This window comes from Vigna unguiculata, chromosome 4 (genome assembly GCF_004118075.2).
Source record: "Vigna unguiculata cultivar IT97K-499-35 chromosome 4, ASM411807v1, whole genome shotgun sequence".
Classification (NCBI taxonomy): domain Eukaryota; kingdom Viridiplantae; phylum Streptophyta; class Magnoliopsida; order Fabales; family Fabaceae; genus Vigna; species Vigna unguiculata.
Genome location: NC_040282.1, coordinates 32,021,208 through 32,093,296, shown reverse-complemented (window position 1 = coordinate 32,093,296; position 72,089 = coordinate 32,021,208). Strand labels below are relative to the sequence as shown.

Genomic DNA, 72,089 nt, shown 5'->3' with positions numbered 1-72,089 from the left:
AAAAATTTAAAATAATTTTAATTTGTCAAAATTATCATTAAATATCTTTACAAATATTAATTGATGTCTGGACTTACTTCTAAACTCTAATTGTAGATAGGCAATTTGTCTACTCAATTATAGCTCATAAAAGATTTTAGAATAAAAAAATATAGTAATTTTAAATGATACACAAGAGAAATGATGTCTAGACATAAAAGTTGACCTTCACTTGTAGATCCTACAAACATCCTAGCAGTCAAGTAACATCTTCAAAAATAATAGCACATTTTTATAAAGGTTCTAAGAACATTCATATATATCATCACATCAAATGAACATTAAAACTAAAAATATAAAATAAAGTAGATAACATAAAATATAAAATGAAATACATAATTGTTATACATGTTTGTGTCCAATGTTTCTACGATAGTGCTTGTTCCTTTTATATTTCAAGACAATTAATTTGGGGCCTAAACCTTGTATTAAAATTACATTGGTACTAAGATTAAGATTGGAAAAGTGGAGGATTGAATAAAATTTTCCAAAAAAATGTAAAATATAAAACCCTAAACCAATCACTTACTTGGGAAAAACCTCAATTTCTTCTTTTTGAATAAAAAAACTCAATTCGAAAAATCGCGTTTGCACAATCGCGAGTTGGGTTCGGTCTCTGCTTTCCTCAACACATATGGCGTTCAAACACTCGCAAGATGGGTCGAGATAGAGAGCATCAGGGACAAACCGCAATCAACGTTGTGTGAGCGTGAGCGTCAACTTGGGATGAACCTCACACTGAGTGTCTGATGAACAACTTTTAGTGAGACATTGGGTGAGCTGGATTAATGAGAACAACCATCAGTAAGGTATGAACTTGAAAACGAGCAATGAGAGGGATGAAGAACATGAATAAGGTGAGAATTAGTAAGGGGATGAACGAGTGAACTTGAGTTGTTTTAGAATGAATTATATTCTAAAAACATATTTTTGAATAAAAATAAATAAATTATATAAGATTACATACGAAACTATCTCATAGGTAACATTTTCTTTAATAATTTTATATTTCTAAATGATATTTATTTTCTACGCTGAATGTCGTAAGTAATACTTCGTATGAAAAGTTTGTCATGGTTACCTATGAAAACGTCGTAGATAATGTATTTTATCATTACCTAGGAAACTTTCGTAGATAATGTATTCTATTTTCATAGATAAAATAAAATTATCTACGAACCATATTTTGATAGATAAATTTTCGTAGATAACAAGTATTTTTCTTGTAATAGGATGAAAAACATTCAAAAAGGACATTTTGTATTGTCATTCAGTATAAAGAATTTAAAATTGTTGACACTAGAAGAGGTTTGCAAAACCCCCCGCAAAGTACTAAGGGTTCCAGAACTGTAGGTAAATAATAGTGGTTCCAAAACTCTCGGTAAATACCAAGGGTTCCAAAACTGCTGGTAAATACCAGGAGTTCCAAAACCATCGGTAAATACCAGAGGTTTCAAACTGCCGGTAAATATTAGGGGTTCCAAACCACCATTAAATACCAGGGGTTCTATATCTCTAGTAAATACCAGGAGTTTCAAAATCGTCGGTAAGTATTGCCTTACTAGGGATTAGTCAAAATCGTCGATAATCTGTTAACGAAGTTGATTTTTCTAGGAGAAAAACAAACCACGGGTAACTCCTTTAGCAGGGGTTGAAAACCCCAAAAATGCTAAAAAAATCCCTTGATAAAAATAAATTTTCTTGTAGTGATAATAATTTAATGTAATTATCGTGAATATTTTTTGTTACTATGTTCAAAAGATGAGAGATCTATGTTAATTTTCAATTATTATTAGTTTAATCTTATTTATTTTGGTGATTTTGATCAAGTGGTGTATTATAATTTTTATTATTGTATACAACAATAGATTTTATTAGAATTTAAAAAATTAAAGTAGAGAGACACTTAAAATATTTTTTAATTTGAATAAGTTTTTCCTTTTATATTTTTTAAATACATTTTTAATTTTTATCAACTAAATTTCATTAACATATGTAAATTTCATAAATATTTTAGTTCTCATGAAATTTCATCTCGTACTCTAATTTGAAACATATACAATTATAATTTTTTTCTAAATATTTGATATTGAAGAAATGATAATACCTTTCTTTTGATATTAAATATTTGGTAACATTATATTTTCTTTGCCGTAATTTTTTTATTTTATAAAAAATAACTAATTTATATTGAAATAGTAAGAAAGTAGGTACGATTACGCGTATATACTCGTTACCTAATGAGGATGACATAAAAATTTGATACCCGTTGGATTTGAGAATAAGGATGAAGATGAATTTTTTTCTTTGGGGATGCGTATGAGATAGCGAAATTCATCCTCGTCCCGCTCCGTTGTCATCCCTAGCCTCAATTGTTGTTGTTATTATTGTTTGTGAAGCAAGCAACTATTACGTAAATAGAGCTAACTTTTGTTTCTTTGGCCATCTTATATGAATAATTGTGATTCTAGGCTAATATCAACAACTGAATGATACATTTGAAATTTTAAAAAATGTCTACCTATATATGAGACTTTTTTTTTTTTGTATCATAGACCATATTTTGATTTAGGGATAAATTTGGGATCTTAATCATAACAACTAGTATAATTCAATGTTTAATACTTCTTAGAATGATTACAAGTTATAAAATTGGAATTTATTCTCTCGCATAAGTTAGGTGGGTTAACTCTTGAATACAACTTTGCATATAATTAATGAATATATTTATTGATAATACCTAAGTTTTCAACTAAGCTAAGTCAATATCTCTATAGTGTTTACCCTTTCATTCCCAAAGATAATCTATTTCTTTGGTTTCAAATACCCCACAAAATTGTCACCCACAAACTTCTTCAAATTATTTTTTGTTATTTGTTTAATTCCAAATGGTAAAACTAAAAGAAGTTTGGTTATGTTTCATTGTGAATCATTGTTGTCTGACCTACCCATTTACTGCAAAGGTTCAACACACTCCATGTAACTATTGAGTTGTTAATGTATCGTGTGAGTGTAAAGATTTTTTATATTAAGTTAAAGGTGAAAAGTCATAATTGAACGAGACATGTAAGAAATTATTTTGTTATAAGAGATCGTTAAATAAGAGCTATATCAAATAAGATAGATCAAGATAGATCGATAGATGTTAACACTCAATTTCATTCGGATAAGATGAATAGAATAAATTGTAAATAAAATGATCTTTTAATAATCATAATTATAATTTTCTTATTTTCTAGAAAACTAATTTAAATATATAATAAACTAACTAAAAGTTTTTAAAAAATAAAACAAAAAGTAAACAAATAGAAAAGATAAAAAAGTACTTTTATAATGAAAATAAGTTTTGAAAAGATAAAGATCAAAAATATAAAAATAATTTTTAAGATTAAGAATAAAAATAAAAATAAAGAGTTTTATAATAAAAAATAATAATAATAAATTGAAAATAAAAAATTCGATTTTAAATAATCAAAACAGTTTAATAAAATAAATTTAAATTTGTAACAAGAATGACCAAAAGATAACCAAACTTAACGATAATAAAAACTATAAAATAATATATATTTTAATCAAATAGTTGAAATGATAAAATATGATTTTTTTTATTTACTGTTTTTAATTCAAAAAAAATATCACCAAAACAAGATTAAAAGAATGTTTTAAGTTTTGTGAAAATGAGTCTACGCTCATCTGAAAATTGTGTTTGGTTAACAAAATAATAATTGTTTTCTCCTCCAGTACTCACTCTCCTAAAAATATGGTTTCTCTTCCAGATTTTGGTTTTTTTTTCTCTCTCTTTTCTTCTCTCTCCTTTGATAGTCTATTAACTTCTAAATCCTAGTACACCGTTCCACCCACTATATAAAGGGAGTGGTGAGTCAAAAAGAGGGGTGGCTTTTTACTCTTTTTTTTTTCTGGAAAGGTATTGAACGAAGAGTTAGTGAACCAAGCAAGAGGCTAATGCTCTCTTCGCTTCGAGGAGAGTCTATTTGTGAAGATGAAATTTAAAGTTAATACGATATTTGTTAATGAGATTTTGTGCGGATGACACAGCGATGATTACAAAAATTCAAAGCATTACTAATCTCTCCCATTATGAGGTGATTGTTAGTATTAAATTGCGCTATTACAAATTTATCTTTTCCTCTTTCATGTGCATGGATTGAATATGAGATGTTGAGATTCAATCTCGTTAGCATGGATCGGATACGTGATTTTGAGGATTGGATCCACATAAAGCAAATCCGATCTTACTTTCCGTGGCTACTTGGTTTCTAACAGTTTTTTATTTTCTTTTGCGCATAAATTTTATTTATTTATTTTCATTGTAGTGTTTAAAAAAATTTATTAAAATATATTTACTCACACAAAGATCAATTAATAATACTTATTAAACAAAGGGCAAAATGGTAATCTCATTATTACTTTTATTAAAATATATTTTTTAATCTATCACATCAATCAAATTTTTCCAAACTTTTACAAAAATTATTCTAAATTTACTCACCATCACTTCTAAATCCCTTAAAAAAAACAACACAAAATTAACTCTTAAATCAACTCAAACTGATTCACCTGTGCTCTCTCAATTACTCTCTCCCATGTAAAGACAGCATAAGAGTTTTTTTCTTTTCTTTGATCTGATGAATACCACGCTGAAAGGTTTGATTTCTTTCATTTAATGAGCATCAACTGAACACTTATAGTTTTACTGTTTCATGTTTTGATTGCTCCATCATTGTGTGATGTTCACTGCATTACTATGGCCATTGGTGAGTGTGCACTTGAATTCATAGTACAATATTATGCTATTGTGATTGGCGCACCATGTTCATAAAAACCATTCTCGTGAAAGCATTTAATTAGATTTTATCATAGTATCATATTTATTTAAAAAAAGGTGAATCTCTCAGAATAATGTTGGTTTTTTTATCACGAGTTTTATATTTGTTTGATGTTTAAAATCATTCTAAATATTTTTAATAATTATTGTGGAATTCCCGATTCGTTTGATAATAATTCTTTTTTCATAACTTTAATTATTAGGTCTCAGACTCGTTTGATAATCATTTTTTTTATATAAATTAATTATCATTTCTCAAAATAATTTTAGTTTTTTTTTATTTTATTTTATTATGCGTCTCATACTTGTTTTATGTTTAAGATCTTTCAAAATATTTTTATTAATTATCATGTCAAGTCTCGGACTCGCCTGATAATAATTTTTTTATATAACTCTAATTATCATGTCGAGTCCCATTGATAATAATTATTTTTTTATTAATTATCATGTCGAGTACCGGACTTTGATAATAATTCTTTTTTTTATAACTTTAATTATCATGTCAAGTCTTGGATTTGTTTGATAATCATCCTTTTTTATTAATTATCATGTCTAATCTTGGATTTGTTTGATAATCAGATTTTCCTAACATTAGTTATCATGTTGAGTCTCAGACTTTTGATAATTATTTTTTACAACATATAAAATCTCTCTAAAAGCAATTCAAGTTTACAAACTCTTCCATCTTTTCTAAATAGTCTATTATTTAGAACTATGTAATCCCTGATTTTTCATTCTAAATGGAAATATGTAGGAGCAAGACCAAGTCTTTGTCGAGTTCACGTTAAAAAAATTAAAATATTTTCAAAATCATTTTCCGTAGTCTTTTATTTAGAACAATGTGATCCTTGATTCTCCATTGCAAATGGAGATACATAGGAGTAAGGTAAATTCTTGTCGGGCCCAAATAAAAATTTCAATAATATTTTCTTTAATATTTGGTATTGTTTGCATGTTTGATTTTTGTGGGAAACCAAATATTTTACAAATTGCATTAATCTTGCACACTTAATTAAAAAGAACCGTCTTTGACGTTGTGGAGTGTTAATAAACTAAAATCTTTAAGGTTTTTCTATAGTTTTCCTTAATAAACTATGGTGGCGACTCCTTTGTTATTTTAAAATAATAATAATAATTTTTTTGTCGTCCCATCGTGACCCCGGTTGCGACAGATGACGATTCCACTATTCCACTGGGGAGTTTTTTTTCTAGAGAGTCAGTCCTAATTAATTAAGTGTGAAAAATATATGTCTATACATATTTGTTTTCCCTTTTTATTTTATTTTATTCTCCTTTATCTACAATTATTTTATTTTTATTATATTGTGAAATTATTGAATCCTAAGGTAGAAAAAAATTGCTATATCTATCTATATTTGCCTAAGAAGTTTTCTGGTTGTTTTGTAGATGGGGGATTGGGTAGTTTTAGGTTATGCTTCCTTCACACACAACACATGCTATGATATTGCATTCATTTTTATTTTTTGGGTCTTATACCCGAACTTGTGTGAGCCTAAGGAGTGGAGGTTCAACAATTGTCATGTTAGATCTCAGATATGCTTGGCTATTGTTAAGATTTCATCTAGAGTTTGCTTCCTTGGAACATGCCACATCTGTTGGGTCGCCCATTGTTGTGGATTTTGTTACGAGGTAGACTTCAGCTTTAGAGACTTGTGAGATTATTTAGAGACACCCATGTGATTATCATATAAAGATCCATACAACAAAGTAGATTGTCTACACCTTCTATGACACAAGGAGGGAGCATGCATTTTCTTACTTTATCTTTCTCATCCATGTCATCATATAATTTTTTTAAATAAAAGGATTTTCTTACTTTACCTTTCTCTTTCATGGTCATGTCATCATGCAGTTTTTGTTTTCTTTTTAAAAAATAATGTGCATTTATCTTTATTTTTCTCTTTCATGACATCATTGCATGCATATTCATACATGTTCATACTTCTTGTTTCAAGATTTCTCGTCTCAATTTTTTTTTTACTTTTTTTTACCTCATTCATGTATATATTTTTAATTGTAGTAGGGCATTGGAATCTTGTGAGTTGTGCATGCAAATATGGGATCAAATCAAGTCACTATGTTTCAAAGAAAGCATATCTTTGCTAAAATAAAAAAAAAAATCAGAAATGCAAAGATTGAAAGTCACAATTCAATTAATGAAGAAATCACAACGCAAGACTTTCGCTAACAAGTATGGTGATATTTTGGATTTGGCAATGGTAGAGGTACCTGTTGACGCTATTATGGCCTTTATCCAATATTATGATCCACCTCTAAGGTGTTTCACTTTTCGAAACTTTCAACTTGCTCCTACTATAAAAGAGTTCGAAAAGATCGTGAGGTGCCCTTTGGGTGATAAAAAACCATATATATTCTTAGGGCATCATCCAACTGTATCAAAGGTGGCCTCGATGCTAATAGTAGAAGAGCATGAATTAATAAAGAAAAAGCAAAATAGAAATGGTGTGGAAGGATTTCCACTATCCTATTTTGAAGTATAGCTCGATTGTTGGTGGCTAGAGGAAATTGGGAGGCTTTTATGGATGCACTCGCCATCATGTTGTATGGGACTGTCTTATTTCTGAGATGCAAGGAGTTCATAGAGTTTGCAGCAATTGATGCATGCTTAGCCTTCAAACATAGAGGAGAAATTCTCGTGATTTCTATCTTAGAAGATGTACTTCATACATTGAATGTGTGCCATGCAAAAAAGGACGAGAAGGTATTGTCTTGCGTACAAGTTCTCTACGTTTGGTTAGTCACCACTACCTTCAAGCAAGGTGACAGGTCATTTTGTCCTTTTGAAAATTTTAGAAATTGTTTCACCATGAATGACATAAATTGGCAATCATATTTGGCGTGCTTAGAGGAATCAAAGATTAGATGGTGCTCAAAATGGAAGAACATCTCTAAAATGATATGGCAATGTGGAAATTTTCCCATTGTTCCTCTTATGGGAACAAGGGCGTGCATAAATTATAATCCTATATTGGGAATGAGGCAACATGGATGTCCTATTCGGGGAGCGCCATCAAAAAATGCTATCACTCCTTTTCTAACACCAAACTTGAGTTTGGAAAATGGAGAAATGCTGAAGAAGGTTCGACGGGCTTGGGACAAGATAATAAAAAAGGACATGACCATTAAAAGAAAATAGGGTGTTGAAGGCAATTACAGGTAGTGGTTATAGAGAAGAGTTCACACTATTGGACTGCCATTTCTAGAGTGGGGCATGAATATTGACGAGGATGGTGGGCTTCCCCAAAACCATGAAGAAGTTCTGAAGTTAGAAGTCACCTTAGAAAAGATGGAAGAAGAAAAGGAGGAGCTTTGAGAAACATTAGAAGAAACTAAAGCAGAAAAGGAGAAGCTTCAAGAGACGTTAAATGAAGCTAAAAGAGAAAAGAGGAAACTTCAAGAAATGTTGGAAGACACTAAAGAAGAAAATGAGAGACTACGAGATAAGAGTTTTGCTAAGGAATGATCCTTAGAGAAGGCCTTGAAGAAAGATCAAATTGAAGAACATTGCAAGGAAATGGTCAGAGGCAACTTAAAGGAGAACAAGAAGGAATTAAAGCTAAAGGAAAAAGAACAAAGTCAAACTTTGGAAGAAAATAGACAACTGAAAGAATCACTAAAGAATGTTATTGATGTGTTTGAAGTTTATTTCTTTCATCAACTCTATCATATCTTCACAATATTCAAAAAGTTGATATATCTCCATAGGGATGGAAAATACATCTGCCATTGCTTCAACTCGAGCTAAGAGTCATGGGAGATGTTGTCCTCCTCTAAGTATCATGGAAAAGCGTTTCATCCAAACTTTACCTTCCTCGAATAAGGATCTTATGATATGTTCTTTCTCTTGCAGCTTGGTTTGTTCTTGCTTCAAAGTTTCCTGATATATGATGGTTAAGTCCTACTTTGCTTTTATAATCTTCTCCTCATACTCGTGAATTAATTTCTTCATGTTCTATTTCATGCTTTCTAACTAAGCTTGCATATTTTGGCGTGCTAGCCTAACATTCTTCACTGATTCTTTCAGTTGTCTATTTTCTTCTAAAGTTTGACTTTGTTCTTTTTCCTTTAGCTTTAATTCCTTCTTGTTCTCCTCTAAGCTGCCTCTGATCATTTCCTTGCATCGTTCTTCAATCTGAGCTTTCTTCAAGGCCTTCTTTAGGGATCGTTCCTTAGCAAAGCTCTCATCTCGTAGTCTCTCATTTTCTTCTTTAGTGTCTTCCAACATTTCTTGAAGTTTTCTCTTTTCACTTTTAGCTTCATCTAACGTCTCTTGAAGCTTCTCCTTTTTTGCCATAGTCTCTTATGCTCGTTCCTCGAGTTCTTTTTTTTTTATTTCTCTGCTTCATTAAAGAAGGTTTTTTCACACAACAAATAATGATACATTTCTCCTTTATCCACTGTCATCTTCTTCCCAAGGTCAAAAAGATCCTTTTTGGAACTCACTCTAATCACCCTTCATTAACGATCATTTTAAAACAACTCACACTAAGGGATCACACACCACGATACCAAACACAAAGAAAAAGCACCTGAAAAATACTTCTTGGAGAGGCAAAGCCATCAAAACATAGAGCTTTGAGAAGATAAGAGAGATACACTTGCAAACATTGTTTTGATTTTGAAAAGCAAAAATCATCAAATAGGTGTGAAAAAATCTAGGTTTTTCTTTCTCATTTTATATTTACTTGTGATATTTATTATGAGATCATAACACCAAACATATTGATTGTTTTTTTCTCTCTTTTCCTTCTCTTCCACTAAAGCTTGAACTCGTCATGGCACTATATGTGCATGTTCTAACTATCATTGTTTTTATGGAATTGTCTCTTATAATGTGGGTTTGTTATGTCAAAAGAAATGGTTGGTTGTGTAATATACAGAATCGGGGATGGGCTTTATTGCCATTAATATTAGATGAAAGTTGCATGTGTGTTGTAAGACCTGTGAAAATTAATTAATTAAATAATAAATGCGGGTGGTGGAAACTTTGATGACATTAAATGTTAATTAGTATGATGTGGTTGAGAGTGCTTTATTATGTGAGAGGACTTAAGTTTTAGTCATATGTATGACAATTGTGTGTATTTGATTTATTACTATTTTGATAATATACTTGAATAGGATCTGGAATATGCTTGGCTTGAGTCAGAATATAATAATAATAATAATAATCATTCAAATAATTGATTTATATATAATAACAATAAAATTGGTTTTAAAAATTACAAAATATAAAACAAAAAAAACACAATCGGGTATCCTACTAAATTCTCTTTACATTCCTACTATATAAAATTAAACTTCATATTCTTAACCATGTTAATGTTTGATATATCCAATGATTTCATGTAATAATGTTCAAATCTTGTTATGATTTCACGTAACTATGTTCCGAAAAATTAATACATTATAATTACTGTATTAAATTAATATATCAAATGATATTTATTTTATTCTGTTCTTATCATATAAATTTATTATACAAATTAAATTTCTAAATATAATAATTCCAATTACTATATATTAAAACATCAATTGAAAGAAATAAATATAATAACTATCCCTTTATTTCATATTTCTTTAATATTCACAATTCAACATTTTAACACATGTAAAAAACAAATTTATAAATTATTTAACTTCATTTTGATATTATCAATCTCTTTCATTTAGATATTAGTATATAAACACACGATTCATACCAATATACTAATTATTAAATTAATTATCATAAAAAAAGAAAAAAATAAATTAAAGACTCGTGTATAAGCACGGTCCAAAACTAGTGTCCAAGTAAAATATAAAGTTAAATACTAACATGTAATATTTAGGATTAACCTCTCTTTTTAGTCCTCGTTTTTTTTTTTCAAAAATCTTAATTAAGTCTTTAAATTTTGATAAGTTTTAATTGGGTCCTATTTTTTAAAATGTGATGCAATTTGATTATTTATGTTCATACATTACTAACGATGTTAATTCATGTATTACGTATCAGTTCGTATTTTCTTTCAATTTTTATTATTTATTTTTTTAATTTTAAAAAATATTTTGTCACGTGTCAAATGAAGGTCTTGCTATGTGACAAAGGCACTCTGATATGGCAGTGACAATACCACGTGGCATTGTTGGGACAAATGTCATGTAAAAAATCTAAATTTAGACCTTGTATTCGTTATTTTGTCCCAATCTAGTCTCATTTTTTTTTTCAACTAGAGCAATTTCAACCCTCTCCAAATTGAGACCAAATTTAAGTTTTATATGAATGTTATAATGATATTTTTATTAAAATTGATATTTTTGTTAAATATTTTTAACAATATTAAATTTATTTTAATTTATATTTTACATTAATCTTTATTTAAATTGTGTTTTAAAATTTTAAATGTATTTGTTTAAAATGGTTAGAAACTATTTTAAAATTTTACTTCTAATTTTATAAAATTGTTATTTTTAAACCAAATCTAACATTTGTATTGAAATTATTGATATATAAATATTTGAAACAAAATTTAGAGAAAGTTCAATGTAAAATATAAATTTAAATAATCTTAACTTTTTAAAAATATTTAATAAAAATATCAATTTTAATAAAAATATCATTTTAACTTTTGTATAAAAAATAAATTTTGTCTCAATTTGGAAATGATGAGATTGTTCTCTTTAAAAAATTCATTGAGACTGAATAAAGACAAAATAACAAAAACATAGACTAAAATGAGATTTTTCACATGACACTAGTTCCAACAGTATCATGTGACATTGTATTACCACGACACACTATCGCAGTCACACGTGAGAGGACTCCTCATTTGATCCGCGAAAAAATTTATTTCAAAAAATAAAATAAAAATTTACGAGTTTACAAGTGACATATGAACTAACAGAATAAATTGCATCACATTTTGAAACAGATAAAATCTGATGACTTAATTAAGATTTGTGAACAAAAATGAGTACTAGATTTAAACCTAAAAGATTTATTTACTATTTACATTGTTATGTAATCAACATAAAAACTTATAAAGTTGGAAACTGTAATGTCCCATTTAAATAATAACTTTAATTAAATGAAATGTCACACATAATAATATAAGAAGCAAAGTCGTGGAGTATAACGTCACTCCTTACAAATATCCAAGGTACTTAAAATGAAATACTGAGGCACACCACGATGTCAATACAAAACAGAGTACAAAGATCGACAATATCCAAAATAATTGTCCAAGAGGCAAACAAATACATGGGTTACAACCTTAAAAGAAACTTGGATAGCGAAATCCAACCCAAAGCTAAGGAGCGGAGTCTTCATCACCCTGACAACCACGAGGAGTTCTCACATCTGCTGACATCAACAAGTTGATGATCATCACAAGAAGAGAAAACCACACATAAAACATACAAATAAGCAAAAAGGGTAAGCTATAGTAGAAAAATGTTTTATCATACAATTGCATACAATTTCATAGTCAAAGTTACATACATCAACCAATCATGTGATGACTCACAAACAATACACTAAGACTCAAGACACGACTTATCCAAATACATATAATTAGTCAGATTCACCAGATACTTGCACTTGTGGTGACCTCTATTGCTCTCCTCTATTGCTCTGCAGAGCCAATTGCTAATGGGTTTCACCCTACCACTCATAAGGTTAGCCTTCAAATATCTAAGGCCTCCTGTTACTCTCACCACTTGAGTCAGTTGAGTCAGTACGCTATACGTGAGACTAACTGACTCTTTAGAGTGTCAGGATGCAATCCTTACTTGAATCCTTACTAAATTATATAATGAGGCACCAACACGAACTTTGTGAAATTACGTTCTAAGTATGAGGCACCACCATGAGCTCCCACTAACAAGGGTCATGGAATTACGTCTTGACCATGAGGCACAACCACGTAACCATCGTGGAATTACGTCCTGACCACACAAAAATCATGTTTGTCCAACTAACATAAAGTTATTATCCATACCAAATCCATGTCAACATTTATAACCACTCATCTCTTCATGTCACATGCCAAGATCATGCTAAACTCATTAATTTTAGCCCATTAGCCATTCAATACATGCAACATCACTCATTTCACGCTTTAACATATTAATTCACCCAAACATGTGGCAAACATACAAGGATAGAGAAGAAAATAGAACCTGGGCACATTCTCGCCCAGTTCTCGTTGAGGCGAGAGGGTCCTCTCACTCAGGCGAGCTCCTTTTGCCTAGGCGAGAGCTCGAAAAGTGGAACAGTGGTGCTGTCATGTTCTCTCGCTTAGGCGAGACCTCCTCGCCTGAGCGAGATGGACTCTCGCTCAAAACAAGAGCTTGTCGCCTGAGCGACAGCTCGCGCAACACCTGGGAGGGGTTTCTGATACTCTCGCTTAGGCGAGAGCCCCTCGCTTAGGCGAGATTATTAGATTTCCGCCACTGTTCACGCAGACCAATATAGATTTTTATCCAAAGCAGAGCATAGAGCATGTTCATATCAACTTAAACGCCATACAATCATGAAAAACACAAGGCAGAGCTGAAAAGCAAGCAAAAATGCATTTAAACACGAAACCCTAACTTCCCTTACCTGAAAATATGCTACCAGAATACCCCAACACCCAAGCAAGGGAGTACGACAGCTCTCGGAGCGGATTCATGAGCTGGAAACACTATTACAAATGGAACATAAGGTTACTACGGAAACCTTAACAGTGACCACGAAAACTAGACCGAAAGAGCATGAGTTGACGAACAACCTACGTGAGCAGAAACGTGGTCGAACTAACTTGAATCTGAATGAACTCCAAACCCTAGCAGAGCTTTTGAGGAGAGAAAAGGAGAGTAAGGAAGGTACTGTTTTTACAAAGTGACATAAATGAGGGAGGTTAGATTGCTTTAGGGGCTTTGGACACCCCATGGACCAACCCTAAGCCCAACTGATTTGGGGCAACCCTTAAACATTAAGGCAAAAATATAAGTGAACCTTACATAAGCATCCCATTTTTTGTTCTTGCTCTTCGGTCCACTAAAAAACAAAGCTTCCAACAAAGAAAAAAAGAATACTCCGACAAAGCTTCTTTGTAAGCACTCATTCTTTCATGGCCTAATTTTATGTTGCTTCAAATTTAAATCGACACAAATGTTTCCTATTTACAAAATCGTCACTTTATCACTTACTATGTATGGTGGGTGAAATAGAACCATAAGTTTTGTCAAAAAAAAATATTCTTCTTCTTATTATTTATATTATAATTTATTTTTATCTTGGATTAAAGTGATAGTTTTCAACATTCTTTTTAATTTCTTAGAAATGTTATATTGTTACAGTTAAATATTTAATTTAGTTTTAATAAAATTTTAATTAAGAAGTTTTGGGAAAAATATTTATAAGCTTTGAGGAAAAGAAATAGATAAATGAAAAATGTAAGATTATGATTATGATCTATTTTAATTTTATTCGGGTGAAGAAAGATATTAGAATTTCCAAATGTTTTCTTTTGTTTGGAAAATCTTGGTCATTATCGTATGTGTTAAGAAACGTTTTATAGATCTTATACTTTTACAAATCAAGAATTTTTTACATTTTGAAAAATAAATATATTTATATAAATAAAGACTTGTTATTTTGAATTAATTGTAAAACAATCCTTTTCTATTTATGCTACCTAATTCATTAACATTAAGTGATTGAGTTGATTTCAAAAAATATCTCTTAAATTCACACTCTTTTCGAAAACGAACAACGTTACTAATTCGTTATTTTTATTAGGAATATTTTAGTCTAAAAATATTAATAAAGAGACATGATGATTAAGTTTTATATTTAAAAAACATTACCTTTTATTTGAATCTTGTATTGTAGAGAGTATAATTAATTTTTTCTTTGGTGATTCAAACATAAATCTACTAATTATTAGGAAGGAGAACTCTACAAAAATAACTTTCACAACAATAAATACATAAAAGATATGTTCAAGAAATTACCAAAACACTTTCATATACTAACTGACTAAAGAAATTATTACAACTTCACCAAATAAAAGACAACAACAACAACTTCACTGAAATATCAATGACCTGAAAAGTTTCTTCAACATAGAACTAAACTTAACCAAGAAAAGAAAACCAAGTGTTGGATTAGTATAATACATCTAAAAAGACTGAACATAGTGGTGAATTATGATGTAATACATAAGTGAAAGTGTTCAATAAAAAAGATAAAAACTCATTAATATGTCATATATTCTATGAGTCTTTCTCTATTTTTATTTGACACTTCTTTTATCATGAGAGAGACACTGATCATGATGAACGTAATTTGTTTTAAAAATTATGTCCTGGTAGATCCCATGGAAGGTCTCGTTCTTCAACTGGAACCGCTGCAAATTACAAACAAATAGATACTTCAATTTAAAACTAAATTAATAATGGTATAGTCATATATAAACAAATAACCCCGAGAAACTAAAAATAATAAATTATACAAGATTACTAGGACGACAAAAATACTCGTGGTCCCGATGTTATTTACGGATAAAATTCATGACGGATAGTTGATACATGCAAGTATTTGTTATCCACATATAGTGAATATTTTAATACTCATTTATAAACGGGTCGGGTGCGGGTATTATATTATCTTTATTCATGGAAGCCCGTTATCTGCAAAAAAGTAAAATTTAATTTATGTTTTATTAAGTTAAATTTAATTAAAATTAAATTTTAATTTATATTTTATTAGATTAAATTAAATTAAATTAAAATTAATTTAATTTTATATTTTTTTGTAATTTTATTTACATTTTACTTTAAAAAATTATAAAATATTCTTTTTTAAATATTCATGGGTATCCACGGATACCCACAAATTTTAAAATACTCATTGATATTTTTTAAATGGTACCCGACAGGTAAATGGTCAAAAATTTTTTTTTACAAGTCGGGTTGTTGGTAGACAATATTCGTACCCAACCCGTTGTCATCCCTAATGATTAACCGTGCAAAAATCAGATAAACCGAATCAATTTAAATGAATTATAATATGTCAAATAAAAAATTCACCAAACTATTTTTGATTTATTAAAAATTTAACGAAAAAAATTGATCCATTTTTATTTATTTGATAAAAGTTAAATCTATTTTTCACAATTTTTTTGAATAAACATTCAAATCCTATATAAAAATAATATATTTGAAAATTTGAAAAATACACTTTTAAAACTATCCAGAGAAAATTGTGTAGAAAAATTAAAAAAGATTCAATTATGGAAAAAAATGATTGGATTAGTTTTGATAAAAATATTCATTTAATTTTGAAAAACGATAAAATAAATAACAACTATGCATAAAATTTAATAAATGAATCTAATCCAATATTGTCTTTATAATCTTCTAATTGATTAATGGAAAAAACCTACTTATCTATAAATGATCGTGGATAAATTTATATTTGAGTTGCATGTTATTTCATTTAATAGTAGATTCCACCAATATGATCATGATATTAATTTACATATACAATTTCCACTTTTCAAGTTTTCTTCACACAACTTTTCTTATTTGAGCATGATAATTCAAGCATTCAAACAAACAATTCTTATAAACGTGAAAAGACCGAGACATTAAGAAATAATCAATTTAAATACTAATTTATAAATTAAAAATTATTGGTAACTAAAATAGTTTAAAAAATCATAATTGATCATTTGATAACTAAAATAATTTTTATTATAAATTGTTCTCTAAATCAGTCACTAACATTAACTATCTAAGTTTTGACCACTAAAAAAATTTATTTCTAAATTAGAAATTTGGTTTCTAAATTAATATCTTAACATATTTTTTAGTCATAAAATTATCCATGAAAGTGAGAAAATGATTGAACTTACATGATTTTGGTGCCTTAAGCAGCTGAGGCTGAGCTTGAGCCTTGGTAGTCCTCCAAAGGAAACCCTTTGCCCTTTTGCCAAACTTGAGTGAAAGGAAGAACTCAAAGCATGAAGCCATTTTATATATTGTGATTGATTATTGTTCTCTCTTATATATATTGTGATTGATTATTGTACCTTGACAAGTGTGTATGTGTATTTATAGTGTTTATAAGTCTCAGTTTTTTTTTTTGGTTAGTCAAACATGGGGTCTCTTTCTTGACCTAGTCAACTTGATCAATTTGTTTTTCTTTTATGATATACAATATGAAGAATGATGCATGCTACTTGCATTAGGACTTCGTCTGGTCTTGTTTTTGGGTACACCCTTATCTTTTTCTTATCAAAGATGTTAGAAAAAAAAAATTCTGAGAGAAAAGTTTTGTTTGTAGTAATGTGTTTGTGGTTGATTCCATGTTAAAGCAATAATTGAACGTGAATTTTTGTATTAAATATTGTGTCTTTTTAAAATTTGTGAGTGTATTTAATTATTGCACTTCTATTTTCTTTATAAATTATAAAGAAGCTGAAATCTTATAATAAAATCCCATAAATAAAGCATTTAGATTAAGTTATCTTTCTATGTGCGTCTATTTTATGATATTTATTTATTGACATTTATTGGATCGATCCCATTGAATCTATTAAATTGTGTGCTAGAATAATTCAATCTCCTCTGTGTAATTATTTTACCAGGATACAGTATCCAAATCAAATTGTTACCCGCTTTCATCTTTGATTAAATATCGGAATAGGAAAAAAAAGTAAAGACTCAATGTTTTTAATTATGAATCTAAAATAATAAAATATTATCTAATAAATTTATAAAATTTTAAATTTAAGAATGTTGTTAATAACTAACTATTGCATGGGATAGTCAACATTAACTCAAAAATGACAAAAGAAGTCAATGCAAATATTAAAATAAAAAGGAAAATAAGTAAATTAGTTTTAAAAATGTTTTTAATTCTAATCTATTTTTATCTTTAAGATTTATGTTTTCTATCTTTTGGTCTAAATCACACATCTCAATTCAGATTAAATTGGTAAAACATTAAAAATGCGGTGAACGTGGATCGAACACGTGACCTTCAGATCTTCAGTCTGACGCTCTCCCAACTGAGCTATCCCCGCTTGATATTTGTAATGTGTACATTATGGTTTTATATTTTATCTATATATTGAAAGAAAAAGTTTAAATATTTGAATAACTAGTTAATTAAGCTAAACAATTAATGAATGAAATACAAAAATAAGAAAAAAAAAAAACAATTATTAGGAACATAAGAAAATTTCAAATATATTAGAGTGTAAAAAACATATATAAACAACAAGTTATTAACACTGGGCATAGATGGAACTAAAACGAGATTGTTTTATCTTAATCAATTTCAAAGTTTCATTTTCAAGTTTTATACAATTGTTGTGTTAAATACTCCAAGTGGGATATCATTCATTTAAAATAATTCATTTAAAATAATCCTACTTAACTTCAGTAAGATGGTCTCTAATAAAATATGCTTATGATTCTAAAAAAATTTAAAAGGATGAAATTTAAGTAATTATATATGCCAGGCACAAAAATATAAAAAATACATGTGAGATTTGTTATCTAAACAAATTAAAATTGAAATTTGGATTTGAAAATATCTTCAATAACTTGATATGATGTATTAGTACTCAAAATTTAAATTGAGTTGAATGAACTAACTTCAAAGAGATATAAAATAAAAATAAAAATATTCGTGTGAGAGAATAATTTTGTAAGTTAACGTGAAAATAAAATATTTTTTAATAATCTTCTCATTATTCAAGATTGAAAACATGTAGTTTTGATGTAAAACTAGATTAGATATATTGTTATACCATTTGAAGTTGTATTTTTATTTATATTTTTATACATACGAACATAATTCATGGATTAAAATAAAATAATATAAATTGAATTAAAAAATTAAATCAAATTGAACTATTTTTAAGTACTTAAACTATGTGAATTGTTTGAATTTTTATATTTGCCAGTCTCACAAGTTACACTTTAGATTAGTTTAAATAATCTTATTTAAAGATAAGTTATTTTTTTTAAAAAACAAAATTAATATAATAATTTAATTTAGTTTTTTTAAACAATTCAATTGTTTTCGAACAATTCAACTAAATTTAGTATTATGTTACCATATATTTTTGTTTTGAACATTTGGATCAATGACATTTTCTCTGGTGTGAACTTAGCACTTAATTACTTCCCCTAATAGATCCTAATAATAATGTGAAAAGGCAATATATATATATATATATATATATATATATATATATATATATATATATATACCTTTTGACTGTTAGTATATTTTATGTTTCTTTGACATTTTTATTTACATATATAATCACTTCCCTGAATAGAGCATATAATAATGTGAATGGGGAATATATGTTCTTTGACTATTAATTAATGTATACTTTATTTTTCTGAAAGTCTTACAAAATTTGTTGCACTTATAAATTGATTATTGTCAGAGTTAATGAGAATTACATTAATGTATTTTTGTTATCATAGGAGTTACGATAAAACAAATTAACATCTACAGCACGGTTTTTATGCATATAATATATAATAAGGTTATGCATACTACATATAATAAATTTATATTTTCTTAAAAAAAGTCATCATGTGGGAATCTTTGTATTTTTGTATAAATTTTAATAATTTACACGAGACAATTTTATTCAAAAGTTCGTGGTGAACATTAATATAATTGTTTGGAAACACTTGAAAGAGAGAATTGTGTCCTTGATGGAAATTAATAGGGTCTAATCCGTTAGTAAAGATTAAAATATTTTGTAATTTTACGTTTAACTATAAAAATATTTCGTTAAACTGATTATATGTTAAAAAACAGTAGATATTGTTTTCTAACTAATTAGGCTTATTTTATTTTCATTTTAGCACCTATTTCAAATCCACAGAGTTTGATTTTGTTCTATTTTAAACCATAAATTTATATGTAATTGGTATTTTCTATGTTTAAATGCTGAAATTGAGTTTGATTTTAATGGTCTTATTACTCACAAGAAAAAGTCCTCGTTGATTTGTTGAATATACATACCTATACCTATACATACATACATATATATATATATATATATATATATATATATATATATATATATATATATTTCACATTACAATTAGTATTTTTAACTCGTCTGAAATTTGCATGTTGCAGTTTGCTTATTTCTACAAACAATTGAACAAACCACTGTAGAATAATTTGGCACATATATTCTCCTCTTTTGAAAACAATCACATGTAATAGTTCTTTTATTACATATAACGTATCATTCATATTCTCCATGTTGCAAGAGAAAAGTATAATGAAAATCTAATGATATTTAACATTATTCAAGAATTCAATATGACACATGGTCTCATGTGTGTGAACTTAACTAACATAATCTCTTACTATTTAAATATATACGTATAATCTAAAAGAATGGTATAACAACAGTTTTCAAATAGCTTTATAATATTAAAAATTAAAATAGTATTTTAAAATGATGTGATTCTCACATGTATTAAAAAGAAAAGTATGCGTAAATTTCTTTACGTGAGAGATTATTCTTTAATATTCAAAAAATTCAATAAGATGAAATCATTTTAACACTTTCTCTTTATGAAAGATTTTTTCGGTATTCAAGAATCCAATCAGATGAATGATAATCCATATTTACTCCCTATGACTTACTATTTTATTATCTCTTTACTCGATGGATTGAGAGAAAATATCCTATTTGTGTTAGTGATTTATATAGATATAAAGTCTATGTTAGTTATTGATATCAAGTCTATTATTATGCTAGATCCATCAAGCAACGATCATTATCTGGAAATTGCTCCTCCTTAACCCAATTATTTTTCTATTCTTCATTTATTGTTAATTTATTTACTTATTAGTTCCTTTAATTAACAAGTCATATGTCTCTCACATTAAATCTTATATTCTTCGTTTTAGTTGTGACATTATATATGTTTATGAACCAATAAACAAACATTAGTGCAAAAAATACGTTTTACACCTCAATATTATACTTGTTTTAATCCACCGGGTATAAAAGTAAGGTCGTGACAACTTTGTAAATAACACGACAACTTCTATATCGGTTATAACTCCAATTGGGATAGAACTGTTGAAAGAAACACATTCTATACCTGTTATACCTCAAACCGATATAGAAATGAAAGGGGGCAATAATTTTGTAATAATGGAGAAGTTATTCTATATCGGTTAGTTACTATACCCAGTATAAAAATGAAATGTTATTCTTACGTCATTCCCACATTTCACATTCACTTCTTCATAGTACAAATATTTCTTTCCTTCTCCCTCTCACACTCTCGCTTTTTCCTCTGGCGTTGTTCGTCCAAGGTTCCTTATCATGGTGGTTGCGCTGGTGGTCATTGTTGTTATTCACTCTTGGGCTAGGGTGTGTTGGTTGTGGTCATGCATTCCTTTCTTCTTATGGTGGTGTTGGTGGTGCTCGTACTCTTCTATGGTTGTCTGTCATTGCTAGAAAAGGTTTGTGAGTGTTGGTGTGGCTCATCGTTGGTGGGTAATAGTTGTTCACACTCTTTTTATGGTGCTTTGGTGATGCTCATTGTGCATTCCCTTCTTCCTCTCGCGCTCTCGCACTCTCCTATGGTGGTGGTCATCTTTCATTATTGGTAAAATTTTATCCTTATTTAGGGTTTGGGTGAAGCATAGTCCAAGTAAGTTTGAACCTATTCTATGTTTTTCGTGTTTTTCTTGAAGCATAGTATAATGAAATTTCACTGTGATTCTTTTCTTCAAATTCAGCTTATATGTTGTGAAATCTGTTTAATTTGTTGTTGTGCTTATTTACTTGAATGTGTCTTTGATCTGTTTGATATCTATTTTTAGATGTTGTGTGACATAGGATATTATATGTTGTGTGATGCCTTGGATGGTATCTTACACCAGAGGTTTTGTATTTTTAGTGGTCATCATAATCATCAAATAATTTGTAGCATAATAAAAATGGACACCGTACGAGTCCTAATTAATAGGACTGTTTAACAATGAGATATTATTCTCTTAAATTGTTATGACTTTTTACTAATTAGCAACATATAATAGCTATGTTGACTATGAACATAAGAGAACCTCTTTTACATAAAAAGAGAGAATGTTTCCAATCTAATATTTTGAAGTGAGGTGTAAACAACCCAATCCATTGATTAATTATTTGTGTGGGTGTTTGGTGGTGGGTTAAGTTCATAGATTGGACTGCGTGTTTGGCTATTTTTTAACTCTAACTAAAAGCAGGGGTGTTGGTTTATATGCACAACAATGGATCAGAGTTGGATAAATTTTATATGCACAACAAATGAGTATGAGAGTATAGTAGAATTTTTTTTTTTGCAAAGATGAATGTTTCAGACAATAAAAAAAGATTTATTCCCCATGTGTTAATTGTTTGAATGAGAGAAAATTGCCAACTAAAGTATTCAGAAGCATGATCTTTGATGGTTTCCTGCAAAGCTACACAAAGTGGACTGTTAGGAATCCAAGTGTGAGTCTAAGTCCCACATTGACCAAAATTGAGAAAGTAGAGAACCATATAAGGATCAAGGCCCATAAACCCATTGTCTTAAGGTTTTGGGTTGAGAGTGGTGTCAGTGTCTTATGTGGTTGGGCTCAGGTCTCATTGGTGTGTTGTTCTCCCCAGTGAAACCCTCCTTATAAACCTAACAAGTGATATCAGAGCTGATGGTTAAAACCGGCTCAGACGAGTGCAGTATGGTCCTAATATCGAAAGTCTTCCTGGCAAGGGTCCCAGGTAAGGGTTCCAGGTAAGCGTGTCTCGTTAAGAATAACGGCGGTACAGAAAAGGGCAGAAAATGAGTACTCGTGGTTGGGCAGCTTCTGCGAGGGTGTGTTGTTCTCCCCAGTGAAACCCCCTCTGTAAAATCTGACAGTGGACATGACATGGTGAATTAATAGACATGTCAAGTGTACATGTGTCTAAAGTAGAAGCAAAATAATTTTATTTAGAGATGGGTGAGCGGCTAGAGGAAATGATTTGTGATATTAGACATGATTTCTTTCAATGTGCTCATGTATATGTCAATTTGTGCAGTGACGCAAAAAAAAAAACTTTATATACAGAATGCACTAAGTATAATCACCACATTTGAGCAAGCATCCAAAAGTCAAGCATGAAAGGATGCCATAAAGTCTAAGATTACAACAACTGAGAAAAATGGAACATGGGAACTAACAGATCTACCAACAGTAGCAAAGAAGACTGGTGTTAAAATGGTATTTAAGACCAAGCTAAATGAAAAATGAGAAGTAGATAAATGTAAAGCTCGTCTTATAGCAAAGGGGTACACTTAACAAGCTGGAATCGATTACACTGAGATATTTGCCCCCGTGGCAATATGGGATACCATTCGACTAACCTTGACCATTGCAACTAGTAGCAGATGGAAAATTTATCAATTTGATGTCAATGGTGAATTCTTACACGAAGATATAATAGAGAAAGTGTATGTAGAACAACTAAAGGGATTTCAAGTAAAAGGTATAGAAGACAAAGTATATAAACTCAAAAAAGATCTCTATGGGCTTAAGCAGGCCCCTCGAGCATGGTTCAACAAGATAAAATCATACTTTGTCAAGGAAGGTTTTGAAATAAACACGAGTGATCACACTTTGTTTACAAAGAAGGAAGGGGGAGCATATGTTTTTATCGTGAACTTGTATGTGGATGACAACATCTTTATAGGAAATAGTGAGAAAATATTCGAGGAATTCAAGAGCTTTGAAAAAGGAATTTGAGATGATCGATCTAGGATACATGAGACATTTTCTTGGTGTAAAAATGACACAACTTCAAATGGAATTTTCATTTGTCAGAAGAATTATGCTAACGAAGTCTTAGAAAGATTTGGTTTACAAAATTGTTCATCTGTCAAAAATCCAATTGTTCCAAGGTGCAAGCTCAAAAAGGATGATGGAGGGTTGAAGGTTGATGCTACCACTTATAAACAAATGGTGGGAAGTCTTATGTATTTAACTTCCACTAGGCCAGACTTGATGTATGTTGTGAGTCTGGTGGCTCATTTCATGTAAGCTCCGACGATTATGCATCAAAAAGTTGTGAAAAAGGTCCTATGCTATTTAAAAGGAACCATTAAACCGAGATTGTTTTACAAAAGAGAGGGAGGTGAACATTTGGTATCTTTCTGTGATAATGATTATGCTAGAGACCTTAAAGACTAAAAGAGTACTTTAGGGAATGATTTTAAGATGTCAAATGGTTTAGTTGTTTGGAGTTTGAAAAAGCAGCCTGTGGTGTGACGACATGCCTCTAGCCAATGAGCCTATAATTAGAGTTATGACTAGGAGGATACAAGAAGACTGAACCTCCTCTAAGCATGACAAGCCCAAGTTAAAGTTCATCTGGACTAAGGAGGATGGGAAGACCTAGTCTAGTACTTTGTATTTGTAACTATTAGGCTATGGTTTATTTTTGGGCTTTGTATTTTGGACCCAATAGTATAAAGCTTTCTTTGAACCATGTATTTGGACCTAGAATGGAGTTTGGGCCTAGAAAGAGTTGGGCTTGAGAATAGGAGACACATTAACCCTAATTTGGAGTGCTAACTTGGACAATAAGTTAGAGTTAATGCTCTCTTTTGTGGGCCTACAAGCATGGAACATGTGACTTGCTTATGTGGCTAGTCAAACTTGTGGCATGACTTCTTTTGGCTCCAAAATTCAATTTTCTAGATCACTTTTCCTCCCATTTTTGAAGACACCTTGCTCTCCTTTTCTTCTATAAATAGAAAACTCTAAGCCATGTAAAATTGATTCATGAGTGTAGTAAAGTTAGTTTGTTAAGATGACTCTAGACTTTGCTTTTGTGAATTAACCTAGGCTAGAGTCCCCCTTGAGTGTTGGCCTAACCTCACTTAAGAACCTCACAAATCACCATCACTAAACCTCCTCCTCTCCTTTCTACAATGCTTCCACGCTTTCATTCATGCAAAGACTCATTCATCTCATGCACATGGAGTTCTAGCTTGAAGATGGACTCATAATGGTGTTTCTATCCACCATTGAGATTGAATTTATTTCTGCAGTAGCTTGTGTTGCTCAAAGTATTTGGATGATACATGTAGTTCAGAGATTGGGGATTAAGCAAAGTAAGTGCATTATATTATGTGATAACAGCTCAACAATTAAACCGTCAAAGAATCTTGTGATGCATGGTAAGAGTAAGCATATTCATGTTCAATTTCATTTTCTTCGAGAATTGACAAATCAAGGAGAAGTTGAATTAGTGCACTATGTTACTAAGGATCAACTACTTGATACCAAGGCCTTGAAACTTGAAGTATTCGTGAAATTGAGAGAAAGACTTGGAATATGTAACATTGAAGGAATAAATTGACTTTGTTTTTCTTGAATAATAGTTCAGTTTAAGGGAGGGTTTGTTTGAAGAATGTCATTGTATGTGGAACATGTTATTTCTAGTCAGTTTTTAATAAACCTATTCTTTATGAATAAGATTCTTTGTTGATTTGTTTATTCAGAAGAAATAGCCATGATCTAGTCATAGGTCCATTTTTTACGCTTTTTCTATGTTTTTGTACTGGCTATATAAAGTGATTCTTTCATTGAATAAATTAAGCTTAACAACTACCACATAATCTAGTTTTAACAAAAAGAAAGTAGTAGAAGATGTTTTCCATGCATGGTTTTGCAAGCAGATGGTACTAAACTTGCCTCTAGCTCTTCTGATGATTATATCTTCTGGATTCTCCATTGATTAAGTTAGGAAACTAAAAGAGGTAGTGTGTTGATGACCTTGTGAATACCACAAGTAGGAGTCATCACTAAGGGAAAAGCAAGCATCCCATGAGTGTTGACCAACTCCGATTTCAACATTGCTTCAATGAAATTTGAAAAGCTTGAACATCATTAGGTTTTCAAATTTCGAATAAATAAGATTTTTTCATGGAAAAGGACAGAAAACTAAAATAATGTGAGAAAAAAAGGAGATCATGATTCCACAATATGGTTTTTCACAAAGAAGGAGATAAAGTGACAATAATGAATCCCAAAGAAAAAACCAAAGCAAATCAGGGAAGCAAGACAAAAAAAATTAAAATCATAAATGCAAAAAAAAAAAAAAAATCTTGAAATGCATGAATGAAATTAGGTTGCCATATTAGTACAATAACAAGAAAGAGAGAAGAGAGGCAAGACGTGGATGACATATTGATAGAGAATATGCTCGGCAAAGAAAGAAAGAACAATGAGACTAGTGTTATAGAAGATTTTGTGGATTTTTAAACATGAAAAAGGATACGAGAGAAGAGAGTGAATAGTGTGTGGATTGACATGAAAAAGGATACTAGAAGAACTACGTGTAAGAACTAAAGACAATCATGTTAACCATTTAATCTCCAAACTTGGTTAAAATATTGATAATTGACATTATCATGTTTTTATTTTTGTTTTTTTTATCTTTTATTATTATCTTTTTCGATATTTCAATTTTATTTACTAAAATTGGTAAAGATAAGTATTTAGTTCACATATTTAATATTTTGAAGATAAGAGGAAATATCAAAAAAATTAAGAAGAATATTAACAGAATTTGATTATCAAAGATATCACCAAGAGGATATATTTATAAAGTTGGTTACTCCAATACAAAATAATGTACAAAGTTGTAGGCTCAGTCCAATTCGAGCTACTCGCCTAGTGAATGTCCACTTGGCTAGCGAATTGTGGGTAACTCGCTCAACGAATAAAGTCGCCCAACGAGCTGCGAGTTGCGAGAAATCTATAAATTGAGGGTGGCAAAGGTCAAAACACACGTTTAGGAGAAAGACACCTGACCTACCTGACCCAAAAACACTTAACAGTTGAAGAGCATTCTGAATGTTGGAGGTGTTCATTTTCATCATTATTTTAACATTAAGTATGTTTAAGAATAACTAACTACCTCATTCAAGGTGGTTGAGTGTAATGTATTCTTAACTCTTTGTGAATTTCCACCACTCTTATGTCTATTCTTATTTTAACACATGATTATTGACTGCATATGTGTGAGTACTTGTTGATTTAAAGATAGTTTAGAAAACCTAATTGACATATAACAACTAATATATTTCACATACTACCCATAGATGTGAAACATGTAGTCATTCATAACATCAGAACTTGATCATTAATGCAAACTTATGATAAAAATTACTAGACATTGAGTTTTTATTATTTCAGTCTAAACTTGTTGGTAAGATATTATGATTTGTTACAAAATGTATGAATGTTAGAAAAGGAATTAGAAATATATTGTTTAGTGTTTTGCTTTGAATTGAATCATGAAACCCAATCCTAGTAAAACTTTTACCATATATTTTCTTAAATGAAATTAATTGTTTTTATTGTGTGATTTTTTTTTTTGCTTTTCTAGTTTTAAATTTATTTCTCATTCATTAATATTGAAAATTCATAACCTTCATTAGTAAATAAACATATTATTTCTTATAGAATTTTTTATTTTATTACTTATGCAATTTGGTACACTGGTCAATTTCTTAACAAATATATTTCATTTTCTTTTTGATTTTTTTAAGAAATTTTCTCCAAATGACACATGTAAAAAGTTGTTGCTTGTATACCTTCATTTGTATTCATTTGTTTATTTGTTTATGCATATTTATATATTTGTATTTGTATATTTTATAGATTAATTGCCCTTAATAGTGTTAATGATAATGTTTAAGAAAAATAATTCACATCTTTAATTTCACTAATGCCGTTATAATGAATTATACAAAGAGAAAATTTAATATTGATGCAGATATGAAAACTAAATGACCATTTTTTTTATGAATAAAGAAACCGAATACTTAATAAGAAAAAAAAAGAGAGAATTTAACTTTGGAATAAAATAGAAACCAAAAGGAATGGTTTGGTTCCGTACCATTTCCACTGAAAAAAAAAAAAAAAACAAAGTGAGAAACTCGAACATCATCAAATCTCAGACACAATCAAAAGTTTCATTTCTCTTCTTCCATTTTCTCACGCTATCAGCATCAACGGTGACACGTCAATGAACGGTAAGCTTCTTCTTCTCTCTTTATCACCATCTTGTTTGTGATTTTCCCCCACCCCATTCTTGAACTGAATCTTAAAAGTTTGCAATTTGACGCTGAACCCATGGAAAACTAGAATTTTATGAATACGAGGTTGTCCCTTCCGTGATCTCATCCATCTCTCAACTAATTTTCAATGCTGCCATTCTGGATCTGAGACCCCTCTTTGGATCTGGCTGTGGTGGATGTGATAAATAGAATGTGATGATCTCTATTTGTGATTAGAGGTGAAAGTTGTGTTGCATTGTGAAATCTTGGTATGGGTGAATCATAATTTCCAATATCTGATGTGACTGCAGCCAACCGTGATTGATGAATTTTGTTGTTAGGCATCTATCACTTGGTAAATCAAAATCAGAATTTGAATTGATATTTTTTATTCAAATGGGTTGTACTTTGTCCAAAATTTGGTGTGTTAAATCTATTTTCTCGCAGATCTGGTGCTAATTGTGAACAGCATAGTTTTCTTAAGATGAACTTCTGCATTTTAAAACTGTGTCAGGATATCATGTGAACTTGAAAGCCATAATATTTTGAAGATATGGTGTGATTTTGTCAATGGAATTTATTCTTTGTGTTATTCTTTAAACATTTTAGTCTGTAAGTTGCCCTGTAGTTGCCTTGCCATAGTTGTTTCGAGGTTGCAAATCATATTTGTGTTTTGTGAATTATCCCTTTACTAGAAGAAAAATGCAATTTGCTGAGTATGGTTGAGAAAATGAAGATGTGATGTTACGTGAATGTCCTCAAAGGATATGATGTGGATTATTTAGTTTTAGTATTTAAATCTTGAAATAGTGATAGGCTAGAAGAGTTTCGGAGAGCTTCTATACTGGCAAAGCTCTATATTTCCAGTAGAGAAGTTCTTGAAAACACTTCTAACTTGTATTCAATCAGGTCCGAAGTATTATGAATCTTGGCCGTATCTTATGTGTACGTAGCAATTCTTTTTATAAATGTTACTGAATAATGCTGATATCTAGTCTGTAACAATGCCCTTATTGTGTTGGTGTCAAATTTCCACCAAAATAGACCTTTCCTCGCACATAAGACAGAACAAATGGGGTAGATTCTAGAGTTTACACATTAATCATTGGTAGTTTCTTAAATAAATTACCAGGAAGTTATTAAAAATTACGAGATGGGTGGCCTTTCTTTCACTTGTTAGTTTCTGATCCTTTTGAAAGTCATAAGATAATTTAGATTACAGTTGTTATGTAGAATGATTGATTTTCAATAATTTAATCTAGATCTGAAATTTTCTTTTTCTCCTTCAACTTTTCCAGGCTTCCCTTTTTGCTAGATGAATTGACTGGCATGTCATTTTATTGTGGATAGAGTGCTATGGAGTTTAGGTAGGAAACACCAGTGGTAAAGTTTGAGAAGCAGAAAGAACATGGCTCCAGCTCGCAAGGCTGAGGAAAAGGCGGCGGCGGATGCAGCTGCATGGATATTCAATGTTGTTACATCTGTTGGAATTATCATTGTAAACAAAGCTTTGATGGCCACCCATGGCTTCAGTTTTGGTAATTACGTTCCCTTTTCAATTTCTTAATGACATCTTTGTTATTAGTCTACTTTTCCGTTTCCCAGGTTATGACCATGCTTTAATGTTAATTTCTTATATATTAATGCATTTTGTCTATCACCACTTGCAGCTACAACATTAACAGGCATGCACTTCGCTACCACAACTTTAATGACAGTCATACTAAAGATACTGGGATATGTCCAGCCTTCTCATTTACCCTTGTCAGAACTCTTAAAATTTGTTGTCTTTGCTAACTTCTCTATTGTTGGAATGAATGTTAGTTTAATGTGGAACTCAGTTGGATTTTATCAAGTGAGTTGGGCTGAGCTTTAACTATTGGTTTGTTCATTAATGTGTTCAGAAGTTATATCCACTTTTTAACCATTGGCAGATTGCAAAGTTAAGTATGATCCCCGTATCATGCCTGTTGGAAGTTGTTCTTGACAAGATTCGGTATTCAAGAGATACGAAACTGAGCATAGGTGTTGTTCTTTTGGGTGTTGGTGTTTGCACTGTTACTGATGTGAGTGTTAACGCAAGAGGATTCATTGCTGCCTTCGTTGCAGTGTGGAGCACTTCTATGCAACAATATGTACGTATGACATTTCTCCATGTGCCACTTATTAGCTTCCAAATTTAAGTGGCACTGTAAACTCACAAATATATGCTATTTCTCTAAGATGCATGCACAACTTATTTCAGCCTGATGTTTATTCTTCTGTGTTATTATACCTTAATTTGAATTTTATCTTATTAATTTGCACCTGGTACTGATGAATTCTTAAACTTTTTATATGCAGTATGTTCATTATCTTCAAAGGAAGTATTCTCTAAGTTCTTTCAACCTATTAGCACATACAGCACCTGCACAGGCCGCATCACTACTGTTTTTAGGACCTTTTCTAGATTTTTGGTTGACAGACACAAGAGTTGACAAATATGACTATAAGACTGCGTCGTTGGTAAGTTGTGGATAATGGAAAAATATTCATGTTAAATTTGGGCTTGTGCTTGGCTTCTGAAAGACTTCTTATACATAGTAATTACAATAACAAAGAAGCTTTTTCTCTGTTATTGTGGTTGGTTGGCTATGTGCATCAAATTAATCCATCATGTCTGTAAAAAGCCTATTTTTCAAAGAGATCATTTAGATCTAAATCCATTTGTTGGTTTCACTTAGGGTTTTTCATGGTGGTTTTCTAACTCTAATTATTGGGCTATCATCCCTTCTAACTGGGTCCTCCACTATCTTCATTTCACATGTCTAATCATCTTAGGCATTATTCTTCCATCCTTCTGTCAATAGTTGTCACTCCTACTTTATCTCTAGTATTCAATTTTTATCTCGTTTTTTATTTTTTGGGTGACCACTCCTCCAAAGCTACATTCTTATCTCTTCCATATTTCTGCTTTTGCACCTTTGGCCTCTAGAAGTTAATGAATATGTTTAACATAATATATGATATGACTTTCATAAAAAGATCAATCACATTTCATCAATAGCTTACAACTTTTGAGGGGAAAATCAACAAAATTTGATTCTCTAGTGCAAGAGTGAAACAAATGTTTTGGGAAACAAATTTGTGTAGGGTCCAAATTGAAGAATCTAATTTAGCTGTTGACTCACTAGTGTTTACTTCATTCAATGAAAATGTAGATGAACATGATAAACAATGAGAACTCATACATGACATCTTTTACTTTTGTTGTTTGATAATTACTTAACACTTTTACCTAGTTGCTGAATCATTTTTGTCTTGGTTTTGGCAGATATTTATATTCCTGTCATGCACCATTGCAGTTGGTACCAACCTAAGCCAATTTATCTGCATTGGCAGATTCACTGCTGTTTCCTTTCAAGTACTGGGACATATGAAGACAATACTTGTTTTAATCATGGGGTTCTTTTTCTTTGGTAAAGAGAATCTCAATCTCCAAGTGGTTTTTGGAATGGTTATAGCTGTTGTTGGAATGATTTGGTATGGCAATGCCTCATCCAAACCTGGTGGAAAGGAGCGCCGGAGCCATTCTCTTCCTACCAACAAGACAGAAACATGATAGTTTAAACAACATTCACTAATTTTTGTTGTGTTCAAGTGGGGTGGCATTATTTGCCAAAGTTGAGCATACGAAGATAGCTGATTCTAGGAAAGTGTTATAATTATTTAAATTAAACCTCATTGGTTCCTAATTATTTTCAACCACATTTTGTAATTCGTAAGATTTCATCTCTTTGGATTCTTAGGGCCATTTGATATTTCCTTATAGATCTAGCCCCCCAGCAAAAAATTTCATCTTTGGAATGATTAGATGAATATATTATATTCTTTGCTGACTCCTTATTCGAAACTTGTACTGTACTTTAACAGTGTGCAGTTGAAATTGATTCAGTCATTCATGTGTGAAACACATTAAGGCATACAAGTTTTTAGTATTCTTCTCTTATCTTTGATGTTAGGTAGAGATGTCTATACTTAATCACTACCAAGAGGAGATTGTTCTATTTTGCTTTATTTATTTATTTAAACATTTAAAGCTGATTAATTTAGTCACTATCATAATATACACCCCTTTTGGTTTTAGTCCCTAAAAAAGAAATCTTGATTATTTTGGTCATTGATAATATTTTTAATTGGATTTCACTATTACTATTTAGAAACGACATGAGAAAATGATGTTGAAAAATATCTGGCTGCTTAAACAGAAGGCGTATTAAAGGGACTTCAGAATAATTTAGATGGAAGCTTGAGTGTGTGTATATATAATATAAGTGACCAAACTTGTAGTTGTAATTTTTAGGGTATTGTAGGCATACATGCAATAATGAGGACTATAATAGATATTTTATGAAAAATGTTATTCAAATGAGATATATGTTACAAATGGGTAAAGAATGTCACCAAAAGTTTCATCATCACCAACTCCAACAAGAATGACATATTAGAGTCTCAAGGCAACAACAAAAGCTAGGTAATGAGTGTTCCATTGAACTAGTTTATGGAGTGTTAGCTCTAACCGATGTTTAGGTGAGACAATCCAAGCTCAAGTCAAGTTGAGTGAACTAAATCCAAACTTATGTTGAGTTGAATCGGCTTGAATTAAAGTTGAGCTAAATCGGTCTGATCTATGTTCAATAAACCTAATATTCATATATATTGAATCAATCTCATTGAATTTGATCTAATTGACAAAGTAGATTCAATCTAGATTAAATATAGATTTAATTCAATTTAAATTGGATGGGAAAAATCCAAATCAAACTAATTTATTTAAAATAGATCAGAATTATAAAAACGATGTATTTTATTGGATCTAAATTGAATTTAGATTAGATTTTGAAAAATTCAACCACCTTCTTTGTTGGTCCTCCTTTGTTCCTTTGAAATCATTCTTCTATTTTCTACAACAACTTCACCATACATAACATTTTGTGTCATATGAAACGATTCTTTCATTTTTGTACAATTGGCCTTTGCTTCACCTCCTCAATTTGCGAAACAACATATAAAAGTGAAAAAAATAAACCATAATACTTTGGATGAACGATATATTCTAGATCCTCGTGTTTTAAAAGGGATGGTCAATAAATCATTGTTTAACTGTATAGATATTTTTTAACTGTCTTTTTTAATACCAAATGAAAGAAGTGAGGTAACTTTGCATTAAAAGGATGGTCAATGGATTAATAATAACATTGTATTTAAAAGGGATGATCAATAGATATTTTTTAACTGTCTTTTTTAATACCGAACAGAATATGTTTTAATAACACTAAAGTTAGAGTGAAAAGTCACTAATCCTTCCCCATTTTTTCATGTAGCATATATAAGATATCAAGACTACTTAATTTCATAGATTATATCATAAATGTTATGAATTAATGATCGTACATTTGATACAATTACTCTTATGATTGATATGATTGATACATGATTCATTATTCTTTAGGTAATATTTTGTATTAACTATTTATTTATATGCTTCTTTGGTTATCATATGTTCTATAAACAAGATTCTTCCTATAATAAGACACACATAGAAAAGTTACTCTTTATTCTCTTATTCTCTATTCTTCCTTTCTTCCTTCTCTTATTAACTTCATTTCATAACAATAAATATTTTGTTAATAATTATAATAATTACACATCAATTCTATATTTAATATAATTAATTGTATTGCTATTTTTTTTTAATATTTACAAAATCATTGGTCATTCTCGTTTTTTTCATAAATTTTAATTAGCTCATCAGATTTTAAGTCGTCTGAATTGGATTCTCATTTTTTAAAATATATTGTAATTTAACCATTTTCGTTAATATAATACTAACAACGTTAAGTAATGTTCCATGTAAGGAATTTAACTGATGTGCCACGTGGTTTTTTTGTTTTGCTTGAACAACTCACCATTCCATGACTTTTATGTTGTTTGAATTAGAGGAAGAAATGTAAAATAACGAAGTTGTTTAGATATATTTACTATTAATATTTTTAATTTTTATTTATTATTTTAATAATTTATTTTAGGATTAAACTTCTCTTAGTTTTCGTTTTTTTTTCCAGACATTTCAATTAGGTTTTAAGTTGTCTCAATTGAGATTTCATTTTTAAAAATATATCGTAATTTGATGATTTGTATTAGTATATTATTAATGACATTAACTTATATGTTACATGTCAGCTAATAATTTTTTTAATAATTTTTTAATAATTTTTTTAAATTAAGAAAAAGAGAAAAACAATGGTTACATGTCAAATTAGAGTCCTACCATGTGCATTGGCAGAGGCAGTGTGACATAGTAATAATATTGTCATGTATCACTATCGAGACAAATGTCATGTGAAAAATCTCAATTTAATCCTTATATTTATTATTTGATTTTAATTTAGTCCCATTTTTTTAAATGGGAGCAATTTCATCTCTAACCAAATCAAAATCAAATTTAACTTTTACATAAATATTACGATGATAGTTTTAACAAAATTAAATTTATTTAAATTTATATTTTAAATTGAACTTTATTTAGATTTTGTTTTAAACATTTATATATGAATAATTTCTATGCAAATGTTAGAGTTAGTTTAAAAATAAAAATTTTATAAATTCAAATGTAAAATTTTACTTATAACAATTTAAAATGTCATAAATTGTTAAATAAATTTATTTTAAAATAGTTTTATAACAATTTAAAATGTTATGAATTGTTAAATAAAATTTTAAATAAATTTATTTATTTTAAATTGTTATAAAATTATCAATTATAATAAAAATATCATTATATCATTTATATAAAAATTAAATTTGATTTTAATTTAAAAATTTTTTGAGACTAAATTAAGACAACACAATATATTATTTCTTCCACATGATAAAATTCTAATTTGACACCTAACATTTTTTTCTATTTTTAATTAAAAAATATTAAAAAATTGAAAAAAAAAATCTAAAAGATTATTAGTTGACATGTAACATCTTTAATACTATACTAACAAAAATTACAAAATTGCAACACATTTTCAAAAATGAAATTTCATTTGAGACCCTCGAAACCTAATTAAAATTTCTAAACAAAAATGAAGAAAAGATTTAATCCTAAAATAAATTATTAAAATAATAAATAAAAATTAAAAACATTAATAGCAAATAAATATTTTCACCTTTTAATTTTTTTCACTCTTATCTCTATATTTAAACAACTTCATTCTTTTACATTTCTTCCTCTAATTCAAACATCATTAAAGTTATGGAATGGTGAATTGCTCAAGTAAATAACATGCTTTTCTAAATTGAAAGAAGTGACAAAAATAGTCTTTTTAATATAAATTAGCAAAATAAAACTTATTTATTTATTTACTTACGATTATTTCTTTTAACTTTCATCCCTACTAAATAACTTTCACTTTCTATTCGTATTTCTTCTACGTTCACTTTTAACTAAATGTTTCCTGTTTATGCACTCTGTTTGCACAATTCAAGTTCAATAAAATCAATCTCCTTATATAATATATATCTCAACACGACCAGACAGGTAAAGTACAAAAGAATATTGAAAGCATAACACTAAACAAGCAATAGAAATTTATGTTTTTATAGGGACACGACAAAACAAAACTCAAAATTTGCTTCAATAACAATATGAATCCTCATAATAGATAAAATGTAACAGCTTAACGCTTCTTAGAGACACCAACAGTTTTACCCCTGCGACCAGTTGTCTTGGTATGCTGACCTCGAACACGAAGACCCCAGTAGTGCCTCAAACCACGGTGATTTCTGCATAATAATAGTAAGAATACCTCAAATCAACTGTTATTATTACCTAATAAATCATTCTTCATTGTCAAAAAGGTAGGCGAACAGTTAAACAATCAAGAAAAGAAGAAGACGATTAACAACATGAATCCAAATTAATATGGGAAGAACAGAAATCTATCAGAATGCTTCATTAAATATTTAATCAGAAAATGATTCATTCATCAGATATCATCAAGCAGATGATTTTTGAGTCTCTTGAGCTTATCTTCATATTCAACTTATATCTGTAATTGTCAACAAGGCTTTGTCTACACAGAGACTTGTTTTGAACAGGATGAGCATCACTCAACGGCTATGATGCACAGATATATAATAGGTATATCGGATACGGTACACCGATACGTTTATTTTGAAAATAATACAATACTATACTTGACATATGCATATTAAAAACTGTATAATAATTCTTAAAAATAAGATAAATATATGATTAATGTTATGTGAATCCAAATAAAATCATATATATTAAAGTTGTTAATGTTGTATGAATCCAAACAAATTATAAATTATTGTCATTGTTGCTTTATAGATTATATACTTCATTGTTAAATATCGGTAAAGTAGGTTAAAGTATCGAATATGGATACATGATCCAACTTGACATATCGGTGTATCATAGCTCAACCCTAATGGGTACCACGGTAACCTTCATCGATATCAAATGGCTACAACTATACTGAAAACCATCAATCCCAACCCAATAGAACAAGAAATTACCCTTTCTAATAGAAATACTTTCTCAACCAAGGTTAAAAAATTCACCTGATTTTCTTCAACCGCTCCAAATCATCCCTCAACTTCATATCCAGAGCATTTGAAACCACCTGAGAATATTTCCCATCCTTGTAGTCCTTCTTTCTGTTCAAAAACCAATCCGGGACCTTGAATTGCCTTGGGTTGGCAACCACAGTCATAAGATTATCTAACTCTGCAGCAGTCAATTCACCAGCCCTGAAAAAAAAAAACCAAAATTCATTAAAATCAAAATCCAACTTAAAAGTGAAAGTAACAGAGCACGTTCCAATAAAAACATCATCAAATTAAAGAAGAAACAAAAATTATGTGAATAAAGAAAAGCATATAACAAAGGTTTGTAACCATCATAGGTTCTCGTTTTAATTATCATAAAAGAACAACACCAAAAGCAATCAAAGACTGGCATCTAACTTTTGTAACGAAAAAAAAATGACACAAATTCTAAACATCAAAAGGCTATTCAATAAGTTTTTACACCCTTAAGAACCGATTTAACAAGGTTTTAGGGATGACAACAAATTGAGAATTCATTACACATATATAGAATACTGAAAAAGTATATATTTGAACAAAAAGAAAAAGAAAATGGCTTCATGAAACCGAACCTCTTGTTCATGTCGACATCGGCTTTTTTGCAGACAATGTTAGCGAATCGTCTGCCAATACCTTTGATCGAGGTAAGAGCGAACATTATTTTCTGCTTACCATCTACGTTCGTGTTCAGCACACGCAGAATGTGCTGGAAATCCTCGTTTGCCACCACAGACTGCAATCAAGACCATATCAAAAGCTCAATTCTCCAAACACAGAAAAAAAAAAAAAAAAACAACTTTTGAAATTGCAAAAAGAGAAAAACGCATCTTTTAAAGATGGGAACGATACCATTTTCTTCGCTGAAGCTCTTGACCTATGTAGATTAGGGATTTGTACAATAGGGTTTCGGAGTTCTGTGCCACCCCTCCTATCGTTGCTCTTCACACTCAATTTTATTCACTAGGGTTTTCATGCAGAGCATAGAGAGAAAAGGGGGAATGACCATTTTGCCCTATGCATGCTTACTTTAAGATTAATAGATAAAAAAATAAAAATAAATTTAATCAAGGTTTTAGCCCTTACAATTTAAGATTAATCCCGTTTTTTTTATCTTAATTTTGCTTAACTTCAGAAAAAATATTTGCTTTTTTTTATTTTATTTTGAGAACAAAAATGTTTTGTTATTTTATTTGAAAGGTCATAATTCCACTTCCTTCAAAATTTAAAGATTAAAACTGTGAATAAAAAAAATACTCTTAACTTTATTTACTTTAATTTTTTATATTGAATTATTAGTCTTGTGTTTTTCGATTTTTACGCTTTTCTTCAAATTAAATAAACCATCTACGGTTATTATTTACTTACAATTTTTGAGTACATAATTGTTGTTTGGATTGAAAGTTGTAGTTGTTGTGATCATTTATTTGACAATTCATGTAAATGGCTATTCATTACGTTAGTTGCAATACCAACTTGCATTCCCTTTCTTCATCTTTTTTTGTTTCATAAGGTAAATAAATATATTAACCCAAAGTGGAATTTTATAATCACATTCCCTCTCTTAGAAGTACTGACACTTAGAATGTTGTGAACATATTAATAAAACAATATGCATAGAAGATTAAAAATGTTTTTTTTTCATAATTTATAATACTATTTATCTATATTTATATATAAAGTTTTTTTTCATCCACATTTATTTTCCAATTTTATTCTTTAATTTTTTTAAATTAAAATAATTATTTTAATTATATATATATATATATATATATATATATATATATATATATATATAAAGTAGACTTTAATCCTACTTTGTAAGATGATAAGATATTAAGAAGTGAACTTCAAACTTAACTCAATCTCATAAAATCAAATATGTTTTTGGTCTTTCAATTTTGAGTAAAAATTAGAATTAACCCCTCTTGAAAAACCTTGAACCGATTTAGTCCATCATTTTTAGAAATGCGTAAATTTAGTCCTTTAAACTAAATTTTGTTAAGTTTATTTGACGTTTCAAATGTGTTTCTCAGCTAACATTGAAGCGAACATGTTTCAAATATATTTAAAACGTTAAATAAACTTAACAAAATTTGGTTTAAAAAACTAAATATACGCATTTCTAACCCTAAAATCAATTTGTAAAAGTGAGGTTTACACTCATTTATATACTTTAAATTTGGTCTTATCTCTAGTTGAGACTTCCAAAATATATATATATATATATATATATATATAATAAATATTTTTTTTTGTAAATTTTATTTATGGTACTCAATATTATATTCTCTTCTGGCTAAAATTTTTAATTTTGTAATGTACTCCACCGTTTACTCACATTTGTTAAATGATAGATTATTTTATTTGGGTTGGTTGATGTTTTTATTTTGTGTCCTGTAAAAGTTGTACATTTTGCAATCCCCGATAAAAAAAATATTTTTATTTCTCTATTCTGATGTCTTGTTTGTTAAATGACGTTAACAACCGGTATGATTCTACATGTATTTTTTGAATATTTTATCTAAAGAAAGAAAATTAATCAACATAATGAAAACAAAGTTATTTCATCTTAATTAGGTGTTAATTGTAACGTCCAAATAAATAGATAAAATCCATTTAATAAAAATTCCACATACATAAATATCTAGATATACATAAATATCTAGAGAGTACGAAGATTTAGGATAAGAAGTACTTCGTACCCCAACATATCCAAAAACATAAAAGAGGTCTCACACGGTCTAAAACAAAGTATACTAGTGAACTAATTGTACTAGGTCTTGTACAAACAAGAAAATCATAACTAATAAATCCTTTAGCGATGGCCCCATAGTGGGCCCAATACCCGTCCAATCCATCAAGTTGTAGCATTCCTATCATCATTATCACTGCCAGTAGTTCTCACATCTGCTCACATCAATAGAATCGATGATCATCGCAATAGGAGAAAAACCACATACAAGACAACCAAACAAGCAAGCAGGGTAAGCTAGTGTAAAAAAATCTTATATCACAACAGTCAACATGCAGTGCCAGAGTCAAACATGAATAGCAGGCATTCACACATGGATTACCAAAATCATTTAAGACCCCCAAGACTTGACTATCTGGATACGCATAAGGAGGCACCACCACGTGGCAGTGGAATTATGTTCTAGCAATGAGGCGTCACCATGAGGCCTTCGCGGAATTATACCCTTACAAGAGGCACCACCACGTGGCCTTCGTGGAATTACATCCTGGCCTTGAGGCACCACCATGAACTCCCACTATGAGGTTCATGGAATTAAGTCCAATAGGTTAGGCACCACCAAGGACTCCCCTCAAGAAGGTCCATGGGATTACGTCCAATAGATGAGGCGCCACCAAGAACTCTCACTACAAGAGTCATGGAATTACGCCCTACCCACACTTTGTACATGTTTCACCAACCAATCAGAAAGTTCTCATAATACTAATATCATGTATAAACAACCAATCATACAACTCATGCTTTCCAACTCATACACAATGAAGCAACATATCATTTCCACCCCAACCTCATATATTAATCACGGCATCATCCCTCAAATCATTCAAGTATAGTATTCAAGCCAGGCAAACAAGCAACCACATCATTAACCATTCACATTATAGCACACCACTCGCCCCAGTCTCGCTCAGGCTAGAAGACTCGCTCAGGTGAGGGAGATCCTCTCGCTCAGGCGAGTCCCTTCTCGCCTAGGCGAGAGCTTGGTAGTGGAACAGTGGCTCTTGCGAATTCTCGCTCAGGCGAGTCCCTTCTCGCCTAAGCAAGATTACACCTCACTCAAAATGGAGGCGAGTCGCCTAAGTGACAACTCGTACATGAAGGCTTGGGCGAGTCTCTGTTAGTCTCGCCTAGGCGAGATAGGCTCACTTGGGCGAGAAAACCAGTGCTCGTCACTGTTCAGTCGTGCAAAACACATAAACAACACCAAAATCACATTTCAACCAATGTCCAGCAATCAAATCATGAGCACACCTCAAGGATATGACTTAAACTCAGAAAAACATGCAGAAATCATAAATAACCGTAAACCCTAGCTTCCCTTACCTGGAAAGGGCTTATACGAGACTTCGACACCAACTACGGAGTGCAACAACTCGAGGAATAATCTTAGAAACTGGAAGAACAGCGGGCCAGTAAAAGAACAGAGTTACTATGGAACCCTAAATGGAAGAACACGAAAATAAGCTTTAGGGAGTACAAGTACGAGCTTGAGAAACACTTACATGGAGCAAAAAAGAAAAACTGAGCTCGAGAAATCTTGGCCAAGATCGGAGTTAAGCCCTAGCAGAGCGTTCTGAAAGGAAGAGGGGCAACGCTTAAGGTTCTGTTTTGCAAGAATGAAACTGAATTGGAAACCCTAACAGCTTTAGGGCCTTAGCACCCTATGGGCCAGCCCTTAAGCCCAACAGATTAAGACCAACTCTTAAACATTAGGGCAGAAATAAAACTGGACCTTACATTACTTTCTTTTTTTTCTTTTACCTTAGCTGGCTATGAAATCCATTCCGGATGAAGATCTACCTAATTTAACATGTCACTATGTTTTGTGTCACAAAATAAAAAAAAAAATCAAATGGCAAAGTGTATAACTCATTTAGGAAATCATTACATTCATGACTAACAACAAAAATTAGAACAAATTCAAAAACAAACACCCTAAAAATAAATATATTTAAATAAAATTAGAAAACAAAATTTATATATAATTTTTAATCTACTTAGTTATATAAAAAATTAACTAATTTATCATTTATAGGAGATCATTGTTTTTAGTAGAATTTTAATGTATAGGATTTTAGTTTTTTTTAATCTTCTTTAAGTTCCATAATTAAATAGAAATTGTTAAAAAAAATACAAACTAAATTTAAAAGGAAATACATTGCATTGATTTTCTTTTAAAAGAAGAAAATAGGTTGAAACATAATACAAATGCAATTTCTATTACGTTACTAACACAACTAATTAATTGAAGGATCTGAAAAAACAATTGAACCAGAAATATAAATAAAAAATAAAAGAATCAAATCGTTTATACCACTATCAAGGACTATCAAGGACTTGCTTAAGATTAGACAAACTAAGTACTCCTTATTAAGAAGGACAAAATCCCTCGACCTACTCCGTATAGATTTTTACTTCCAACTCTTTGTGTAGAAAAGTGCTCTTATAATCAAGTTTACTCTAATTCCAAGTCATATAAAGCACCTAAAGCAAACTGAATAAAATCTCATTAAAGTTTTTTTTTTTGTAGACCATTTATGTCTGAAAGGTCTCTTTCCTTATAGAAGCTCTGTGAACGCCCAAGTAATCATAGAAGACTTTCAATTTTTCCATTCATAGTAACTAGCCGCTTCAAAGAATCAACTTCATTGTAGAGGGTTGGTTCAACATTATCATTTACCTTCTGTGACTATCATCATATTTAACTAGAAAGCAATCTTCTGTGATAACAGAAGAAGAGAAGGAGAAAATGTAAAACATTCTTTGTATCAGTGCAATTGGTAGCCTTATGTGTGCAATGATGTGTAGTAGACCTAATTTGCTAGCATGGTGAGTCAATATATGCATAGTTAGAATGTTGTCCGGCAATATATGCATAAACGTGGCAAGGATAATTGGAATGTTATGAAATGGATTTTGTGGTAATTTGGTCAATAAACTTGGTCTACCACAAGATACTCTGTGTTTTGTGATGGCCAGAGTGCTATTTATTTAACTAAGAACAGTTGTTTAACAACAAGACCAAACACATTAGTGTAAGATCTCACTTTATTTGATATGTTTTTGTATTGGTAAAATAGTGGTCGTCTGAAAGTTCTTACTAAACCTTCCAAATGTCAAGTTTCTAACATTTTAGATTTGGTTGGTTTCTATAGAGTTTGAAGACACGGTAGAAAACAAGTAGTGGAATTCAACCCAAAGTGGTGATGGTTGTGTATAACTTTCGAGAGTAGTTCTTATTGTTGTCTATTTTTAATCCATACAAAAATATGGCTATTGTTTTAGTTCAAACTAGGCATTAACTAGTTTGTAGTTTAGTTTCTTTCCCGTATCCTATTAAGGCCTTACTGTAGTATATTTCAAATCATTTCACTCTTACAAACACGATTCTCATTGTATCAGTCTTCTATATTTTCTCTTCTCTTTATTAGAGATAATATATATTTACTTATCATAATTCTTATTGTTTTCGATCTCCTTACATACCATAACAGTTATATATAGAGCATGGTCATGACGAGTATGCTGATATAAGTAAACATACACACATACTGCAAAGCTAGTTCCTATACACATCATGAAGAGCATAAAACATAACAAACATAATACAAAACTAGTTTCTGTACACGGTCATCATTGTTTGATGTCATGTTTGGGAAAAAGAGGAATGGGACAACAATGTTGTTTTTGTGACTTGCTAAAAGAAACTAACATAATAAGAAGGTTTACTTATTTGCAAACCGTTAAGTTCCTAAACATAAATAACATCAGGTTTTCTACAAATCTTGAGATAAGAATAGTGCTAGCAACATAATCTAAGACACCTTTTCTAAGACACTTTCTTACTGGTCAGAATCTGTTGAAAGTTACAACATTAGAAGAGAGATTCATTAAATAAGGTGAAACTTACAATTTTGTGTTCTTCAATAAATTGTGTTCTTCAAAAGAGTGTCAGAAAGTGTGCTTTTAGCATTTCTACTTAAGGTAAAATGCATATAGACTAAATGGTTATACATGACTTCATTTCAGATAGAAATTGCAAAGCCTAAATCCCTTGCAGCTGTGTTAAGATATTCAATAGACATTCCATTTGAAAGCTGGTTGTGAGCTTCCCATATCAAGCATTTTTCTATGTCAGCTCGCCAGTCAATGACATCCAAATTGAAGTATAGATTATGAATGTCATTCTTTTGCTGTCTCTTAGGACCGTATATAATCGAACAAGTATTCAAAATGTCACGAAGAACAGAAGTGCTGAGAGCCCGTACATGTGCACTAGGATGAGAAAGGCATCTGATTGTAGCTGGTAGGCGACACTGCATGTGAATGTGCACAAGGAGGTTGGTAAACCATTCTATTTTATGTAACAGAACATGCACACGAGTTACTCTTGTTTCAAAACTTGAATTTCTTTTCTTAAAAAGAACAGTTTTTACCAGAAGACGGTGCTTTATAGGTTAGGAAGCACAGTTGTGGATATAGAAATTTAGAGAACTTTAGGACATGACAGGACCATACCATACTTTATAAAAGTAATTTCAAATTAACATGAAATAAAAATTTTAAAATCACCAAAGATAATCCATGTTTTAAAAATGAGCATAATCAATTATAGGGCAAAAATGTGAGTCCCTATATTTTTTTGTCAAATTTGGTTTTAGTCTCCGCACTTGTATATTAATGAATTAGTCTTCAAACTTTTGAAAATATGTGAATTTAATCCTCTTTTGTGCTCAAGTTTAATATTCAGTGGGGATTTTTTTACTGTCACCAAATTAAAGGAAGGACTATATTCACATAGTTTTTAAAATTTGATGATTAACTTATCAATTTCAAAGAGAGACCAAAATCAAGTTTGATGAAGAGTATACGTAAAACACATTTTCCCTTAATTATAAACACAATATGCTAGTATACTACCATTTAAAAGTGTTTGTGTTTCTTCGCTTACAGACACAAACAGTTAAAAATTCAGGATAACAACAGAATAATTTCAGCAAGGCCTTTGTTATCCTTTCTGTTATTATTCTGTATCTTGATTTTTGCTTGATTGTGATAACATATACTATGTTCATATGCAGTTGTAAATTAGAACCAGATTTGAGGTTAAACTAACAACTTTCATTCAGTATAGGCACAGTTTAAATGAGGTAAGTTTGGTTTACCTTCAACAGGTTTGAAAGACCATCTGCCACTGCGAACCCAGATTCTCCCAACTCAATCACAGGCTGAATCGCTTTAGCGGTTGCTTCCAGTAGCTGGCCAGTTTTACCAAATTTGAAGCATGAATATCAGAAAAGCTTAAAGATAATGCAGATAACATTGCTCAATTTCTTATAGCTGACTTGATTTATGGCGGACAATTTTTTAGGTTACTGTATGAAAGTTTTGAATTAAAAAGGTACAAAAGGAAACAGTAGTGGTTTACTTGAGCACAACTCCACACTATATTGCATAAATTTACATTCATATATAATTGCTTTTTATACAAAGTCTTCCATATAACATTGCCATTTTACCTCCAGGGAAAGAAATATAAAATATTACCTTCTCAAAATCTACTATTTCTCATGTTAAGACGTGAAGAAGGAACAAGGAATTGATGAATAGGTAAGTAGGTGGTGTGTATGTATGTATGTATGTATGTACCAAAAAATACTGATAAATATTTATCAACAAAAAATCATTTTATTGCCTATATATTTATCAAAAGGAATAAATATAAAAGTTTAAAGGAATGGAATTAAATATTAAATAACATGAAGAAAGAAAATTTTAGAAGAAACATTCCCGTCTTTAATTTTGAAAGAACTTTTATTGCCATGCGGCCATGAATTGAAGACAGGTATCTGGTTGAAATACATTGAAACTCTGAAACTGCATGGATAAGCTAATGTATGAACATGGTACCTTAAGCTGTGGTAAAGTGCAAGCTTCTCCATCCACTAGCATTCCGTCTGTGGCTCGTAGGAGTAAATCTGATGCACTTGCCACAACTACTAATGATTCTAAACTATCATGATTCCTCATTAGTTCAATTATCAATTTTACAATCCGCTGATTGATTCTCCACATCTTCTGACCAAGATTGTCATCTTTGGCAATCCATGGCTGCAACTCCTTCTCAGCCTGAAAAGCAACAAGTCCACTATGTAATTTTAACAAAAAAAATCCCGGAAAGGGAAGCTGATTTAGAACACTGGTTAGATGAGCTCTTCTGCAACAGATATTTAAACTTTCTGTACATTAAAAAATTAACAGTACTTACAATCCAGGCTAAAAGTCCATATCCAGAGTAATTATTTACGTAACCATTTTATAAAAGACACAGACCTGAAGAACAACTGCCGTAGCTGCCTTCATAGGTGATGCAGATACAACCTTGCATAATGCATCAACAACCTACATCACATTAAATCACCGAATCATTAATAATGGACCTTTTTCCTGTGGAAAATAGGAATATAATAGGAGCATTTAATCCACACAAACATTTATAATTTTTTTGAGATTGTTAGTTTTGTGCTAAATAGCTGTCTTATATGCAGTATAATAGTCATGGCAATCAATCATGGAGTTTATTAATAGCTGACTTTTGCAGCTCTCAGCTACGAATTTACACATCCCCGAAATCTGACAATTACAGCAATTAGCTTTTCATTTTCAAATATCTCATTCATTGGATACTCTTTGTTTTATTTCCTCTCCCGCTCAAAAATATCAAAATAAGGCTCTAGTTTCTCTGAATTATGACTTTGATATCAGTTTTGAAGCTTTACAAGTCTATGACAGGTCACGGTAAAAAGCTGAAACAATTGATAGATATCAATATGTTCAGATTATTCCCCTTTTAATACTTTTTTGCCAACATGAATCTTTTAACATCTTCAACTCAGTTTTTTTTTTGTGCTGCTGTGTAAGCTATTTGGTGATGCTTTCATGTATGGCCTGTGGAATAAAGATACAATCTTCTGGAGTCAGTGTATTGCTATTATGAATTCCAATCATCAGTAGTCTTTTTTTTTCACTAGTAACTCCAAAAACATAATAAAAAGAACTTGTGTGATATATTAAAAAATGCATAGTTCTGACACGAGAAGCATAGAGTATAACAAATGGTTCACAATTAAAAAAAGCAAAGAGGATAGTAGTTGTAGAAGTATAACAATGTAATAGTACCTGTCTCCACCCCTGTTGAGCAGAAGTGCTTTCTGCACAAGGTTGAGTCTCAGGAGATGCAATCAACTTCTGCCATAGTAGTGATACAACAGAAAAACATAACTCTTGCTTCTCTGCGAGCCTGGATCTAAGAAAAATTTGGGCACTGCAATTGAATCCTATATGCCTGTCCATAGTGAGGAAGTTGGCTAGATCAGAAGCATCAAATGCGAGACTTGTGGCTCCTTTTCCAAACGTACATCCCGATGCTTCATTTGAATATGAAGTTATATCACACCTTTTACCGAGTTCTGAGGGGGATGAATCTGTAGAGGATGAAGTAGATGTCTGCCCAGGGTCAAGGTGGCTATTGTTTTCAAACTGAATTTGTCTTTTACTACTACCACAGGGATCTTTACAAATAGGGGTGTGAATTAAGGTTGCTCCGAATGGTTCTGCCTTGTTAACTATGGATGCAACAGTTTTTCTGTGAATATCTATGAGATTGTACAATGACGATGCCCTAGAGTGGATTTCATCATCCCATTTGCAACGCATCAAAACAGACAGAGCACGCATGCAAGCTTTTGACCGTCTAAATAGTTCAGAAATATGTGCAGCAACCATAGCTGCTGCAACTATTTCATTTGAGCTGTAACTCCATGAGGTACCAACAGAAGACGGCTTCAATGAAAATAGCGCCTCTAAAATTGCTAAAATTCTGTGGGTATGGCGTATTGCTGAATCTATGCATTTCTGCAATGCTTGGGAAGATCCATCTATTTTGACAGGCTTGGCTATCTTTTCTACTTTGTTGGGGACTGAACGATTCTCTCCTCGCGAAACCATAGGGAACAACTGAAGCTCACAGGCAAGAGCACAAACAGCAGCCAGAACATAAGAATCAAATGCTGCTACAGGACCTTGTTTCTTCATTTTCCGATTATTGGTTTCTTTCTGGCTTTCAGATACTGCAAGTAAATCCTCAATCACTTCCTCCAAATAATTATCTTCACCTCTTGGCTTCTTGCTTGCATTGAATTGGACCTCGTGACTAACACAAACAGTTAAGACAACAAATAGTAGGCGCGAAGCAAGCTCAACAGATGCACATGATTCTAAGAAAAGTGAATGCACCATTGTACGAAGTTCTGCCACGGCAAGGTTTTTAGAGGCAGAGCCCACAAAATAGTATCTTGTTTTTCTTTTTTGATCACTAATGGACTCAGCTGGAAATGTCCTCTGAAGAATAGCTTCCACTGTAGCAACAAATATTTTCATGAGGCATGCTTCAGATGGACTTCCACGAGGAAGATATTCCAGAACCTTGAGTAGGGGTAGGTACAAATTCCATGAGAGTATGGGAGGTTGAAGTGGTGTTGCGACCACAATTTCTGGAAGATCAACAGCTGAAGAATTTAATGGAATCAAGCCATAAGCAGCCTCCCATATGGTACAAATTCTCCACTCAACCTCTGGACCATGAGCACAAAGCATTGAGGCAATGCCCTGGGCTGTAGCTTCAATGGTGGCTTCAGCAGCAGAACCAGCTTCAATCTGATCAACAAATAAATATTATGTCTACATTATGCACAAAGAATGAGCTCTATAGTACCACAAAAATGAGAAAAAGAAAATGAGGTAACTTGCAAAGAGTGTTATAACCTGCTTTCTGTTGGAAGAAATATAGCCACCCAAAGGTTCATGTTGAACTTCGACACCATCAACTTGCCTTAATGGAGGAAAAAGTAAAGCAGGCTGAGAAAGTATTCGGAAAAGCAATGCAGCTGCAGCGTCTGCAGCTACACCAGATCTCATGGACATTGCAGTCCCTATGGCCCGCAAGAAATGAAAATGCATCCAATTTCTAGGGAGCTGTATTAACAATTATAGAGAAGGAAAAAGAAAAAGTAAATCAGTCAATTCGATCGAAGCTTTCATTTTCAGAAGGTTACTGCAGATGAAAACATCAAAATGCACATTACTATGCCATCACCACTGCATGTATTGTAGTAAACCCAATATTGTCAGAAAAGGCTTTTGTATTGTTGTTATCTCTATGAACCCAGTTTCAGCTTATTTTTATTGCAATACTAACTAACTTAGTGGTCGATAAAATCCTTAATGACGAAATATTGAACTCATCAATGCTTTCATCTCAAAATATTGTCTAATGTGTAGAGATCAGAACCCTGATAACAAGTGCCATGAGAGCTAGTTAAGGAGAATTTAATGCACCGTATTAAATGAATCTAATTACGTAAAACAAAACTAGTATTTAAATTACATTTGTGTATTTGATAATTAGGTTTTAATATTCTGATTCACTTTTTATTCATATTGCACTAAACAATACAACCTGAACTTATAGACTGGAATTTGGCTTCCCAATTCCAAGCCTTAAACTCTGCCAATTATTATAATTAAGGCAGAAAAAAAAACCACCAACTTCTGACCTTTTCTCTCTTAACTGAATAAACTGTTAAACATCAACTACCCCATTTAAGTTTATTCAACATTATTAAGCATGTCCTCTTTAGAATTTGCATAAAGATTGTAAAGCTTACTCTTATTCCACAAGCATATTCTTCAGCAGCTCGAAGAAGTTCTACAAGCTGCACAGCAGCATCGAGTGCATCAGGAGCCCATGATGGGGGTGCTTCTAACAGTCCAAGAAGAAGCCTCTGAGTTGCACTGGGAGTCGCAATAGCATAATATCTAGACAATTTTGGAATTTAAATTTTCTCAGGATAATGCCTTCAAGGAACAACAAATTAACTACAGAGGTATTGAGTTAAGAATAACCTGTGAAATAAACGTGCATATGGTTCTAGAGCTGGTAATCCAGCAACAAGATGCTCATCCAAAGCTGTTGTTGGAGGAGGAAGTAGCAGGGCAGGGACAGCAGCAGCTGTTAAAGTGGCAGTCTCATAACGAGCAACTTCATCGTCACAAACACTTAATATAACACCAGCTCCATTAGCAACTGCCCATCTTGGAGTTGATGGCATGAGTTGAGGATGCTTCCCAGAACCACGTGCAGAAACTAAGGAAAAACAAACTCAATTAAGAAAAGATCCTTCTCTATTATAAATTTGTTTTAACAGGAGCAAAAATCATCATCAATGCTTTTTATACTTCCATTCAATGAAAAATTGGAAATGAAGGAATCAAACATGAGTAGACTGTGAATTTAGGCTTACAACTTACAAGGCTTTTAAGGTGAGAACTGACCAAGACTTATTAGGACAACATCGCCCATTTTGTTCTTGGTGTGGGATCATAACAAATCCCCCTCAAATATGGGTGGTAACATATTTATGGAATGAGGGTTGCACGTCCAATTATATACATTTGTTGTGGTATTCCAAAGGTTCAATTTTTTGTAGTATAAAATTTAGAGGAAGATAATTTGGGACTGAAGTGTTCTCTCTCTTTATACTATTTTACTTTCTTTCCTTTGGGATACATTCTGCAGTATATTCAAGCTCTCTTATAGACTCAAAATAACTATTAGAATTCTGTAAGGGTGCTCAGCCGTTACATATAGTCACATTAGAATTCTATAAGGGTAACCGTTACAAATATAGGTCACATGAATATCACTAATACTCTTAATAGACTTTGCATTCAATCTCCACTAATCTTTGTAACAACACATTCATTATTTTGACTATCATTAGTCGTTGTGGATCTCCAATCTGTATGTCCATACATGGTTTTCACTTGAATAACATCGGAGGACTTATGTAAGAATTAAAAAAGTTGAGTTTGATGATTTGATGGATAACGTACCAATCATTGGTGGCCGGAGTTCTCCTGCGGCATATTTACCCATTACACCACTACACCTGTTAATGCATGATAATTTCGATCAACTTATGCAGAAGTTAACTTGGAGTCAAAGAGGAAACAAGATATCTAAACCATTTGATTCAATCATATTAATATAATCAAAGATTTTATAGACAATGCTACAATTGCAAGAGAATCAAACCAATAGAATCAGAGACTAAACCACAGTACGAACGTTGCTCAGTATATGCTATTGACAAACATTAAAAAAAAAGAAAAAAACACATTGCTTACCCCTGAACTTGATTATGCTATACTCCATTACTTAAACACACCAATATACCATGGTTCAAAATTGAACAAAAATGTGACTGACGGTTTACTTTTGTTTCCAAAACTTACGAGGCAATAGATACATTTGGGTTTGTTTTAGAGGGTGAACCTTGAACAGAAACATCCTGGACCATAAAATGCCCTGGGACGTGCATTCACAGCTAAAACATACATAACAAAAGGCACATTTGAACAAATTTTTTCACAAGCACTTTAAGAGAAAATAAGAAAAATGATGAAATGAGTTTCTCCATAACATGAAACTAATCTGTAAGTTGTCTCATAGTTTCTCTAAAATTGTATTTTTAACTAGTGTATGAACTAATTTTAGTTAATGAAAAAACTAATTTCATATTTTTCTTATTTTTCTTTCTTAGAGCATTATGGAGAAACTTGTCTAAAGAGACTCATAGCAAATATCATCTTTCTGAATTGAAAGATGTGATTTGTAAGCGTAACGAAAAATACTCACCACCGAAAATAGTCACTTCTAATGCCTAAAGGTGCAGCCAATAATATATCAGTAATCCAAGGGGACAAGGGTCTTATGGGCTTCTTCTCCTGCTGCATCATAGAATTACGGCCAGATTCCTCATATACGGAATCATTAGTCATTGCATGGCTTCCGCCACTGCTTCCTTCAGCTTCACAACATTGTCTTTCCATTTTGTATATGGGGCGATTGTAAAGAGTTAAGATACGCAAAACTTCTCCACATGCTAGAGCCCATTGTTCTGAATATTCACTCTGTAAAATTACACAGAATATATCAAAAGATTGGCAGGGAACATCTTTGCAGATGCTGAAGCTGAATAAATTATACACTTAAATCAATTAGAATTAAAAATCATACTAGTTTTGATTAAGTAGATTGTGTTTGCATTTCACAAACTAGAAACTTACTTTTCTATGAATTTGAATTCCGTACAAACAAAATCAAAATACAAGTCAATGGATTATACCTCATCTTTTGGGCAGACTAAAGAAATGAAAGAAGCAAATGGAGGACTAGTCTTGTCATAGACCAGCGTACCATCAATAATACATGAAATGATTGGAAGCACAACTGCGTGCCCATGCTCAGGATGATGAAGGACAAGTACCGCTGGATGTACATGTGAATGAACAAATAGGTTATTTGCGCAAGCAATAGTCATAAACTATTGTTGAGTAAATAAAAATTGAAACTAATATTAAAGAATAAATACCCAAAACATCATCAAAGAGGAGCATTTCTTTGGATGGATATCGATTGCGGATCAACTGTCAAAGCAACACAAACCAGTAAGTGTGTTTGATACAAATTCCTGGATTCCGTAAGTAAAAGCACAATATTTTAATTGAATCTTCAAAAAAAAAAAAACATGCATTTCTATATCCACTTTTCCAGTTTATATGTACATACAATTGTATTTATCATACCTCAGCGATATCATCAGGAAATTGTTCTGATGTAAATTGACCAATATATTCAACGTACGCAGCAATTTGATCCTAACAAAAATTAGAAATATATATCAGAACAAGAAGTACATGATAAAACAATTATGTTTAACATAAAAGAGCTTATAATTAGATTTTGGAAACATATAATTTCAGTTACAAATGACTAAAACGCTGCTGCTTTCTGACTAGTAGTATGAACTTTTATTCCACTAGTTAACTATTTCAAAATGTCAATATTATCCTTATTTCTCCTCTCTACCTTTCCCACATTTATTTCTACTTTCACTTTGCTACACGTTCTAATCCTCTATTCCACTTTCTTCTTCATTGTTTTCCTTTGTATTTGTTGCTACCTCCATTTCGTTTACATGAACAGGAAAAGTCAGACATATTACAGAACATAATAGCTCCACACTACTGCTGCACCTTTGCATTTCATCCTTCAAGACTCCATATACCACAACAGTATCTAAACTAATTAAAAAATCTCAAGACAAATCCTCCCTTATGTGGCAATCTCCACACATATATGCATATAATAATTGTAGTTGTACATATAATAAAAGACAGATTTTGTAAAATATTTAAAAATAGTAAAGTTTGGAAGAGCATATTTAGTTACTAAATAAGTCCCTGTACTAAATGACAACTTTTAAATCAGTTCCTAAACACTTTTTTTAAGTAGGTCCATAAAAAAAATGCCTTTGAGATAGTTTTTAACTGGTTATGATAATTGGAAAATGACAATTTAAGACAGGTTTATTACAAATATTACAAATAATTTAATACAGTTTTAAAAAACTTAGAGATTCAATTAAAAGATTTGTAAGGTGAAAGGCCCGGTTAAAAGAAAATAGTTTAAGACCTAGTAAGTAATTCGTCCTAGAAAATGTAAATTCGTGATTGATCAAAGATATATTAAAGCTACTAATACTTTTTCAATTTTGGGTGTTTCTGTCTGGATCAAAATTCTACACCTGTTCCGGAAAATTTTGAACACATAACCTATGGTTTGGGAAGACAACTTACTTCCTAATCCTAATAATTCACTAGAGTAATTTAGCTTCTCTATTTAATATCTAAAAGTTAATGTAAGCGTATGTGCTGTTTTTATATGGTTCTTAAGAACTTACTATAAAAACGATATTTGGATTTCAGTATGAATATATATGGCAATCAAAATTAACAGTGCCCCGCAGCAAACAACTCTGCACATTCCATTCAATCAAGGTTAAATAACAGAGCTCTCCTCTGTCACAGACTCCGTCTTACAGTAAATGGAATGCTTAATAGAAGTTTGTTCTTTAATTGTTTTGTTTTTTTTTACTTGAAGGCTGCCACGTCTAATACAAAGAATAAATTAAGTTAAAGCATTCGGTACTCAAACCACACTGTTTGAAGAAAAGAGTTAATTAAATAAAATAGCAAATACTAACAGTTTAACCACTGAAAATATACGGGTTAAATAAGTTTTATACACATCTATTTTACTATATTCTTTGAATGAATAAACTTAAAATATTGTATTTAAATTTGAATTTAATAGAATAGTTATAACATTAATATTCTTTAGAACTACAACTATACTATTTAAAATAAAATTAAAATTTCTTAAAAGTTAAACTAACAGAATTTAATGTTACTTTGACGATAAATAATATACTCACAATAAAAATAATTAATACAATTTCATTTAAATTAAATATAATAATTACTATAATTTAAAATAAAATATGACTCATTAAAATATGAAGTTAAAAATATATTCAGAATAAACATAATTTTAATTTAAAATATTTAAACAATGTTAAAAAATCAATTTAACTTGTAATTAAAAACAAAATAGAATGTAACGAAGATAATATAATTACAAAATAGATACTCCCTCCAGTTTCATTCATTTTATCTTTTGTTTAGGGTTTCTCACACATATTAAGAAAACAATAAATAAGTTAGTGAATGGGAGAAATTTACTAAACTATCCTTAATATTGTGTTTGGAGAGAGAATTTCAACAATTCAAAAAAATTGAAATATTTAGTAATTGAATTATTTGCAATTAAATTCTCATAATTTTTTAAATATCTAGTTTGGATGAAGTAATTGAAATATCTTAAATTTAAATTTTCTTATTTAGATAAAACAATTTAATTTCTACTTTACAACGAATTCAACTCTACCTTTGAGTCTAATTTAACTTAGCTCGACCTTTAATTCAATACGACTCATCTAGACTTTTGATTCAAGTTGACTTGAGCAGAGCCGATTTGAATCAATTCGACCTCAAAACAATCTGAATCGATTAAACCTCAGCTGATTTGATTCAAGTTGAGATGACTCAACTTCCAACGAAGGTGATTGATTTAAACCTTATGTCTAGGCCAACTCGACACGACCTTCGGCTTGAGCCAACCTAGTTTGACTTTGGCTTAGGGCGACCTTACTCGACATTCAACAAGGCTGACTCAGCTCAAAGCCATCTCGTTTGGACCTTCGGCACAGATCGTCTTGACTTGTAATTCGGTTCAGGCTGGCTCGACTCGACCTTCAGCCCGGACTGACTCGACTCATAGCCACCTCATCTCGATCTTCGGATAAGGCCAACTCGGCTTGACTTGGGGCCTGAGCCAGCTCTGCTCAACCTACGATCTGATCCAAATCGGCTTGACCGACTCGTCTCAACCTTCGTCCTTGGCTAGCTTAGACCAGCTCGGATCAACCTTCGACCTTGTCTGACTCGACTCGACTTTCAACCCGACTCAGCTCGACTGGACCTTCTGTCTGACCTGACTCAACTTTTTGGACCTGACTTTTTTTTCTTGACCAATGAGCAATCCCACAATTTGGAGAATTTTAATTTCCTTCTTTTTTTAGTGAATTTCAAATTTTACTATTTTAGTTATTTGAAATATCTTCTTAAAATTTCTCAATTTCAATTTTCTTTTAATTTCCTCATCCAAACATATCATTTTCCTTGAAAGAATTTTAAATTCTCCAAATAAATAAATTACTCTCTTAAATTACCTCGTCCAAACACACCTTAAACTTTTTTCTATTAGTAATTAAAATATTAAGTGCCACTTAATTGGTTTTGTAATTTGTAATACAACACTTTTTTGAACAATGTTCCCTCCCACCCTTGACTAATGAAAGAAATGATATTAATATGAATATTTATTTAGAATAATATTGGAATAAAATTGTAATTATTGAATCGAAAGAAATAAATTACAATCAATTTGAAAAATTATGAAAAATATTAACCTAAATTAAAATGGAAGGAGCAATATATCTAAACTACATGTCCTGAAATTTGACATTTCTTGATTAATAGGCATTGATCGAGTCAAACTCAATGCCTATCAAAGCCTATTCACTTTGGAAACATGATATTTGCTACTTTCCCTGGAGATTCCTTCCTTTCTTTTACATTAACTGCTCAAGTTCTATAAGCTTGATGTGAAGCAGTGGAACATTATAAACAGGAATATATAGCTGTAATAAGGTATTATTTGTTGTTATTATTATTATTATTAAAATGTCAAACTTGAGGAAACTAATATAGAAATGCGTAGATTTGTATCATAAACCATTTAAGTTAAACTATTTATCATGAACATTAAACATTATAAGTTACCTTTCTCTGTTGATCTTCTAGTGGGGGAGGCCAGAACAACGAGGAGAACTGAAGACGGTCAATCCATCTTTCACCGGAAGAAGCCATTGAAACAGAAATTTGCCTTCACTTTCAACTCTTAACTTATTCCTTTCTGCTTCTGATATCAAAACCAACAACCCAAATCCAGACAAAACTGGCTACCAATCAAGAATTAGAATATCGTAATTCAACATTTCCTGTTTAGCATGCCCACATATTTTCATCTTAGTACCCAAACAAGGATTGGTATACCAAATTCAAATTTCAGCAAATACGAATAAATGATAAACACTAAAAACATGTCCAAGGAAATGACAAATCAATGCATGTATCGGAAAATTCTAATTATTCGCTAATGTGGATTCCCCTACGATGCTTAACTCCTTACACTTGAAACCCGTTGACACTGAAGGTAATTTTCTAGTTTCTCTCCACTACAGAACCGGAAGGGAAAACAAAAAGTCCAAATTCAATGTATATTAAAAAAAACGGAGTAGATATATATAATTTTTACCAACTATTATAGTATTCTATGAATTTTTAACTGTATCATATTTTCTCAAATTTTATTGCAAGTGTCATATACACATACACTATTTACTGAAAATTTTATCTTAATCTAAAACTATTTAATATCTTGTTATATATATTCTGACCTCAAATCCATTGAGATAAGGGAAAAATGAGTATACAGTTTGTCCTTAGTCTCTTGTTCTAAGTAATGTAAAATTATTAGATGTACTAAAATAAAACACCCCAGTCAAGATTAAGGGGATGAAGGTTCCCTAGCAAGGATGAGACCATCATTACCGTTAAAGCCAATCCCAAGGCCGCATGGAAATGCTAAGCTCAGAGCTTAAATGTCACTCCTAATGTGTCTATATAAATTGTTTTTAGCTTGATTCAAAGTAATATGTAACTATTAGACTACGAGAACAAGCCCTCAATTGAGGGCTGAAACAAATCCTCAATTGAGTGTTAAGAGAACAAAGGTTCATCTTTGGAACAATTTTCCATCTCTTTCGGTTGAACTTATGAAATGAGAATTCGTCTTAGAAAGAACCACTTTTTCATACACAAACAACATTAATGTTCTAATCACAAGTCGATTGATGTAGTATTATTAAGATTAATTACGGTATTTAAGGTATTGTTTGTTTTGAAACTTAAAATTCTATCATAGTGGTTTTATTGTTAAAAGACATCTAAAGGCTTAATAAAGAAAGTTATATACAACTTGCCCTTGGTTTCAACTTTTACGCGAAGACTATTTATATCTAAACAAGCTCCACAATCAAGACATAGGGAAACGAAGATTCCCTAGCAAGGATGACACTACCATTTAATGGGAGCCTTAAATGTAGAAACTAAATTATAAATTAAACCTAATTCTTATAAAGAACAAATGGGTAGACAAATCTTGTAGGCATTTGTTATGTTTACTCATTCTTGTAGATGTTCATTAAAAAGTTTCATCGTTCTACATTTTAAAATAGTTGGATTCGTAATTTGATAACAATTTTTAAGAAAAAATATAAATGATTTGTTAACAAATTCTTTTTTTAACGGAGAAAGAGGAAGTACAAAATTATTTTTTAAAAAATTTTAAGAGAGTTATGTTTTTGTGAGAATCCCTCATTTTTACTTAATTTATCTCATATATATATATATATATATATATATATATATATATATATATTTTAGCTAGCACCAAAATATCTAATAACATAGATTCGACACAAATTTAATAATCTAAAAAAGAAAAACAGATGTAGCTGATATAACCCCCAAGAGTGTTCTATCAGACAGAGGAAAATAAATCAATGATATTGAAATTTTCTCGTAGAAACATGGAATTTTCATCATTTCAATTTATCGTTATAATTTCTGAATCGAAGAACACCTAATAATATATCAGTTTTCAGAAGAGAATAAAATATTAAAATGAAAACTAGCACCGAAATATCTAATAACATCTCTGATTCATCGAATCACATATTAAAAAGAAAAGTCGCAATCCACTTCAATGTTCAACACAATTACAGAAACTCCAACAACAAAACTCGAAAAAAAGATGCATCAGAAAAAAAAAATGTAGCATACATAAAGCCCAAAAGGAGTTATATCAAACAGAGCAAGAACGAAAAAAAGAGGTAAATCCAATTGAGAATTTCTGGTAGAAACATTCAATTCTCTTCATGGTCGAACAGTTCATCTAATCTTCACAAACCAATTCCCAGCATGAATATACATACATATATATGCACACATACACATATATATTTGTATATATTATATATAATATCAAAAATGAAAACTAGCAGCAAAAAGTCCAATAACAACACAGATTCACCACGGATTAACAAATCCAAGAAAGAAAAATGAAACAATCAAATCCAGTTAAAAAATCAAAACAAGTACACAAACACCACAACAAAACTCGAAAACACGATGTAATCCGATAAAAATGAAAAAGAAAAACAAAACGCTGTGCTTACCTGACGAGCTATATATACGGACTGAATCAACAGATGCAAAGGGAAAGGATGCAGCAAGGAGAAGGAACTTTTGGTGTTGATTTGTGAAAATAATGATAAAAAGAATGATGAAAGAAAAGGTTTAGAAGTGATGTGGTGGTTGGTTATGGTGAAAGACAGGGAGAGAGGAAGCGAAACGAAGCTAAGAGAAGATCTTTAGGAGAGTTCAGAGAAGTTGTGTGCGTGGCAAGATATTTTCCTCACGCTTCTTAGCACAGTGTTTGCCACGTCATGTGGTTGTATGCATTCTCATACATCTACATTCATGTATGTATGTGATCATCATGATTGCGTTAACAGTCTTTCGAGCATGATTGAGTGATGTCCTGTAAGAAACTTTCGTTTAGAAGTAGCTTCTGGAAGTAATTAATCTTTTTAATTTTCATAGTTTAAAATTAGAAATAAAACTTGTTGAACCAATAAATCATAAAATAAATATTACAAAGGCTTTTGACATTTTTCTTTAAATATTCGCATTCACCATGCGTAATTATATAATTGTTTTTTAAATAGATCAATAAGCCAAACATATATAATATTATATAAATGGAAACCAAACCCATAAACAAATTAGGATGAAATGCTTTCTTTACACTTCTCATATTCTTCGACATTCAATTTTATTATTTCTTTCAAACAAAATTGTCCATTTTTAATCCATTAATATTAAATACATTACTTTTGATTCTTTAATTACTTAAAAAATAAGTATAAATTGTGACAAATAGTTTTAAACAGCTCTTACAAAAAACAAAAAATAATATATATTTTAAATTAAAGAAATTAAAATTATATAATTTTTTTTAAATCTAAAAAAGTATATTAGGTAAAGCCGAACTTCATCATCGTTTTCACGTTGTCAACCTACTTTATGGATGCATCCATTTCTGTCAATAAAAGTTTTGATTCCTATAGCAATATGATATAAACTAATTACCCACTAAAAATTATACACTTGAAGCTATCGAATCATTAATTAATATTTTATTTAAACATAAAACCTAAAAATATTAACAAAAAAAAAATAACGATGAGAAAACACTAGAATCTTTATTTAATCACTTGAAGCGAATATAAAATTGAAGAAGAAAAAAACAGCATAATTAACCTTTGTTAAAACTATAACTCTTTCTCATTACAGAAGTCAGAATAAACGTCGTGGAATCTGAACAATTCCGTTTAGAGAAGGGTGGAGAGCCAATCATATATCGACACGTGGGTATCTAAGTGGTTGGGACACCGAGAAAATATCTAGTGGTGGAGGCTCGCACTTCGGAAGATATTTTTCTTGCATTAGAAAGGAGTCCACTGTGTCTGATTCCACGTGGCCGAATCACGTGCCAGCATAAGATATTATGTCTTTCGGATATTCCATTTTCTCATATCATGATGGGTGGTTACTTTTGCATCACCATGCAACATACTCATGCTCCAAGGAGGTATTTTAGTTTAATTTTCTTATCATACAAAAAAAATATTACTAATTAGAAAATTGATTTATTTTTCTTTTATTTTTATTTAAGAATATTAAAAACTAAATAGCTTATAAGTTGTAAAACTGTAACATGAGGATATATTTAATAACTATGTTATATTATAATTAAAATTTTCTATAAAACTTATTTTGTTGACATATAAATGTTAGTTTTAGCGGTTGGTAATTATTTAAAAATATTAAATTTCAATTTAGAATTAGTGGCACTTAACATGATAGCTTTGAACATTTATTTTAAGTTTTTTTTTAAGTAAATTGAAGAAATTATTTTGAAAATAATGTTACAATAATAAATAACTTTTACAAATATATATTTTTTAATAATATAAAATTATGTTTGATAAAGTCAATAATGATAATATTTCCTAATAATACACACGAGAAGTAACAAAAATGTATTATTATTAACATTTCTGCTTCTTAAACTGTGAAGATATATTTATGATCATGGTCTTTAAATTTAGATGCAAAATTAAAATTTGTCCCTATTTCAAATTTTTAAATATTTTTGTTTTGTCTCTAAACTTAAAATATAATAGATATAGTCCTTTTAACATAATGATATTAATTTCTTTTTACATGTTAAACGATGTTTTAAGGTGATATATTTGAGTAGAAAATGTTAAACAGTGTAAACAACTCAAATTGGGTTATGATGATTATATCAACTCATTTTCAGTTATGGAATCAAACTGTACCAAAGTTTGGGACAAAAACAAATTTCAATTTTGTGTCAAAATTTAAGGACTAAAAGCGTATTTAACCCTAATAAATTTATAAATGAATTTGATGTCGATTATTTTAGCAAATATTAAAACACTATAAGTATCATAATGAACTCCTGTGCAATTTGTTACATAATGGATCTAATAACATACTAAACATTAAGCATGGCCAAAACATGTTTTCATGGCAATTGGATTTGGAAGTAATACACTCCAAAAGTCCATTATATATTACAAAGCCAAATATTACTACATTGGCTATTTCTAGTAGCACTATCACTACGCCAGAATTAGTAATAGACAGCACTATTTAGATAGCGCTTATTTAATTAAACACTATATATCAAAATATGAACCAATTGATAGCACTTTACTAAATAAACGCTATAAAAATTACTATATATAGACAGCGCTTTATTCCAAAGATGCTATCTATATTTATTTTATACCTTTTAAAAAATATAATATTTTAATTTAAACTAATAGAAATCGTTTGTAAAGTTAAGCGCTAACTATATTATGTTAATAGATAGCGTTTAAGTAAAATACCACTATTATTTTAGCATAATTTCTCAAAAAAATGTTTGGCCTCCGCTCTTCTTCGACTTTTAGTACTTGCACAAGTTTCACTCTTCTTGCTTAATTGATTATTTTTACTTTCACACTATTCTTCTCTCAACCTTAAAGCGTCAGGAGTAGTCTTTTTTATCACCACCGTTTCTAGGTTTCTTCTTCTTCTTCTTCAGGGAGACACATGGACTTCACGAATAGAGGTATTGCTCTCATTTTCTCTAGCTTTGCTCCGATCATTCTATTCTCTTTACCGAACTCTAAGCAGAGGTGAAATTCCTTTCCTTTGTCGGCCAACATCCACTGTTGAATCCCACAGGGTGGACCTCTATTTTTTCCACTAGAATCACCTCCGTTCTAGGTTGTTGTTTGTTCTTAGGGTTCGCGTTCTCTTGCTGCGACATCGACGAGTTGTGTTTCCTTGCCTTCACGCTTCAACGAGAGGTTCATATTCCCCTTCCTTATTTCTTTTTCCTTCTTTTGATTACTCTGCGATTTGGTTTCGTCGATTGAAAGTCGATTGGAGATTATTTGGTTGTGATATTGAGTAATCATTGAGTTTTGAGTGCTGAATTTGGTTTTTTTGGGGTTAAGGGTTTGTGTATTTGAGTGATTGTATGTAAATATTGATGAACATTCTCCCTCTTTTCTTGGCCATTGATGTGCTGTTGAAACCAAACAGAGTGTATGAGATTTTAGGGTATTGTGGAATTAGGTTGGATTCTTATTTTACCTACAAGTGCAATGTTAAGTGAGGTAGAGAAGTGGCATTAAATGACATGAATATGAGTTTGTGACTATAACTAGTATATATCTTAAAATATCAGGTCTCTTCTGCCTCTTGCGAAGAAATACATAATGCAGATGCTACAAATTGATGTGCCAGTAGCAGCTAAATTGTTGGAGGAGTGGGTGCTTCCGGATAGAGTTTCAAAGCATAGAGTAGCCATTAATAGACTGGTTAAGTTGAGAGTTTTCCTTGAAGTTATTGACAGGTACATATTTATTCATGATGAAACATTTTGTTTTTTTTAGTTTTGTGAAAATGAGAGCAGACATTTGAGCTTCTGGATGGTTTGAACTCTTGAACTCATTCAGTTAATTTGAAATAAAAATTAGATGAAGGCCAACCCTTATTGTGAAGGATGCACACCAGTTTTGCTTCTTGCAATGTGTTCAAGGGTATTTGTGATTATATCATATTTTATTTATGGCATTATGTAGTTCAATGGAAAATAATGCTTATCTAATTTAAAGCTTTGGAGCCTTACCTTATCCAATTTACTTCAGGAATTTTTTCTCCTTCTGGTGTAAATAATGAAATGACATACAAAGTTAATCCAACATATTAGAGAAGTCTCCAAAAGCTTTCAGTACAAGGGTGAGTGATACATATTTCCCCTTTATTTTTTGTTCTTGAACCATGGTACAAGTTAGCTTGTCTCTCACTACTATGACGAGGATGTGATATACTCCTATCGTAAATGTATCGTCATTATTCTTCTAGAATTTCAGAACAATTTAATATTTCAACCTTCGATTTTTCATGTCTTCTTTTCATTCACCTACATTATATATTTTTGTATCATTTATGAAGTATTTTCTTAGTGTAAATAAAGTGATAATTCTTATTGATATATGTATAGTTTTGAATTTAACAAGAAGATAAAGATATCGAATATACTGTACAAATTAACTGGTTGTTATACGTCAATATATATATCTTTAAACAATATTTCATGTTTCAATAGATGGAAATCATGATTTGAAACGAGACTCCTAACAAGAATCCCAAATGATATATATATATATATATATATATATATATATATATATATATATATATATATATATATATTCATAAAGTTTTATTAACATTCACATTCAATCTATATTTTATAAATTGATTTTGAAAAATTTTGTTAAGATTAAATCCAAATTTTATAATTAATATTAGTCCTATCTCAAGAATTATTTTTTGTCTATTTACCAGTTATTTATCTAATCGTTATTGACTTAAATCATTACCAAGTGTAGATGAATAATAATTCACGTACATTTTAATTTTGGCTATATTTTTTTTCTTATTACATCATATAATTAACCTAATTTGTAATGTGTGTTAATGTAATTTTTTTGTCTACATTAAGTGTTAATCTTTTTTGGTGTACATCATATAATCTTGCTTTTGCATTACAGTTGATGGATACAAATGCACAACTTTGGTATATCATCAGAGAATATATATGTAATTCTGAGGTAACTCTAACTTGGACTCCAATGTCATCCAGGTATTGGTAAGTAGATCTTCAAGTCTTATCCTAATGTTACATTTTCCGCATGTATACTCATCGTTTCTAATTTTTTCTGAATAGTGAGATTCTATTTTTGTGTTCTGTCTCTGCAAACATTACTCTACAACAGAGATTGTGCATATCCAAGACCATTTGCATTAGTTGTATTTCAACTTATTATGACTGTTGGGCAACTTTTCATTGGTATTGGATGGCCAGGGTCAATGTATGTTTGGCACTTTACTGTGTGGACTTGGTTACGGGGCTCATTGGGCAATTGTTCCAGCCACTGCTTCAGAGTTGTTTGGTCTAAAAAACTTTGGTGCACTATACAATTTCATCTCTCTCGCAAACCCTGTAGGAACACCAGTCTTCTCTAGTCTCATTGCCAGCACCAAAGTATGGGATCACTACTGTTGGATTTGCCAAATGTTGCTCGAGTCTCTAAAGTGTGATGGTAGCGTATGCTTTTTCCAAACTTCCATTATCATGGCAACATTGTGCAAATTGCAGCAAGGCTATGCATGATTCCAGTGTTAAGAACAAGGATTGTTTATCCCAACCTTAGGTGGTTGGTTCGTCCTGAGATATGTACAATGTTTAGTTTTTTTGTAAATGTATGAATAAATTTTAAAGTTGTAGGAATCTTTATATATACAATTTGATATAGTAAGTCTTTTTTAAATAATGTTTATTGGATAAAGTAAGTCAATGAAATATTTTATTTGAGAATTGTACATTGTTATATTCAGGTAATCATATTATGAATGAAGGAAAACTGAAACCAAAAATATTCACTTTTTATGTAAGGTCTGGGAATGCCTATCATAATAAATTGAATTTAATGTGAGAGGTATTCAAAGACCGATTATAGTTGTCAAATGTTTTCCATGGAGATAACACTTAAAAATAAAGAATGAACAAAAAATTAAATAAATTATAAAAAAATATAATTGAATAAATACACAACGTTTATTTGAGAAAACGTTATTTATTGATGAAAAATAAATAGAAAGCGCTTGTGTCTCCAAGTGTCTATATATTATTGTATTTTGAAGAATACATAGATAGCAGTTCATGTAAAAAGTGTTGTCTTTTTGAAAATACATAGACAACGTTTGTTTAGTCAAGCGTTGTCTATAAGGTGTCATTAGATAGCGCTTTTTTACAAACGCTATCTATTAATAGATACCGCTCCAATAGATAGCACTTAAAAAACGCTATCTATTAGCAAAAAAAACGCTGTCTATTGACAATTTTGACGTAGTGTATCCATTCTCATTATATTTTAGCTTAACCAGACTCAAAAACTACCAGCCATGAATATTATTCATATGGAGTAAGTTTTCAAACTACAAAAAACATCAAAAGAAAACTATAAAGAAAAATCATGACTCCTAACTCTTCCTACTATTCATGTCTACACCTATAACATCATGTTCAATTGTACCAAGTATGATAATAATAGTTCAATAACATGCAATACAAAGGTAAGTTGACTACAATAATTATAGCACAATGGTACCTACACACAACTACAATAAGCCATGATACCATTTCAAATATCCACATAATATAAAATATCATGCACATTATGTCATCTCATTAAAATATATATGCACACATTTTAGCATGTACATAAAACATACAATGTCAACATATAGCAAATCCTACGTCACCAACATATTACTTCATACTTTTGTATGCACATCATTTAAGCAATACATTATTGCATGGGAAACATGTCTTCTCTAAATAGAGGAAGACTTTCTCAATTGATAAATGAGTGAAAAAAATTCAAATAAGAGAGAATTGATTCATCCTCTCTCTTGCTCAAGTCACAATTATCATTTTGGGTAAGGAACAATTTTGCTTAAGAGACCATGGTGTCTATCACTATTTGAGTGTCCGTCAAGTGACAACTTGGTAATTAAACGAAAGTTGCAGATAAAACTCAAAATAAAAATTCAATATTTAATATCTAACTCTATTTACAAATTTCATATTAACTCACATTATTGAAGCACCCAAAATAACCTATTTTTCATTTCAACTTGCATATGACTCAATCCAAACTAAAAGTGACTAGTCCAGATCCTTAATACACTTTAAAATACTATACATCATTCAAACCATATGCTTATTCAATTCCAATTTAAAAGAAAAGAATCTCAACAACAATCTAAACTAACAAAATAATCCAACTTATTCAATTCAAAATTCAAATGAACATATTTACTAAATCAATTCAATTTAGGTAACTTCTAATGCAAGAAAATGTATTCACAAAATTTAAAAGCTTCCTAGTAGGTTGAGAAAACTTTCAAAACTTCAACCTATACAACCAATTCGTCTCCTTGATCAAATTACTATCACACTCCACTTCGCAATCCAAAAAGAAAGGATAAAAATGATTGAATCAATAGTATTGCAAAATGAGAACTTATCCATATCAATATTCTAATCAACCCATCACTACTACCTCCTTACTAGTGTAATATGTTTATAAACCCTATAACTAGTTAATCAAGAATTCTAAAGAGAACATAAATAATTTATAATTCTAAAGAGATGGAGTTTAGATGAAATGAAGAACGAATTAGTTTAAATCATTTATATACTTTTTCATTTTTATTTGGGTTAAATATGTTTTTGGTCCTTTAACTTTTAATGAAAATTGAAATTATTTCATTTTCGAAACTTTGAACCAATTTAGTTCCCCATATTTAAAAACTGAGTGAATTTAATCATTTTAACTAAATTTTGTTAAGTTTATTTGACGTTTTAAACATGTTTCTCATCTAACATTAGAGCGAAAATAAGTTAAATAATGTAAACAACTAAAATACTATAATATAATATGTTTGAAACGACAAATAAACTTAAAAAAAATTGTTAAAAGGACTAAATATACACATTTATAAAGTTGCGGGACTAAATTAGTCCAAAATTTTGAAGATGGACTATTTCTAATTTTTCAGTGAAAGTTAAAGGATCAAAAACATATTTAACCCTTTTTATTTCACATAAAAAATCATATATTTAAAATAATCATGCAAGCAACAAAAGTATTCTTCCATAAAAAATTACTTACCCACAAAAAATATGGATAAGCTTATTTCATCTTTTCTTCCAATTCCCAAGTCACCATATTTCAAATGCCATAACACCCTAACCATGTTAATGTTCATCTCACTCAATTATTTTATATCACAATCTTCAACCCTAATTGGTTTAACTTCAAAAGATAAGAATTCTTTAACTTGTATTTCACAAAGTTCCAAGACATAATTTGGACCATATGCATATTTCCTATGTTGAGATATCGATATCCAATTTGATGTAAGAAAAGTGGTAGGGGTCCAAATATTATTTACAAGTTGGTTCATGATCATGTTCATGTAACAAAAATTGAATTTTGATATGGGTTATTGAATAAAATTTCACACATATGATATGGTATAATTATCTAGTTGGAAGATAGTGTTATTCCATCATTTATAAGCCCACCAAAAGGTTTTCAACATTACATTAGTTTATGTAAAAACAAAATGCTAGTTAACCGAAATTAGATATTTATATTTACAAATAAATCATTAGTTAGGGATCTTATATAAATTGACGATTATTTCGAATGATGACAATCCTTGAAAATGTAAAATATATGGTCTCTATGAAAACTAGTCAAATACACAAAAAGGTAAGATTGAATTGTGTATTAAAACTTTTTGCAAACATTTGCGGTTATGATATGATTATGCACTTTTTGACAATAACTTTTAATTTTATAAATGATACGTCAAAAAGGCCTTCAAAAGTTTAGTTTGAAAATTTACCTTTTGTAAATTTGATCTACATTTATTAATTTTCGAGCTTGGAGGGTTATGTACCTACCTGACCTGTATTGTTATTATTTGACAGGCCCTAAGGGCCCACTAAGCAAAGGATCCAAGTGTGAGATCCATTTCATAAATTAACCTCCATAAAATAAGGAAAATATAATGTTTATGAGATATATGATATTATTTATGATATAAGTAAAATCTGTTAACGGTTGACGATAACAAAACCCATTAACCTATTATTGGTAGGCCTAAAAAGGCTATAAAAACATCCTATCATGGGGAGTACATTCTTCTCATAATCACTTTTACTCATATAAATCTCTTATTAGCTTAAGTGTTAGAGTTTTTGCAGGTGGACTTCCCCTTCATGGTGATTCATAACGTACACATGTCATCAATCTAGTCAGTCCACTTTGATAAGCCAAATTCGATAAAAACACGTGATTATATTCCTTATTTAGCTATTATTGAAGCTTAATGAGACTTCCAATTTCTTGCTTGATAAATGATTTTTAAATTGCATTAATTTTGAAGACCACATATTTTTTTCTCCTTCATATATTACCAAAATATATGCTTATTAAGATTATTCAAATGAAGAACATCATCCTTACAATTGAGCTAACTTCTCACACTCTACTACATCTCCTAGCTCTCCTAGCTTCAAGCATTGTGTGCCACTTTCTCAAAGTCTTTTTGAGTGGTCCAACCAATTTGGAAGGTAAAAAAGCTATTCCCTCTCTTTTCAAGAATTCTCCAACATTTAAGAATAATAGGACAATTATCTAAAGAAATAATATATCATATATCTAATGTTAATAAATTTATATTTTATGTTAATAAATCATATATCATGCACAAATTCAATATATATGTACGATGAATCATATATTTTATGTTAATAAATATGATTGATATTTTTAATTCATATTGTTTTCATATTTATGTAATTTTTTTTTTCACTTTTCCTTGAGGTGGCGTGGCTCATTAGATTAAACCCACCACACCATTAACTTTGAAGTCTATTTCGAACCCTAATACTAGTGGGGGAATATATATGAAAGCAATAGCACCATAGGAAATTTCTAGAAACATAAAGGAATGATTCTAATAATTTCTATCCACCCTAAAATTTCGACCATTATCGGGGGAGCAACAAAAGAAAATTGAAGAAAATAAACTCTCATAGAAAATTCAATGTTTTTCTAGTAAAACAAACCTTGAAAGGAAAGAGAGAATATAACATTTGACCTAATGATTTGACACAAAATAGCACACATGATTTCACTAGAGAATAAAATACTGAATTTTTGTAACATGGATTGCATTGTCTTGCATTAGAAACCGTACACCTGTAATGATTAGGGTTTTTGGTGGCTTAATTGGGGCCACTCACCTCAGAATCATTATTCCAACTCCACCAATGATTTTAATTCATAAAGTTAGAACTCTATCTTTTTCTCATGTTGATGCTTGACTTGATGATGTCCATTAACAAAGCCATTCACTTTGTTTTTGAGGTTATTGCTTTTTTCCTTAAAAGGAAAAACCCTTTTTCTTTTGTATATATAGAGAAAGTTATCTTCTCCAAACACCGATATAATACACTTTTTTTAAATATTTTAATTTATTTTTTTCGTGTGCAATAAGAATAAGAATGAATGTGAAGTTTACTGAAATGATTTTATTCAATCTATAACTTCATTGTATCCACAAATACATTACTTTTATTGTTATAAAATAAATATTGGGTCTTTCTACACAAATATTTCACCAAAAACTTCTAAACGAGAAATCAATAAATCAATTTATTGATTTATAAGTTCAAATTAGTTTATAAATAATTTTAAAGAAATCATGTGAAAACTATTTTATAGATAATTGCTTTTAACTTATGGGAAACTATTTTTTTTTATTTTCCTATCTTGAAAGCTTTGTCTAAATAAAGCGATTGATATAGTTTATTAGGGGACCAATTATGAGAAATATATATTCAAAACTAAAAACAACTAATTTCTCAATTTAAATATTCTAAAAGATCAAAGTTCCACATTTTACCTATTTATTACTATTTTATCCAATTCATTTTCTTTAAGCAAATTAGTTCATTTAGTTGGTGACAATATTTTTCAATAATATATATTATCGATCTAAAATTAATTTTAATATGTTTAAAGTTAATCTTTTCTTAGCATTCTCTCCATAGCTAAAGGCGAAATCAGTTTGCAACACCCTACTTATTTTTTTATGTGAAATACATTTACATAAAAGATACATTTATTAATGTAGAAATAAGAGCTACGATGCTAATAAAATTAACTATTGTAATTAATTTTAAAAGTTTAGTAATTTTGTTTCTAAGTGGACAACTAGTTATTTCTTCTTTAAATTTCGTTATGATATAAGCTTTAAATAGGAATTTGAATATTTAATTTAGTGATTAATATATCTACATAAATAAAAGTTAGAATAAAAATAAGATTTTGAACTAAATAATTAATAAGAAATTAAATGTTTTAAGCTTGATTATGTGTGTAATTAGAAAATTAAGTGCATTTAAACCTATGGTTTAGGTCCATAATTAAAGCCCGTGTTTTTAACATCTTCAAAGTTAAAAGAAATTACTATAACTTAATTATTAAGTAAATAAAATAGAAAAGAGATATTTGTCTCTTTTCACGTCAGCTAGCATGGATTAAAGGTATAAGAATTTTTATTTTTATTTTTAATCCATCATTATCCCTTTGTTGGGTGAAGGTTAGTTTACTAAATTCGACTTTGGAATCTTCTCTTGGAAGCTAATTAAGATACTCCATTTATCAATCAGATATTTACCTTTTCAGGAGAAGATGAAAATCTGTTTCGTATGGGTACGAGAATCTTCGACTTTTTCAATTAGGTATGAGGATTAGTGGTGGAATTTGGATAAAAATTATAGGAGTGGCAAATTAAATTTTTTATATATAAATTATGATTTTTTTAATTGAATAAATATTTTTCATTTCTTCTACTTAAATTATTTTTTCAAATCGATCGGATGTATTTTTCAATTTCTAATATTTTTTCTTTTTATTCCAATTTAAGACTATTCAACTAATTTATTATGAGTAAATAAATTTTTAATGCAACTCACATACATTCATAAAATTTTATAAATTTAAATTGAAAATAGAAAATCCCTAAATTTCATAATTTATAGTTATACTAATATGAGGAAAACTATAATTAGGGTTCATGCCAATTTTATAAAAAAAAAATCCTAAAATCTTGATTAGGGTTCATACTAATTTGGAGAAAACTTAAGTTGGAAAAAATATTGTAATAGGAATAAGAGAATCATAGATTTAAGATACATAACTCATAATAGAATATTAATCTTGATTTATGAGATATATTGTGATAATATATTCCTCAATCTATCTGTTCTTCAATCTCTTCCCCCAATTATCTTTTTATCTTTCTTTTTACTTTCATACTTTATTGATAACTTACTCAGAAAGAACCTTATGTACAGAAACAAAATTATATTCCTTTATATTAACGAGCATCCATCAAATTGATTTTTATTTTATTTTTTAAACAATAAAAATACATAAATAAATAATACATATAAACAAAATGATATTTTTTCTAAAACTTAATATATATATATATATATATATATAATATAATTAAAGACTTTTTGGAATTTTGTATAATATAATTAATATATATATATATATATAATTAAATACATATAAATAATAAAATTGAAGACTTTTGGGAGAGCCCTGCTCTCCTTAGTCATAAGGATGTTCCGTCAATGATGGAAATGTACATATCCTGCCATAATATTCGTTCCCGTCATATCTCTGTCTCCGTTTAAATTATTAAAATATTCATAATTAATTAAGTAACCATATATATATATATATATACTTTCTATTTTTTATTTTTTTAATTATTTGGTTTATCATGAAACTCATTCGCATCTCTAATATATTTTTCATCTTATCATAACCTTTATGTAATTATGTTAAAATGATGTATGTGAATTAAAAAAATTTATGTCTCACATTTGAATATTTTTATTATTTTTTAATATTTTTATTTATTTTATATTTTCCTTTTACATGAGAATTTTAATACTCCCAATTTAAGCGTTTAATAGCATAAACATTTCATTTACTAGGTAATATAAAAAAATTACTTATTATTATTAATTTTTGTTTCATTTGAAGAACTTTTGTTTCGCTAAAACAATTTTCATTATTTCTCAATCATTGAGTATCTATGTTGATATTTGAAAAGTTTTCTTAGATGTCTAATGTATTTTTTATCATACCCTTAATTATACATTTGTTTTTCTTTGTGTCATTTCTTTCAATAGTCTCTCAAATTTTTTCTAAGACACATATTTGTTAATTTTTTAATATTTTTATTTGTTGTTTATTTTCATCATGTACAATATTATTTCGATATATTTTATCTAATTACTTTTTATTTTCTAACTCATTATCAAACATACTGTAATTTTTCACTATAATTGTATAAATAAATTTTATTTACTACAATATAAAAATTTAACGAAATTGCCATGAATATTTTTTTTAACACCATTCAATATACATTGAAGTTCAAAAAATACAAGATCTATGTTAAAATTTTATTATTATGTTTATTATTTGTTTTTTGCATCATTTTGATCAAGTGATGTATTATAACTTTTATTAGTGTATAAAAAAGAGATTCATTAGAATTTTAAAAATTGAAGTAAACAAACATTTAAAATATATTTTAATTAGAATATTTTTTTTC

General features: G+C 30.1%; 3 protein-coding genes, 2 long non-coding RNA genes and 1 other non-coding gene across 8 annotated transcripts; 1 reads left to right on the top strand and 5 right to left on the bottom strand.

Annotated features, from left to right (window-relative positions):
* Positions 1-14,893: 14,893 nt before the first annotated feature.
* On the bottom strand, positions 14,894-16,984 carry LOC114182428. The gene is made up of 2 exons (XR_003604088.1): positions 16,813-16,984; positions 14,894-15,303 (listed from the first exon to the last, which is right to left on the bottom strand). It is a non-coding gene; the product is annotated as an uncharacterized LOC114182428 (long non-coding RNA).
* Positions 16,985-17,912: 928 nt separating this feature from the next.
* Positions 17,913-17,985, bottom strand: TRNAF-GAA. The gene has a single exon. It is a non-coding gene; the product is annotated as a tRNA-Phe (tRNA).
* A 9,862-nt stretch (positions 17,986-27,847) lies between these two features.
* Positions 27,848-31,997, top strand: LOC114180402 (UDP-rhamnose/UDP-galactose transporter 6). 2 transcript variants are annotated; one of them, XM_028066715.1, is made up of 6 exons: positions 27,848-28,015; positions 29,338-29,577; positions 29,710-29,894; positions 29,974-30,174; positions 30,383-30,544; positions 31,353-31,997. In XM_028066715.1, exons 2-6 carry the CDS (start codon positions 29,448-29,450, stop codon positions 31,638-31,640), a joined length of 966 nt encoding a protein of 321 aa, XP_027922516.1. In that variant the 5' UTR covers positions 27,848-28,015; positions 29,338-29,447; the 3' UTR covers positions 31,641-31,997. The 2 variants fall into 2 exon arrangements, with proteins under 2 accessions (XP_027922516.1, XP_027922517.1); XM_028066716.1 differs by having other exon boundaries at positions 27,871-28,015; positions 29,390-29,577; positions 31,353-31,640.
* A 3,560-nt stretch (positions 31,998-35,557) lies between these two features.
* Positions 35,558-37,690, bottom strand: LOC114181383 (40S ribosomal protein S18-like). Its single transcript, XM_028067823.1, has 4 exons — positions 37,535-37,690; positions 37,258-37,418; positions 36,659-36,847; positions 35,558-35,854 (listed from the first exon to the last, which is right to left on the bottom strand). The coding sequence occupies exons 1-4, from the start codon at positions 37,535-37,537 to the stop codon at positions 35,749-35,751; spliced, it is 459 nt and encodes a 152-aa protein (XP_027923624.1). The 5' UTR covers positions 37,538-37,690; the 3' UTR covers positions 35,558-35,748.
* A 1,727-nt stretch (positions 37,691-39,417) lies between these two features.
* LOC114181163 lies at positions 39,418-41,037 on the bottom strand. Its single transcript, XR_003603757.1, has 3 exons — positions 40,940-41,037; positions 40,761-40,830; positions 39,418-39,592 (listed from the first exon to the last, which is right to left on the bottom strand). It is a non-coding gene; the product is annotated as an uncharacterized LOC114181163 (long non-coding RNA).
* Positions 41,038-43,017: 1,980 nt separating this feature from the next.
* Positions 43,018-58,543, bottom strand: LOC114182165 (protein GIGANTEA-like). 2 transcript variants are annotated; one of them, XM_028068955.1, is made up of 15 exons: positions 58,325-58,543; positions 55,806-56,023; positions 52,146-52,217; positions 51,932-51,986; positions 51,686-51,828; positions 51,196-51,470; positions 50,391-50,446; positions 49,401-49,641; positions 49,163-49,313; positions 48,261-48,470; positions 46,617-48,152; positions 45,771-45,839; positions 45,348-45,566; positions 44,603-44,695; positions 43,018-43,753 (listed from the first exon to the last, which is right to left on the bottom strand). In XM_028068955.1, the coding sequence occupies exons 2-15, from the start codon at positions 55,890-55,892 to the stop codon at positions 43,463-43,465; spliced, it is 3,498 nt and encodes a 1,165-aa protein (XP_027924756.1). In that variant the 5' UTR covers positions 55,893-56,023; positions 58,325-58,543; the 3' UTR covers positions 43,018-43,462. The 2 variants fall into 2 exon arrangements, with proteins under 2 accessions (XP_027924756.1, XP_027924758.1); XM_028068957.1 differs by having other exon boundaries at positions 43,463-43,753; positions 55,806-55,980.
* Between the last annotated feature and the right edge of the window lie 13,546 nt (positions 58,544-72,089).

What these genes read in the sequence shown, in the direction of transcription:
- LOC114180402 (XM_028066715.1), top strand. Translation starts at nt 29,448, where the DNA reads ATGGCTCCAGCTCGCAAGGCTGAGGAAAAGGCGGCGGCGGATGCAGCT. An exon ending in CACCCATGGCTTCAGTTTTG is followed by an intron (nt 29,578 to 29,709) that starts GTAATTACGTTC and finishes CACCACTTGCAG; the next exon opens with CTACAACATTAACAGGCATG. An exon ending in GCACTTCTATGCAACAATAT is followed by an intron (nt 30,175 to 30,382) that starts GTACGTATGACA and finishes TTTTATATGCAG; the next exon opens with TATGTTCATTATCTTCAAAG.
- LOC114181383 (XM_028067823.1), bottom strand. An exon ending in GATGTCGACATGAACAAGAG is followed by an intron (nt 36,848 to 37,257) that starts GTTCGGTTTCAT and finishes TTTTTTTTTCAG; the next exon opens with GGCTGGTGAATTGACTGCTG. An exon ending in GAGCGGTTGAAGAAAATCAG is followed by an intron (nt 35,855 to 36,658) that starts GTGAATTTTTTA and finishes ATTATTATGCAG; the next exon opens with AAATCACCGTGGTTTGAGGC.
- LOC114182165 (XM_028068955.1), bottom strand. Translation starts at nt 55,892, where the DNA reads ATGGCTTCTTCCGGTGAAAGATGGATTGACCGTCTTCAGTTCTCCTCG. An exon ending in AGAAGTGACTATTTTCGGTG is followed by an intron (nt 50,447 to 51,195) that starts GTGAGTATTTTT and finishes ATGCATTAACAG; the next exon opens with GTGTAGTGGTGTAATGGGTA. An exon ending in TTTCTTCCAACAGAAAGCAG is followed by an intron (nt 48,153 to 48,260) that starts GTTATAACACTC and finishes TTTGTTGATCAG; the next exon opens with ATTGAAGCTGGTTCTGCTGC.